At 36.4% G+C, this 70,683-nt stretch overlaps 3 protein-coding genes across 3 annotated transcripts in view; 2 read left to right on the forward strand and 1 right to left on the reverse strand.

Moving 5' to 3' along the window:
• Positions 1-4,067: 4,067 nt before the first annotated feature.
• FRA10AC1 (fragile site, folic acid type, rare, fra(10)(q23.3) or fra(10)(q24.2) candidate 1) lies at positions 4,068-25,005 on the forward strand (the record flags this gene model as incomplete). The annotated part of the gene is made up of 13 exons (XM_010285285.1): positions 4,068-4,144; positions 6,148-6,240; positions 6,324-6,369; positions 8,067-8,143; positions 8,816-8,899; positions 9,389-9,473; positions 15,256-15,301; positions 19,689-19,802; positions 20,819-20,861; positions 22,350-22,474; positions 23,095-23,133; positions 24,434-24,518; positions 24,963-25,005. Coding segments are annotated over 13 exons (957 nt in total), but the record flags the coding sequence as incomplete, so codon positions are not given.
• A 1,538-nt stretch (positions 25,006-26,543) lies between these two features.
• Positions 26,544-57,910, reverse strand: PDE6C (phosphodiesterase 6C, cGMP-specific, cone, alpha prime). The gene is made up of 22 exons (XM_010285283.1): positions 57,240-57,910; positions 46,304-46,456; positions 46,100-46,189; positions 45,729-45,869; positions 45,079-45,153; positions 44,929-44,993; positions 44,751-44,817; positions 43,959-44,006; positions 43,608-43,757; positions 42,769-42,912; positions 42,617-42,685; positions 39,856-40,002; positions 39,364-39,471; positions 39,147-39,256; positions 36,972-37,059; positions 35,197-35,297; positions 33,958-34,065; positions 33,607-33,670; positions 32,535-32,609; positions 32,308-32,391; positions 31,011-31,164; positions 26,544-28,167 (listed from the first exon to the last, which is right to left on the reverse strand). Exons 1-22 carry the CDS (start codon positions 57,717-57,719, stop codon positions 28,103-28,105), a joined length of 2,586 nt encoding a protein of 861 aa, XP_010283585.1. The 5' UTR covers positions 57,720-57,910; the 3' UTR covers positions 26,544-28,102.
• A 10,662-nt stretch (positions 57,911-68,572) lies between these two features.
• RBP4 (retinol binding protein 4, plasma) overlaps positions 68,573-70,683 on the forward strand; it is a 7,513-nt gene continuing 5,402 nt past the window's right edge. The window contains exons 1-4 of the mRNA XM_010285284.1: positions 68,573-68,613; positions 68,787-68,922; positions 69,566-69,702; positions 69,862-69,968. Of these exons, the coding sequence (XP_010283586.1) occupies positions 68,794-68,922; positions 69,566-69,702; positions 69,862-69,968 (373 nt within the window). The 5' untranslated portion in view covers positions 68,573-68,613; positions 68,787-68,793. The remainder of the gene's footprint in view (positions 68,614-68,786; positions 68,923-69,565; positions 69,703-69,861; positions 69,969-70,683) is intronic.

Genomic DNA, 70,683 nt, shown 5'->3' on the forward strand with positions numbered 1-70,683 from the left:
CTTCGGGAATCGTGTCGGACCCACACGGGCCGTTTTTCCGTGGAGCCCCACAAAGCTCTAATCCGCACTGTCGTGGTCTGTTGTTACTCGTGCTTCTCCTTTCATAGTTTTAGAGCTTTAATAAAGGGGCAGTACCTTGTGGCTGTCTTTTCTCTTTGTTAGGGCTGTTCACTGTATGGTATATGCAAATACTTTTTGTAGTTGATTTTACCAGCAAGCTAATTGTACTTACTCTCAGTTTTTTTCGGGGGTTTAGACAACTTCAAGGTGGGAAGAGCATTTTGCAGTGAAGTATGCTGACCCTCCCCATGGCACCCTTTTTCCAGCCAGGATGGCTCCTCAAGCCCCGTTCTAGATCCCATGCTCCCTTCAGACCCTCCCACAGTAGTTTGTACCAAAATGAGTACTCGGGTTTGTTTTGGGCTACATCCAGGCTGTGAGCAGATATGAGCAGAGACCTGTGTGCTGGGCAGATAAAGGGAGGGATGGGAATGACGCTTAGCGAGGGGAGTAACAAGGTTAGGGCTGAGGTGAGGAGCCACAAATTGGGATTTTGTGTGTAGGATTGTTTTGCCTTTTTTTTTTTAAACTGTATTTTTCTGTTCAGTTGCATGTCAGGAGTCAAAACGAACTATGATGTGTCCATTTCAATAGTGTGCGTTTACCCTAGTGGAGAGTGTTAAAGGAGGTTCCTTTTCTGGGTGCAAATACCTCCTGTAAATGCAGTGCTGAGGCGTCCGCTGTGTCCGGTATTGACATCAACAGTTGGCAGCTCTGTCTGCCATCAGTTGCATCCAGTGTTTGTATGCTTACTGTGTTTGGGTTGCTGGTTTTTAGGAGGCCTAAGTTAGTGGGCTTGGTTCTGTCTCCAATTGCTTTGCTATTATTTCATCCAAGATGTTGGGATTACTTAAATGCCAGTAATTTAAGCGTATCCCAAAGCATATCGGTACTTGTTTTAGTTTTGTGGTTTCAGGGTTTTTTTGTTGTTTGGGGAAAAAAGTTCAAAGCTGGTGCAACAAACAAAACACACTGTAACGTTTAAGTTATGTAGCTTTCAGGTTCATGTTTTGATAAAATGTTTGGTATTTACCTTGCTAACTTACTGAAAGCATTCTGAGTTTATGTCAAATTCGGTCAAAGCAAAGATTACATTAAAGGCTTTATCAAATAGTGAAAGTAGTTATTTTAAGTTTTCTTGACAATTTTGCATGTCCGTGTCTACCTATGCCTCTTAAAATCTACTAGCTTCAGCATAAAGCTTTGCTATCTGCCCCTTTTTTTACTACAGTTAAATATTAAATATATTTTCTTTGTCTGGGATTGTTGTTTGGCATCTTCTGTGCAGAAGGGGAGAAATCAGCCTTGAGGTTTCGCAACATTAAGCAGATGTCTGTTTACACGGTCCTTCCAAAGCAGAAAGACTTACTTATGGATGAGATTCTTTGATGGAGTTAATTTTTATGTTTTACCTAAAAGTCAGGTTATCTTGGTATCATCCTAAGGCATCAGTAGTCAGTAATTGTTCAGTGCTGGACCCCAAGATTGCCATCCAGCACTGCTGGAGCTGCTGATGTCAAACCCAACTTTGATACAGTACCTGTTCATCCTGCTGTTGCCTTCCAAGAAGGAGTGACGGAGAAGTATCAGGACATCAGTCGTGAGTTGTTTTCTTTTTCACCCTGAATTTATTTTTGAGCAGCTGTAGTGATTCAGAGCAATGGTTGAAGCTGTGAAGAGTTCTCCTGTTGGAAGAGCGCCCTCTCAGAACTCAGTCCTTAGCCATGCCTTATATTCACAGTCACAGCTTTCCAAAAGGTAGTTGTCAACATCTGAGAGACCTACAGTATGACTCTGTTGGAGCAACTTTTCTTGCAATTTTTTTTTTATTATTTGATTGATTCCTGGAATCAGTTGGGAGCTGATTCCCAAGTATGTCTACTTCTTTCCTGGGACCCATCATTAAAGGGAAACCACTTTGGGAAAATCTCCTTTTATTTGAACTTTTCTCTTCTTGCAACGTGAGACAACATCTGTGTCATGTTGACTTTCATGCACATTGTGTTGGCTTGGACTTTCTCCCCTTTCGAGTGTGAAGGAAATCCTCAGTGTTCATCTGAGAAGCGTTACTTTTGCTTTTTAAAACATTCCTGGATTACCATGATATTTTTAAAATTTAGAGGCCAAGTATGAATATATGTGCTGCACACTGATAATGTATTCAGCCTTTTTTAGAGACAACGTAAGCTTCAATAAAAGTAGTGACAGGCTTGCTGTTAGAACCACCTTAGCTAGGAGACCTGCATCTGAACTGTGGATTGTCGTGGGACTGTGCTTTGAGGGCTTCGCGCCATCGCTGCTCTTTTGCCAGTGCATGAGGCCCACTTACACCAGACACTGCAGACAACTGCTGCACGTTTTTTTGGTAACTGATCATTTTTGTGAATTTATTGGGAAATAGAAAACATAAAGGCAAATTAGAAAGTTCTGATTTGCTTTTGTTCAAATATATATGTATATGAGAGAACTATGCCTTCTTCAGAGGGGTTCAAGAATGGAAGGAACATTAAACTATGAAAGGAAGGAAAAAAGATACGGTTTGTTGTTATTATTAATAAAAATATTTTTCTAAAAATCTTAAAAATCAGTCTTTGACCATCAGTGTGAAGAGACAGTGTCTTACATACTCTGCATGATGCAGAGTTGTTGATGTCAGTGGAGGGTATGATTGACTCTCCAGCATGGCATTTCTGGGAGACATTTGCATCCAGAGAAGGCACGTCATCAAAATCATCCTGAAGAGATTTTGCTTTTTTTCATATTTGTTTTTCTCAGGTTTTCGTTTGAGGAGGAATATGATTGTAGGTAGTGTAGGATTCAGCAACGCTGAATCAAATGCACTGGTTTTTTTCAGTTTCTTTTCTCATCCACAGTCTGAAATACCAAGATACTTAGGAAGTATGTGTCAATCCTTTCCCCAGACAGATGTGTAATAAGCATCCCTCTTGTTTTTTGCTCAGTCATGTAAATGTTGCAGTTGTGTAAATGCTTTTTTGGTGTCAGTGCCCATTTACGCAGTTCCCAGCTCTGACTGTTCTCTTCCTGTGCTACCCCTCCAGCTGGCTGGTGTAGCTAGTTGGGGGGCTCTGGATGAACTCTTAGGAAACTTATCTGGGTTAAAATAATCTCTTTTGGATAGGATCATTTGTAACTCGGGTGAGTTGTTTGATCTGGTTCATGTGTAGTTTCACAACAGTAACTAAGCAACTCTAAGGAAGGTACTGGAGTAGCAGCGAGGGAAAGGAGATGGGCTCTACTTAAGCCATTACTTCTGCTGAAAGAATTGGAAATGTAACTGTGCCTTGAAAAATGGAGGTAATATATCTGGGCATCAGTCAATGCTTGATCATTTGATAGCATTAACATATGGGATATTTTGGTTTTCTTAGTCCCAAAGTGTATGGAAAAAAAGATTTCATTTCATAGTAGGAATGTTTTGCTGATTAGATGGTACATTTTTGCAGGTGTATTGTTATTTTGTATTTTAGTTATCATTTCAATCAGCTTTTCAGCTACCAGTGTAGGATCTAATGATCTAAAACGCTGTACCACAGCCCAAGAAACTCCTGTTCTTATCTTTGTTTGTAATGTGGGCACATCAGTTGCTGTCTTCCGGCCCTCTGAAAGAGTAGCTCCTGGGGAAAATACTAATTGTTTTCTTATGTAAGGGAGACTGTTTGAAAGTAAAGACTAAAGATGTTTATCATCCTTTTGGTTATCTTTATCTATGTGAAGATTAAATATGGGGAACTCTGCATACAGATTATTTCTAAAGTGATCTTTTGACAGACTGGCGATGTCTTTCTTTGCCCTGTGTTATTTGGAATATACTCTGCATTGTCTGTTGAATTTGGTTGGGTTTAGACATATGTGAGAATTTGCACTTGCTCACTTGCTCTCTGTCTTTCTCCATTTTATTTATGCATGATGGACAGTACTGGTTTCTAGTTATACCATGTCCATATTACATTAGCAGGTATATTCACTGTGTTGTGTATTATTTTCAGGCACGTGGCCATGGAGGCTATGATTCTGATTTTAGTGATGAGGAGAATGGAGAGAAGTCTGTGCAAAAGACTAAAAGGTAATGTAATACAGAATTAACGCTTTGTATTATGTATTTTGTGCAAATGGCCTGTTACTGTGTGTAGAAAATTATGCCGTGGTATATAAAGTCTGGCATTGAAATGGTTTTTGAAAAATCAATCTCTCTGATTCCTGCATCTCCTCATGTCAAGCTTGCCAATGCATGTTGTCTCATGGGGCAGCTGATGAAGATCCATTCTGCCATGTCCATCTGGTGTCTATATGCCCCTCAGATCTCGGAGCAGAGTGTTTCATTTTTCCAAGCATTAGTATCAACTGTTGGGGTTTGGCTGCGCTCTTCATTTGACTGTGATCCATCAGGACACGTGGAACTGCTAAGAGAGCAAGGCAAAAAAGCCAAGTGGCAGCAGGCTTTGTAGATATAAAACACCTGCTTGGAGGAAGTGAAGAACTGATGCTGCTTGTTTATTATTTAATTTGTGAAGAGACCTGGGAATTGGTGAATTGTGTTGTACTCAGTCCTTGAAATGTAACTACGCATCTCTTATTTGAGATCACCTTTGCCAGTTCTTTCAGTGGTTCGCACAATTAGTGACCTTGAATTTTGTAGTCTGATCTCACTATATTATTAAGATTTTCATTTATTCTTGTATTTAATTTGCTTTGGCACCATAGTCCTTCAATGCTTTCTGCACCATACTGAACATTTTGCCTAGGTTGTACATATTTTTTTTTACATTTTCCTGTCTCTTTCTTGCTCTGTTATTGGACTTCATTTAAGAAGGCTTTCTGGAAACTTTCCTAGGACTCGTCCATATTTTCCTTGGTAGTAAAATTGAAGGAATGGGATTTGTAGTGTCTGACTGCATTCTGGGAAAAAAAATCGTGTTTTAATCATTGGAATAATAGCAGGCATTGTGCTGTTCCATTTATTTTATAAATATAGCTGTTCTTCATTAAAACAGTGACTGGTTTTGTTTAGTTTTTGTTTTCTTTTAAAGACCATTACACATTATGCCGTTCCCCTTCCTAGGTGGAATATTAGCTAACCGTCAGGAGCCTTTTAAAAATACCATCATTACTCTTGTTCTGGCACACTACTGCTGATTCCCAGTGAGGCTCTAATGTGGGTTCACTGTATGTGTATATATCCTTTTCTTGCTCTATGATGATATTTATTCACTTTAAGGAAAATAGTAGTCTTAATTTTTTTCCATATTGCTGTTTTATGGAGTTTTCTTATGGGAATTTTGTGCCTACAGATCCTTTTGAGCAAACAATGTGCTTAGTTTCTGGAGTCTTACATTCCATAGCTTGAAATATAAATTCCCTGGCTTGCCTTTTACAGGTTTCTGACTTCTATTCTTTTTGCCAGCTGGTAATTATGGAAAAATCTTTTCCTCCCCTCTATTGAGGAATGAAACTACCTTTTGCTAGCTAAAGTGCGTCAGTTTATATTTGACTTTCTATTACTTTGTTGAATTCTGAAAGTATTTTTAGCTGCCCACTGACAAGTATGGTTCACAACACAGTACTTAAGTTTTAAATTAGTGATTCTTGTGATTACATGAAAAGAGGCAGAACTGTTTAATGGGGTATTGAGACATTAGCATGAAAGGATGAGATAGGGTTACTAGCAGTCACTCTCATTCAGCGAACATACTGTCCTTCCTGTTCCTACTTGGCTGTGTAGCTGATATTTATAGAGGACTTTAAATGTAGAGTGAAACTGAGGAATCTTCAGGGTTTTTCCATTGTGATTCTGTAGTGATAGTATTGATAAAAATAAATATTACAAATTGCTGTATTAAGCAATTTTCTTTAAATGCTAACTGTAAGTGAATGCCTTTCTGAATTTGTTCTGCAAATGAAGTAAAGTCTAAGCTAACATTGGTTCTGAAGTTTGGTTTTACTCATGTAGAAACTAGCAATGTAACAGTTTTTGTTATTCAAGTTAGTGCAAAGTTTAGCATATGGAAATTCTATTGCTTATGAAAAGTTCTCGACTAACTTTTCTTCCTTTTTCCCCCCTACCTTTAGTACAAAGGAAGATGGCCTTCTGATAAAGCCATTCCAAAAACCAAAACAAAGCAGTGTGGCTCACAGACGATTTGCAGCTGAAGAATGGGATAGGTATCTTTTATCTATTGCTTTTGTGAGGCATTTTTCCCTTAATATAAAGATAGCTTTCACTAAAAAGTATTTGTTATTAACAGGGAAGAAGCAAAAAAAAGAAGATTTCACTTGATGGCGATGGATGCCGTATCCTTCCATTTAATTTTTCTTCAGGTTTGAAGATGGGGTGCAGGTTATCCATTATGGTGAAAGATTGGGGTTTCTCAGTTATCACAGCAGTTGACAGTGCAGCACCGGATACTGAGTCATTCTTCAAATTAGCTTCTTTTTGTTGCTGAAATGTCTCTGAGAGTGCCTCTACTTGTATTCTTCCTATATGCTCATTTGTCCTGATTGGGACTAAATTATTATACATTGAATTTTATTTCGACTGGCAGGAAGACACTCTAATCTTTCAGCTGAGTTATATAGAACTTAATTCTATATAAGGTTGCTATTATCTGCGGACACATACATTTCTACTGGAAATTTTAAGAATGCATTAGTTAATTCAAAAGTCTATTCAAAACAGCCTTATCTCCCGTAATATCTTCTACAGACACTCTAATATTCTGTTTAATATAATGTGTAGTTTTATTTTATTTTTAATCTCTTAATCATATTTCATGTGTAATTTGTAATTATTTTTATAACTACTACTTTATTTATATTACTATCTTCCTCTTTTTATTTAGTTTTAACCTGGGGCAGTCATCACATGCTTTGAGTGAGTGTATCTGAAATACCATCAGTTTCTTGTTTGTTTAAATAGCTGTTCTTCAGCAGTAACAGTTAATAAATAGGAAAGTAAAGACTAATTAAATATTGAAAGACGTACTTAAATCTGGAAACTCAAGTAAACAGAAAGTAACTTCTTCTAACCTGCTCAGAATTTGACCAGGCACTACATAAACTGTCTTAAGCATGTAAAGGGGACATGTCTTATACAGTCCCACTGACATTGTAGACTGTCATTAGCCACAGAAAAGCCAATCTGTTCTGGAATGACTACAAAATGCATTGTGTAGAGACTTCTACGAGTTTCTGCTAATGTTTTTGAGTAACCTTTACTGTTACACAATTTTAACTCTTAGTAACTCAAATGGCAGCACAAAATAGTATATTGAGTTAAATGTGTTTAATTATGCCAGTTAAGTAATTACATATTTTTGCTGAAATTATCGGAGAATCACAGAATCGTTAAGGATGGAAAAGACCTTTAAGATCATCAAGTCCAACCATCAACCCAACACCACCATGCCCGCTAAACCATGCTCTGGTACAAAATGTGCTTCAAATTGTCTCAGAGGCCAAAGTGTTCTAAAAAAAGCATTACATAATTTCCCATGATTTTCATCTCCAAACTAAAGCAGATAACTTTCATTTGTATGTTGATGCTAAAATGTAATAAATTGTTCTATTTTAGTAGCCAGGCTACTTTTATAATGCAAAAATACAAACCTGTTTTAAACCAAAACTGCAGTACTGGGAAGCTCTCTAAATTATAGCTGAAAAAATGAACCCAGTTTCCATGTATATGCTTAGAGAGCATCTTTGATAAAGGAAGACAATTTTATAAAGGTCTGGCAGCTGGATGAGGTTTTAAAGATGAAATTGCCTTGAATTCCTGTATTTGGAAAGTAGCTTTTATGAGAAGTTATTAAGTAAAAATTGCTAATTAATTCTTTCCTTTCTGGAAATAAATGACCTGGTTTTTGGAAACAAACTTCTTTCTGTTAAGTATATAAAAAGTTTCTTATTTTTCTTTTTTTTTTTTTTTGTTTTAAACTATGGTAAAATAAAAGAAGATTAGTTCTGAAACAATCCTTAATTGCTTTATTCAGTATGAAAGGCATAAGAAGTTTGTGAATGACTACATTTTATATTATGGTGGCAAAATAGAGGATTTCCGACGTTCTGGGTAAGAACCATTAGCAATCTTTCCCCTCACGCCCCAAGGCTCCCCTGTTATGTAAAACTGTTAAATATGTATTATAGGTTGGGAGTGGGGGGGTGGAGGGGGTGGCTAAGTATCAAATTACTAATTCTTTTGGTCATATATAGTAACTACAGTCATTGTAAATATCCAAAACACAGAATTGCTTTGTTTCATTTTGCGCCATTATTTTTATATAAGAACTTTACCATGAGCTGAGTTACTCTTGTTTTGTTATGTAAAAGGAAAGATGACAGGTGAGCATTGAGGGTACATTGAAAAATATCCAGCAGTACATTCAAAATATCAGTCTGAAATACTTCTGAAATGTGCAGAATTGCTAGCCATTGTCCAGAATAATGATAACTTTTAGAGCTATCTCTAACTGCTTTCTAACATTACTGTCTTCAATAAAAAGTATTTTCAGACAGGATCAACTCATCCACAGTTTCAGTGGCCATTTTCCACTGAGGATTTTTCATTTGGGAAAAGGTATGCCAGGGAATACATTTTTTGATAGTCTTATTCCATAGCAATATATTCCTTTATGCTATGAGGTGGAGATCACAACTGTGAAATACTGTTGTTTACCAAATTATTATTTGACTGACTTTTCATTTCAATGTTACATTGTACTAAAAAAATGTCTTTTTATAGAGCAAATGACAAGACGGATCTTGATGTTATTAGAGAAAACCATAGATTCCTGTGGAACGAAGACGATGAAGTAGACATGAATTGGTACCTGGAACTATTATAGAACATGTTATTTTTAGATCACTTGTACTAATTTGTGCTGTCCCCGCTAATTAAGAATTACTGTGCATACATAGTGATCATTCTTGGATCTTCAATGCATTTAAAAATGAAAGGCCTTTAAGGAGGTCTTTCATATTGTAATATTGCTTGATGGCAAAATGAACTGATGACAGAAAGAACTAAGAAATATTTGTGCATTCTCTGAGATCGAAATGACTGTTCTGAAAACTCTGAAGAAAGCATGGTTTGAAAAAAATACAGTTTAAATTTTGCCGCAGATATATTTTAGATGTATTTTTTCAGTTTTATGGAAATTACCCCTTAGCTCAATGAGTGTATTTCTGTTGTGTTTCTAGCTCTGCAACTTGTGTTCTTCAGATGAAACATGTCTTTGTCTTCCTAATGTCATTACAATTTAAAATGAATTGTATCTTGTTCTATATTTAATAAAAAATAATGCCTTTTTTATAGGGAGAAGAGACTTGCAAAGAAGTATTATGATAAATTGTTCAAAGAATACTGTATAGCAGATCTCAGCAGATACAAAGAGAATAAGGTAGATTTCATTACTGTAAATCATCTTGGTCTTAAAGTATGTCCTTTTTTAAAAATTGCATTATGATTGTGGATATGTTGTGAAACCAGAATGTTAGTACCACTTTCTAGTACTACTAGAAAGAGAGTTGTGAGAACTTGTCAAGTTATTTAATAAGCAGCAGCAGTTTGAATCCAAGCATTGTCACTGCCCCAAAAATGTGCTTCTGTGGGAACAGGAGCATGTCTGTCAGATGGTGTTTTATGAAGAGGTACATTGTGTGTAAGAAAGGCAGAAAATGCAAAGAGCTTAAGTAGAGAAGGCTAGAGAGGTTTGCCTGAAGAGAAGCACTAGATGAAGCCTAAAAAAGCCCTGGAATGTTACTGTTAAAAAAAAAAAAAGTCTAAAAAGAGAGTTTTGTGCTTGAATGCTGGCAGGAACAATTTTGGAATGTATGTTCTAAAGCAGCGTCTTTTGCTGGTTGTTCTTTTCTGTTTATGGAAACAGGATTTGTACATTTGTTGTAAATAAGTAGAATTTGTTAAGAGAAACAGCCAAATTCCAGCACCAGTTTTTCTTTTAACCAGAACAGCCTTTTTTGCTTTGAAGTTTTTGACTGACTAACCTCTTAGTCAAAAAGAATACGTGAGTTTTCTATTGTGAATTTGCAAACAGTGTTGCTGAACTCAGATGTGTCTTAGTGTTGTTAGCACATAGTAACAACCCAGCCCTCCAAACAGTGTCTATATAATGTTGAGACACTTTATAGTTTGAGACTATTTACAGTATTGAAAATTACATTCGCTGGTAGATATTTTCAAGGGCCGGGCTTAAACTGTAATATGAGGCAGAAAAGATGACTGTGTTCTAAAGAAAATTGAACAGAAAAATGCAAAAATTAGATGAAAATTAACAAAAAGTAAAATGCTGATGATGTCTTACTTCCCTTTTTGAGTATATCTGATTTTATTTTCCTATAGCTGTTTCATATCCCCCAACCTCTGCCCGCCCCCCCAACTGATTTTCCCTTGAGCATGCTTACAGAATTTGTTTCTTTTGCTACTGTGCCAAGTTTCCATATGTTTGCTATCTTTTGTGGGAAACTATTCTGCCCCAGCTTCCTTTTTTTTTTTCTTTTGTGTGTGTTGTGTGAACAGTGTTTCCCTGTTTCATATGTGGCTGTCCTAACTTTGAGGTCACTCTGAATTCCTATTTATGCTCCTAAGTCATTACCTATATTTTTGGAATTGCCATGTCAGCATCACTCTGCTGTATCATGTAATTTGTTCTCTTAGGTTATGCTTTCTGTTCTCAAATATGTTCTGACCATGTGAGAGTCCTTTCTTATAAATTCTTAGAAAAATAGGAAAAACAAGATTTTTCTCAATTATTGATTTATCCTTGCCCATGTTTGGTACAGAAGGATGTCAAAGCAGGTTTTTTTTTCTTGAAAGTCAGAAATAGGCTGCTGATCAGTTCCCATTCACACCAATGGAATGCAGTCTGTGCTTTCAGATTTTTCCTGCCTTGATAGAAAGATATTTTTTACAGTGAGAACACTTACTTGCTGCAACAACCTCCCAGTGACATGGTAGAGTTCCCATCACTGCAGGTTTTCAGGATGCGCTTGCATAAAGCACTAGCTAATGTCATCCAGGCTCCCTTTCCCAGGAAACGTTGGACTCAAGGATCTTTTGAGGTCCCTTCCAACCTGGGCTGTTCTGTGATCCTATGATTCTGTATCCTGCTAGGTGGTGTCAGAATAAAGTTGGAGGTCAGTTTTTTGTGATTTTTTTAATATGTGTGTATATCTATATATATATCTATAAAATTATATAAAAAATAGATTGAGAGTTGCACATACATATTCATCTGTCTTTTCACAACTGTAATTATTTTGCTACTAGCCAAAATCTTCTAGCCAGCTGATTCTTCTGAAGACCTCTGCATAAAGATTGTAGCTCAGATCTCCTTTAGAACTTTTCTTCTGAGAAAAAACACTGTTTTCTTAAGTACTGGGTAGTGATAGGGACCAGTGTCATGGGAGGGGCTCTCTTGAGGTCTGAAAAATAAGCAGAGCACCTTGTCAAAGACTGAAGCTCAAAAGAAAACAGTAAGAAGCCCCAAGACATATGAAACCCCAAAACCACAGCTGCAATCCAGTTGCTGGTTCAGACTGTTCAGTCACATACGCGCATGCATACACACGTACACACACACAGATGGGGACTCTCCTGGTCCCATAGCAGACCCCTCTGTGCTCTCATCCTTAGAGATACACATGTGCTTTCACACCCAACTGGCCAGTGGAGACCCACTCACTCTCCTTGCTCTCAGGCCACTTCACGTAGCTGATGGCTAGTCTGTCTTGATCTTCACTGGTGCTCACGCACTCACTTGCACACCTGCACTCATCTCGGTTGCTGGCACTACACACATGGGACCCTGTGACACATAGTCCCACTTCTCTAGAATAGTTAGGACATACAATCTTTTCTTTCTCTTTTAATGAGAAATGACAAGGTGACTTTCTAGTGTGAGGCTACTTAGAGACACTGGAAGAGTGTGGTCTGACAGCTCTTGCTTGTGGTGTGTCTGTTACTCCTTACATTTTCCCTAGATCATAATTTTTTAGGTCAAGGTTGTCTTTGAACCTCAGTGCATCTTGTCTGCAAGCTCTGAGGCTGATAAATGACTGTCTGTATTGTCAGATAGTTTAGTTCCATTGTCAGTTTTGCAATGCAGTAAGGGAGAGTGCTCTGCATGTAAGTTTTACTTTGATATGCATTGGACTAGAAATGTTCTCTTCTCTTTGTTGTCTTATTTTCCTAGGAAGTTTCTTATTTGCTGTCTCTCTGCTTCATTTTGTAGCTTAACAGACTGGAAATGTCTCTTGTTTGCTAAGAAATGAAATCTGTCTGACACCTGGTCATTAAACATTTTATTCGTTTGGTTTTGTTTTCAGCTAATTTTCAGATTTCTAGGCCAACTTGTCTTCCACTTGGTAATGTTAATATGTTCGCTTTTGCCATTGTTTTTCAGCATGGAAGGCTTTTCTGTGAAAATAAAAATATTTAAAATATCTATGGTATTTTTCTACAGTGTTGTCTAAATTCATACATTTCTCTTTTTCTGAAAGGTGACTGTGGACATGTTAGTTGTTGATGTAGCCAATCCATATTACACAAGCAGTCCATATTTAATTTGGAAATTTAGTTGTTTATGGCTACTAAACAGTCTTTCACATTTTAAAAACTATGATTTCTTATTAAGTTAGACATTTGATACTCTTGTAAAGCATCTGTTTTGGAGATCACAGAATCATTAAGGTTGGAAAAGACCTTTAAGATCATCAAGTCCAACCACCAACCCAACACCACCATGCCCACTAAACCATATCTGGAGTTGTTCTATTTGGTCTTGGTCTACCTTGTAGAAATAGCTCATTTAGGATCTTGGTGAACTCATTTAACAAAGATGAGGCAGAATAAATGCTGTCTGCTGATGATGCTTTTGCATTCCTTAATATTTCAGGCTGACTATTCAAGAACCTACCCGAATTTTTAATTTTCCTATGTAGTTTAATCTGTTCCTAGTATTTTAGCTTAGTTAGAGGAATTTAATTGTATTTACTTCTTATTTTATTGTTTCTTCTTAACCTTGGTCACTCTGTGCCATCTTCCACTAGTTGGTGGAAGAATGATTGGCAAATATGAATGTGAATGAGGGCAACTTTTGTCCTAGGTATACTACAGGTAGTTCTGGTTCCCTCCTTTCTTTTATTTTGCTTGTTTGTCTTGATATCATTGCAGAAATACTCTGTAAGGATATAATCTCATTTATATCTTACTGAGTCAAGTTTGGACTGTGAGGAAAAATTTGTATAAAAGTCTACTTCAGTAGGAGAAGTGAGCATGGATAGCTCGGTGATTGGTGAAGTAGCGAATGGATTATGAAAAAGCAAACATATAGATAAGGTTGAATTGTTTTTTACTCTTTCTTGCCAGCAGCACACATGCAAAATTGGTACCAAAATGCTGTTGACATTTAATCGTAAACTTGCAGTATTTTTCAATTGTATCACAAGCTTTTCAGAATTAGAATATTCTGTAAAACAGCAAATACCCTTTAAAAGAGCAAAAACAATTACCATCACTCTTTACATCAGCTGGTTTCCATCAGGAATTCTACATTTACAGATGTATTTTACATACTGTTTTCACTGAACTGTTTGGCACAGTTCTCGCTTTTTACAATTGATTAATTTTGTTTGCCTGAAGCATGAGTGGTATAATGGTGCCTGAGACCACACTGCAGATTTGTAGAGTAGGCCAAGCACAACCTGATCCAGCCTTAGATGATTCAAACTGTCATCAGACACAGCAGGATAGAACCTAATCTTCTCCTGTGATTTTTTTACCAGTGAAACCAGTAGGTGTGAAAACATTATTTATGTTGTAATACCAATTTGAAAATTAGTGGACTGATTTGAAGAGGCAAATATTTTACTGTTGTACAAATTTTTAGTTTTCCTGGACATCAGCTATGTAATAAGTGACGACAAAACATTTGGGTACTGATGTGTTTCTGCTCATTTTTTTCAGCTTTGTTATTAAGGTGCAAAGCATTTATATGAGAGTATGGCACATTCTTAAGAGCTAAAACTTTTGTTCCCCTCTTTTTTCTGATGTTCTTTGAACCATATGCCACTTAATGCATGAGAGCTCCATATTGTTGCCCTTCAGGTAAAGAATTATTATGGTTTATTAAAAAAATCAACAACATTAAAGGCCACACACAGCAATAGATCCTGTACTTCGGTACAGTGTTTAAAATTAGATTTAAAAGATTGAAAATCAACCCAGTATATTACAGAATTTATGCCACTGCATCTGCAAAATGCCTGTGTTTGTAGGTTCAGTTTATGAGTGCACCAAGAGAAGATTCATATTCCAAAGGATGCTTGGAACTCAGGTGCCAAGGATGGTTTTTGCAGCCATTTTTGTAACTCTCTGATTTTGTAACCGTTCTTCCCCCTCTTCCCTCCTCATCTGTTAACATCAAGTGCAGAGTCTTCAGTGCTTTGCCTACAGAGCAGCAATTTTATCTTGTTGTCATCCTGTGTTCATGAATTTTAAATGAAAATACAAAATAGCTCTTTTTGGAGAAGCTGTATGCCTCTGAGGTTTATCCCCTCTTTCTACTTGTTAGGGAAAATAAAATTGTTTTTTCCCAGGGTGTTCTCACTCCCTTCCATCTTTGACCTTTTCACTAGACTGCCATTTTGAGAGGACGAAGTGGAGTCTACTGGAAGACAAAAACAGTAGATGTGTTCTCTTCATGTGAAGTTTCTAGGCAATGTAAAAAGAAATAGAATTCAGTTGTTCAGGTTTTTTTGTCTTAGTCTTTAGGATGTGAGAGGTGATCCACTGATGTGTGCTAATGGATTTTTCAGTATTCCAGTGGTCTTCTCAGTTTTTAGTGTGGACAAAATTGCAATGAAGTATCTAGTAAAGTCAGTCTATCCTACTATTCTGTTGTTCTGCCCACGATGAAGCCTTTTAGAAAGTTGCTGTTCAGTCCTGAACAGCATCTACTGGAATCTGAATTGCGTGCATAAATTGGAATACTTCTGACAAGCAGAGGCAGAGAGATACTTTTAATTAACAGAGAAAGAAATTAAATTTACTAACCAGAACGGAACGGCTGAACCACATGCAGGACATCAATCAAGTGAAATTAGTCTTTACATTACTGAAGACATTGACTATTCACAATTTAATTTTGGTTCTTATCTCAACAGTTTGGATTTAGATGGCGACACGAGCAGGAAGTAATTTCAGGAAAAGGTAATGCTGTCCTTCATTTTATATTATGTTTCTCCTTGGTTGATGCTTTTCTTGCTGCTTTTTGACATTGTTTTGTTAGACAGTATTTGACAATACCAGTAACTTTATCAGATAATAATAGACAATAAATTGACCTGACTTCTAACTTTGCTGTTTTATGCCACATAGCTCTAGAGTGCATGCTAATCTGCATAAATTAAAATTAAGAGAACATATGTGTTTTTTTTCTTCAAGGTCAAATTTGTAATGAACACCAACACAATGCATTTGATAAGGTAGAATTTCGTGGATGTTTTTTAGCTGCTTTTCTCCAGTAGTTCTATGTTACCTCATTAGTCGTTAATACATTTAATTGAAGTGTCTCAATACTTTTCCTCAGGAAAACGGTTTCTCCAACACTGTTTTGCAAAATGTTAACTTTTAAGTGAGAAGCTCCATGTGTGTTGTCTGTTTTAGGCTAAACTGGTTTTGAAAACTCCAGTGGGAATCAGTGGGAATGGTTGTCACGTCTCCCACTCCTGTTTCTAAACCAGTAGCTTATTCTAGAGGCTTCTGTATGTGAGGTCTTACCAATGTCTTACTGGGACTTTGCACAGTGGTCCCCATTCCATGGCTTAGGGGCATGGACTTTTTCAAGTAGCTGAACAAGCAAGAAAATGATGTGGAATGTATTGCTGTTCCTGTGGGTAGATCTTCACACGCGTGTATGGTTTTCAGAAGTCATGCATGGACACGCAAGAAAATTGCATGGAATGATACTGTTGATCAGAAAAGTTCTGTAAATGGTCTATTATAATATATTACAAGAAGTTAAAAATACATTTGTTTTTTTAAAAAAATTGTATTTCACAAAGAGGAAGTGTGAACATTAATGGTGGGGTTTTTTAAGCTATAAAGATTACAGCTCCTGAAGGTAGTTGTAGTTATATGTTGCATTCAGCACTACAGATTATATTAGCATATAGTTACCTTTAATATAGTTCTATGCTTTATCGAATGCTTTAAGAAGTTAATTAAAATTAAATGAGAAATGAGTAATTTATGAACAACTATGTTCCGGGGGAAAAAACAATTGAAAGCTGCATTGTACTTTTAATATCTGGTACTCCATATTTAAAAATGTGGGAGAATGCAGAATTACAAGTTTTAAGCCTTTCTATGAAATCCTGATGGAAAGCATACCATTGGAACATAAGCATTGAGAAATAGTATCTTCCACCACTAAGGGGCGCAAGAATTCAACCTTATCTCGTGTATTAGACGCTCTTTTCAAGTGCAGTTTCAAATGATCATTTAAAAAAAAAGTTGACTCTTTAACGCCTTTCTTTTGCTATACATATATCAGCAATATAACTTGCTTTAATTAAATGTAATAAAGCATTAATACCTACCTGTCTGATAATTCACATTAAAAAAGGGAACATAGGAATGCGTTACTTGCATTTGGTTGCTTTCTTTTTGATGTCTGTCTTTATAATGTCATGGAGAGAAGAGGGGTTAGGATGAGTGAAAGGAGAGGTATCACTTATATTACTAATTGTAAATGCCAGATTATTTCTTTTTCTTCTTTTTCTTTCCCACTCCCATCTTTTGCCTTAGGTGTTTTGAAAGGAGGTCATATTGGATATTGCTGTTGTAGCGCTTTAAATTTAAAATGTAACCTTAATGGTGGTTAATGGTGTAATACATCACCAGTTTCAATAAATGGTTCCATAAAATGGCCATTTTCTTAATTAAAATATTAAGTTAAGGTAGAAACTCTACTTTAAATTTTATAAATCAGTGAATAGTAGGCACATGAGTGAGTTTGTCTGAAAATAAATCCTTAAAATGAAAAGCTTTTAAGCTTTTTTAAAATATGTATCTGACATGCCTTCCCAAGTACTTTTTCTCTGCTTTCAAAGCCTGAATAGTAAGATACGGCATAAAATTCTAAAATAAAAGGTATTTTAGGCAAAAGGCGGTAGTGGTACAAGTTTTCTGTAGGAAAATTGGTAACAAGGTCACTGGGTAGAGGTGAAATAGGACTTTTTCAGCAATATGCAGAAAGAGAAAAGTTGAACATGTGGATATATCTGCTGTTTTCTAATTATTTGCAGCTAAGTAGTAAAATACTCAAACCAGATATATCATTTGGCAAAATAGAGTTTCATACCTGCAAATTGATCTAATTCCATTTTTTCACTATTTCATTGAACTAACGTTTAACTTCTAGTGTAGTAGTGCTTTCTTAGCCTATTTCATATATGTATAAATACATATGTAATACGCTTTACCTTATTTAAACAGATACTATTTCAAACCTGTTTCCCTTTATTTTTTTCCCAGTATTCATCCGTGGAAGATAGGCAGGGTATCAATACCTGTATAGTGCACCGTGTATCCATCTCCATCTGGTACATCTGAGTTCTGATCAAAATGCATTAAAATCGGTCTTTTGGCTTTCTAGATTTCCTTAGTATATTTAATTTTTAGTACTTCCTTTAGCTTGTATTTTCCACCTATTCTGCACTTCTGCAACAAGCAAAAGGTGCTAATAGTTTTTGAAAGCACACATTTAACAGCCAGATTATAAGAGTTAGAATTCTGAACATGAAGGCACTAACTTCCCTGCAGCTCATGGCAAGGTGACAAAACTTCAGATGGAAATGGAATTTTGGACATACATTTTTCTTGCTGATAAAATTAGATAACTGTCCACTCAGCACACTGGTTTGTGTGTCTTCCTTTCTTGGATGTCCTAACTGTGGGAAAAGTCATGTTTCAAGTACTGAATAATCTGGTCCATAGTTGCCTTTGATTTGGGTTCTCCATATACACAGTGGGGATTATAATGATCTCTTACTTTGCAAAAATATGGTTTTTTAATGCTTTTATGACATTCAGATATACTAGAGTGATAAATACTGCTGAAGAAGACTTCAGGAAGAGTGGAATATGTGTTGTAGGGATTGCAGTGTGTAAGGAGGGTAAGAGAAGCCTGGCTGTTTATATGTATGACATGGGGCAGAGATCTACTAAAAAAACCCCACCATGATTTCAAATATTTAGATCATCATAAATTGAAGTAAATGTGTCAGGGAACAGAATTATGGTGGTTTACGCAGTCAAGTTCTGGTTTACCTATGAATTCATTGCTTGCCTTAGCAATCTGAAGATATTGTTCTATGTTTTCATGAATGTACCCAGTTTCACGTCCAAAACGTAGAATATCCAAGATGGATTTTACATCCTGTAAAGAGCAGCTAACCATAAATAAAACTGATGTATCTGTCTTTTCTCTCTGCCCATTTCTCTGGGTTTGTTTTGGGATTTTTTTTTTCCAGAAGATGTGAAGTAAACAGGTTAAGTTCCAAAAAGCTTTGCATAGTCTAAATTCTCCTTGTAGATTTTTACTTCTTTATAACTGATACAAATTGTTCCTGATGACACAGGGATAACCATAACTTATGTAGGAATAAACATATTTAAATGTATATCAATTTGAAACTTTTTTTTTAATGTGAGTCCTGGGGGTTTTTTTGGTTCAAGTGTTAGCATTGCAAGTGGTTTTACATTGCAGAACTGAAGTATGTGAGGACACTGCCAATCCATTAGTTAGCAGCTTAAGCAGAATGTTCTGAGGTTAATCATTAACGAACAGTCCTGCTTGTGAGCCTATTAATACACATCCTTACTGCCAGCTCTGCATACAAATCAGTCTTATGCAAAGGGAATATATGTATCTTTATTACTGCAATATTTGGAATGCAGTGGTGTAAACAACATTGATTATATGCAAATTATTTTAGATTAGTGTTTTATTTAACTTAATAAACCCAAGGAAGCTTTTAAAGCTGCCGTATTGTTTCTCTTAGATTTGGATTTCCTTTTCTTAAAAAAAAGGTGAAGTGTTTATGGAACGTCACTAGCATACAAATTGTATGTCCAGTGTATCAGGTAAACTAGTAAGGTTAAAAACATGGGCATCTTAATTTTGTACATACATGGTACTATGAAAAGTTTGCTGTCATTAAAGGTGTATGTCTGACTTCCATCTGCTAAGTAAGTAATCATTTAGGATATGGAATGTATCCTAGTGACGTTAATTTCTTCAGAATTCACTGTTAGGCTTATTATTTCCTAACATGCCTTCATCTATACATTGTGAAATACAGTTCAAGTTATGTTCTTTCTTTGCAAATATGCAATATTAGACAAGTATGATTGCTTTGTCATTAACTGTTAATTGTTTCCTTAATCTAGATGTTACTTTTAGATTTCTGCTTCTTTCTTTGAAAGAAGTGGAGAACAAAAAGCAAAAACTGAGCAAAACTGGACATAATGACACCAAACCTATGTTTGTTAATCATTGAACCATGGTTTGCTGTTTTTGACCTCTTTAAAGGTCAGTTTTCTTGTGGAAATAAGCGCTGTGATGAGGAAGAAGGCCTGAAGAGCTGGGAGGTGAATTTTGGTTACGTTGAACACGGTGAAAAGAGGAATGCACTTGTGAAATTGAGTAAGTCAGCCCTTCAAGGATATGTACACTTAAAAGAAGACAAATATCTTGTGCTTTAAAAGCTATCGAGTGAGACCCAGTGATAATGATACTAGTTCATGCAAAATGGAAAATGCTGAAAACGAGATAATTTTGTTAATTAATTACAGGTAGTATGATGGTCTTGATTTAGAGAAAAGGGCTATTATCGTTATGTATGACAAAGTTGTTACAGGTTGAGAACTTCATGCTGTATAATTGGTGGTGTCATAAAATTAGAATAACTGATAAGAAGCTGTTTTGTATACAAGCACATCTGAGTTTAACAGACAATACTGCATTGCAAAGAGGGTTTAATCATTGTCATTGCTTAATCAATTACATGGCTTAGGCATCCTTAGGGCTTTGGACCAGACAACTTCTTGCACACCTTCAGCTCTACTGATTTTATTGTTAATACATATGTTTTCTTCCAAAAATTCTAACTTTAATTAAACCAATTCCTCTTCCATTCTTGTCTCGAGTGGGATTTTCTTATTCAATATTGTATATGTTTTGATATGTTTGTCAGATAATTAAACTTACCACGGTTTACACAGTTACTTTGTGTAAAACAAGCTAATGGTGTTTTTAATGTTGTACAGAAGACACTTCATGAGGCAGCACTTGGCCTCTTGCAGAGCTTTAAGACATTTACGAGTCTTCAGTATAATTGTAGAAGAATTTGATAAGTCCACAAAGATCTATAAAATGGGATATCTCTATGTGATAAGCACTGATACTTTTTTATGAAGAGTTGCCAGTGCTAAGCCTGTGATTTTTCTCCAGGTTTACTAAAATCTGGGTTTGTTCTGAAGACTTTCATCATGCCATTTTTCTCAGCCCTGGCTGCAATTACATTGTAATATTTGATTTGAAGCAAAAGCTACTGAAATGGGAAGATAGTGTTCTCTCTAGCTTTATATATGTATTAATAAGTTTTGTCAATTATGCTTATCAAATACATGGCTCTAACATTCTCATTCTCTCTTTTTCAGGACTATGTCCAGAATGTTCCTACAAACTAAACTTTCATCACCGGTAATGAAATACTTTGAAAATATGGGGGCTGAATTATTGATAGATTACAGTTACAATGAACAACAAATAAGGGGAAAACTTCAGCTACATGACTAGGAACTTCATTTATGCTGAAATAGATTCTGTTCTGGAGTTCTTGTAATGTCACTGGCTTGACACTGTTGAGAGTTAGATTTGGTTGTGCTAATGAAAGTACAGAACCCCTCAAAATGGGAGAATCCCATCCCCACTCCCACGAAAGTTTCTTTTGCTTAATTTCAGCCCAGTGATTATTTTTCTTTTCTGAAAGCAAAACACTGTCTTTTTTGTTTTCCCTCTTGCTGTGTTTAAAAGCTGGAATGTTTTTCCTTTTCTTAAAAGTAGTGGGTTTATGTGTGAGTCAGGTGACTGTGCTTTGAAATTTTGAATTTGAGTATTTGTTCTTCTTTGAGAATCACTTATTAATAGGAGAGAAAAATAGTGAATTTTGAACCTATAAAATGTGTGCATTAACATTTGATTTGTTTTTTATTGTTATCTATAATCTTACTGAATCGCACAACTGTTAATACTCAGTTTTTATGATTTTCTGCACCTTGATGTGGTATTAACTTAGTTGCACTGCTCAGTAATTAAGCCATACAATTATCTGAAAAGCATATGAAACGGAAAGCATTAAGCTAGGAAACAGTGATTTCTTTTTTAAAGTAACACAAATCAAAGGTGCGTCTAGATAGATATATCCAAGGTAGTTAATTAATCCATTTAAAAAGTTAATTCATATTCAGTTTCATTAAAGCACCGTGTAGGCACATATGAAGAAGGAGAGTTAACTGAGACTAGTTTGATTTGTCGTGCTGCTTTTTGGAGCAAAAATAGTAAAACCACTTGAATTCAGAATAAACATGGTCAAACATTTACTTTTTGTCAACTGCGGAGTAATACTTACTTTGAAATAATTTTACTGACTTCTTTATGCAAAGAAGCAGGAAAAAGTTAGCCTATATTCATGCAATAAGCCCATATAAGTAATGCTGACAATAAAATACACGGGTTGTTGGTCTGCAGCATGTTCTTAGGCTTGAGATTCTTCTACCTCAGGTTTTGTCACTATCAAATATGAAAATATATTTAAAAACCTGTATTAACTGTGTTTTTCTCATTACATATATTCAAAATTGTTTGCTAAAAGAAAAAATAAGATTTTAATATAAATAAGAATTTGGCAGAAAATTATTTTCTGTATTTACTCTTTGCTTGCCCATTCACTGTTTCTGTTGCCTGCATCAGTGTCATTTTAGCAGCTTTTGCACTTCCTGTCCTTTGTCTCCAGCTATAGAGCCCTAATGTTTCTATAGCACTTTTCATTTTAACTAAATTGATTTTTTTAGTTTAACTAGTGATAGGTTTCAGAAAAAATGACAACTGTTTCAGTGAATTAAATACCTAAGATTTACTGTTGCTTGAGGAGTATATATAATAGAGAAGGTATACATTCATTTTTTGAAGGAGGAAAGAAGTCAAAGCACGCAAGAAAAGAAGCACAGCTGTACAAAACTCTAAAGAGCCCAAAATTAAGAAGACAAAATTATCTTGTTCAGCAAAAAACAAGTCCAAAAAGAAGACCCATAAAGGTAAATTTAAATTTTAAACCTTCAGTTTTGAAAATATTCAAATATGCTGGTTGAAAGTTAGTTTTGCTCTAGCTACATATATGTAGATATAGATACATAACTATGTATAAATGTAGATCTGTAACTTTTTTGACTAACACAGATAGTCAAAGAGGTAAATTTCTTAGGTAAAAATTCCTAGGTGCAAAAAAAAGATAAATTTGGAGGAAAAAAAAAATACTAATGTCTTACATTTCACAGAGAGGAAGAGCCTTTTGAAAAATAAGCATTGCAAGGAAAATTTGTCCAAGAATTGGACATTGCATACCAGAAAGATTTGTGAAGTATTTAATTGCTTGAGGCTTTGCGGTTGAAAGCCTTTTGGAAATGTTAGATAACCTTTTTACACCACAGATCTCAGGATAACGTATTTAAGGTCAAACTGGTGATCTTTGAACTCATGCAAAAAAAAAATCTTTTTACTTCAGTGTTTACTTGCATTCTTTGAATGTATGATGTGTGTGTGCCTGTGCACATGTTTATGTGTACTATATTGTGATAGAAATATCCTTGTAAGCCATTTAAGATAACAGATAAAACCAAGATAAGCTTACTATTTTTTAAATGCTTTTTCTTTCCAGATCAGATTTCTTCAGAAGATTCAGATAATTCTGATAAAGGTAAAGTATTTTAATATCTTCTGCATTTTAAGTCTTTGTAATAAGTTGTATTATTTCATACTCATTTGTCATTGGTCTTAGTTTCATTCACTGGCAGTTGTAGTATTTTATAAGATGATTAGAGTGCTGTATGAAAACAAGCAGATATAAGAAATAATATATTTTTAAAATATTTTTTTAAAAAATACATATTTATTTACAAATTCCTGGAAAAAACTCTAAGGAATTTTAAGAAGGAAATCTTTTAAGTTTAAGGAATGAAAATGTAGGCATGTAACATAATGGAAATAATCAGAAAAATGAGATATAAAGTTGTTCCAGAAAAGAGTAGAGGGTGCAAAAAATAGGTACATTGTTAATAATTGCAGGGGTCTGGGTATGCAAATATGCGCTGTGTAATGTGTGCTGTGTAAAGAAAGTACTTTTCTGATAGAAATAACTACTGCAGTTCCTTTCAGGGAATGATACTAGTATGTACTCTACTCAAAAAATGTAATAGTTTTTAAATAAATCCTAGGCTTTAACCAAAGTCTTTTCCAGTTACCACCTGTGGTACCTCAGAGCCCTACTTGCTGTGGGTGGATGCATTCAGAGCCGCAGTGACTCCTTAGGCACTGGTTGTCTCTGTATCCTGGTCATAATACTAATTCTTGCTGTAGACTGGCTAGAAGGGACTGAGTGTTTTTACTGATTGCTCTGCTGTGCTATAGATTTTTAGGAATGTCCTCAGTACCTACATTTTCCCAGCTAGATCCAGGAAGACCTAAAGCAGTTTTCTTATGACTCAGACCTTGCCGAAAGTCTCTGTTTTGTCACAAAGCTCTTTTGGAAGATTGTTGGGGTTTTTTAAGTCAGGGCATATTTCTGATAACAAGACTTTTTTGTTTTTCACTCCTGCTGTATACTTACATGAAACAGTTATGTAGTAACGCTTATTTTCTGACAATTTCACTGATATGTTACAATTGATAAAAAATGTCATAAAGTAGAAGTAAAGTAATTGATTCATTTACTATTATGAGGTGAAACTGCATTGTAATTCAGGGTTTATGATTATAAACCCTTAATTTTAGGAACAAATGTTTGGCAAAAACGTTGGCTAATGATATCTAAGAGTGTTTTTGGTGCTGTATTGAATAACATTGGAAAATGTTTTTATTTTCATTTTATGCAAAGTAAACTGTTCTTTTCATTCTCATGGTTACAATTAAACATTGCTCCTAGCAATAGTCTATCTAAATTTTTAAAATTATAAAATATTTTAAAATCAATTTCATAAGCACTTTAAATTTTTTAACAGATTCAGATGATAACGATGCACAAGATGGTCCTTCAGATGCTGACTTTTGGAAAGGTCCTCTACCAGAAGCAGATGAAAAATCACGGTTAGTTTGACCTAGTGAAGTTGTAGCCAGTAAAACATACAGTCCATTCAGAACTGCAAAGGCAGAGATTTTTCCTGCGTGTTTTAATGACTATTCTGACATTTAAAATTATGTCAAATCTCCATCCATGTAGTGAACCTAAGAATGTAGTTTTAAAGAGATGTACACAACACTGGAGGAGAATCTTTTGTCAAGCCACTACCATACCACTGCTGTCTTACCCTGTACCGTACCGTTAATTATCTTAGAAGTAAATCCTAACTCACTGCTGTTGCACAGATAGGGAGATTTGAAGGGTATTGGAATGTAGTGAATAAGTCAAAATTATCTATACTGGCTACAAATTCTAATCAGAAGTCTGCTAAATCTTTTTCATACAAAGATTATCTCCTAGGTACAGATCCAAAGCAGAACTTTTTACTTTTTTTTTTGTTGTTGTTGCAGGGAGGAGGAGTTTGATGAGTATTTTCAAGACTTGTTTCTCTGAAACTTGAAAGTGATGTAGGCTGATTTTCTTCATGAATTGTCAAGATGGAAGTCTGGAAATCCAGTCATAATTAGGGACCAGAGACCTCTTTCTGCCAGCACACCTTTTCTACAGTCACTCATATGGACCATTTGGGTAGATTCTTTGTAGAAGCTTCAGGTCTAAAAATACTTTTTCTCGTGTTAGGCTGTATACTCATGAAATAAGAGAAACATTTTTTTCAGTTCAGTGCAAAAGATACATGGTACCCAAACTTCAAAGTGGGAAGGATGTAAACAAACAAGAATATTGTTTCTTGACATTACATTATAGAAGTTGGCTGGTTTTTATTTTATCCCAAACTTCAGTTATTGACAGATTTTTGTAAAGGAACATTTTTGGAAGATTCCGTCATTAGTTTAAAGCCATACACTTTAATATATTCATATTTTTAATTTATTAAACAAGAGTTAATAGCCTTAAATTTATTGGCCATGTAGACTTTAATATTCAGGTATTAGTCTCTGTAAGTATTTTTAAATGCTATTGGAGAAGTTCAGTTTTTATCAAATACGTATTTTGCTTAAGTAAACCATATCTGAAATGTCTCCCCTACTCCTTAAAAAGGTTCACTTCATTATGACTTTGTTTTAAATTTTAGTTATAATATGATATGACTGATAATTCCACTTAGAAATTGGTTGTTGACATTTTTGATGTAAAAAATAAAGCGTGTGGCTTTCTGCTGGAGATGTACATGTGACTTTTTTGTTATGTATGGTTTCTGATCTCCTTACCATAGATTGAATGTTAATCCTTCTTTAAAGTGTAATCTTAAATATACAAGTAAAGGGTGTATATGAGAAACTTACTGGATTCATCTTCTTCTTTAAGTTGCAACACAACTTTAAACATTCTTTATTTTATTTTTTGAAAGAAACAGTCTGCACATGCATAGTTACAGTGGGTATTTTTTTGTCAAATGAAAATTACTTTGGATATAAAGGACAAACTTTTTTTGCATTAAATGTTCATGTTAATCTGAGGAAAGTTAATGTTGTATAAAATATATTTTTTATAAGTACTTCTCACTGTAGATCTATTTATAGAAAGTATTTATAAAAAGTATTTCATGTGGAAAATATAACAGCAGAGATGGTTGCAATGTATTTATGAACATTTTACACTCACATGAATAAGCTGAGAACTCTATTTACAAGTATTACTTAACATAATTACATTTTAGACAGTTTATACTTACATAATATTTGACAGTACAAGGACATATTCAGTGTGTCCTTGAGTAAGAAATAAACGTAGCCTTGCATGCAGGCTTCTTTAGGTAAGAAGGTGGATTTAAAGGTTAATTCTCTTCATCTTGCAAGCTTGATTGAGAGTCAAATCCAATCTGCAGCAATCTGCTTATATGTATGCAACTTGCCCAAAGGGGCTTTTGTCAGATGTGTTGCTATATTTGTTGCTTCAAGTATTGTATATTGAGTATGTGTTCTGGATAACTAACTCTTTAAAATACAGTTAGAAAAAGGTACACTATTCATATTAAATACATCATTTAATACAGTTTGAATAAAATTACATGATGAAACAACCTTGAAATAACTTTCTTTAGTATCTGCATTTAATACAGAAAATAATACATGATACCCAGTTTCATGTCACGACTCAGTTTGCATGAAGTATTTGGCCCATTTATAAAGAAGGAGGTAATAAGTGGATTTTTTTTTTTTTGTGGATTCCTTTAATGTTGAATTATAGTTGTACACAGTATCTATGTTCATAGGGCATTCTTAGAAAGGTATATAATATGGCAAATTGTTCAATCATTCTCTCTTGTCTGTGGATGCTGAGGACCTTTCAGGAAAAAAAAGTATGGGTCTGCTCTCTTTAAGGGGGGAAAAAAAGTGGCAGGATTGAGTCTGCATGTCAAACTTGTTTGTTCCAGGAATTGCATTTGACATCCATCTCCTCTTAGATTTGGAACTGGTTCCAGTGAATACTCAGATCCGTGCATAATAAACTAGCCATTTTCCTTCCTTCATCTGCAGGGAGGAGCTGGCTTCGTGAGACCTGAGTAGAAGGTATGGCGTGGAGTCTGTCATTCTTCAAGAACAGAAGGTTTTGGTAGGGCAAAACTTGTTTATGGAGAGCTAATTTGTGTGCATTCTGTTGTCTTGGTTGTAGAAAGGGAGGTTAATGTGAATTCTGATGTAGACTTCTGCTGTCCTCTCCCTCCCAGGTTTAAATTGGTGCCAGTTCATTGGTTTTCAAATAGTTACATTTACTGCATTTTTAAAAGGTGCACTGAGGGTACAGGAGCCTTCTAAAATGCCTTTGAATGTAGATCTTGCTGTAGATACACTGGTATAGGTACCTTAGTAAACTTGCATGCAAAGGATGCCTTTTTAGATTTTTACAGTAAAAGTGGTCAGTTTAGGAACTGTGGGCAGAGCCATTTGCACATGGGCAAAGGAGTGGTTTCTCTGAGCTATGGCTAAAATTTACAGATTTATCCTTGGTAGATTTGAAAAAATACTGTCTACCATGGACCTGCTTTTAATAGATATGAGCCAGGGAATTGTGTTGAGCATTCCTAAAGTGATAGAGATGTTTGCTGTAGAACTTTATATAGTATTGACAATGAAAGAAAAGGACACAATTCCAGATTAAGGAAATACACATAATATAAAAATCTAAATATACAAGTTATGAAAATTGCAATTTTTTGTTTGAATTGTACATGCTAGATTTCATTCAGTAATTTCATGTAAGATCTGTCCAAATTACTTATATTTTTTCTGGACAGTGTGCAGAAGTTACATGTTTTAATAAAAATAATGTTTATAAATTGAGTACATGAAAAAAATATCTAGAGGGCACATCTAACTCATTTTGCACTGTTATATTTTCTTACAATTCTCCAGTTTTTAATTGTAACTGTTTACTCCATTAAAATTATTTCCAACAAATGGCAAACATTCAAGAGGACTGTTAAGAGATCGATCTATACTACTCTATGCGAAGCAGAAATCCACTGGGGCTCATTGAAGTTCTTTCTAGGTATCTTTTCTGCAGCAGAAACAATGTCTGAGACAAAGAATTACAAAATTATACATGTTTTGGATTTTCCATCCTCTCCACTTCCACCACCAGCTGCATTTTCAGCTAAAAAACAGAGAAGGAAAGCAAAGTGAGTATTTTCTGTTAATTTTAAGCGCTGTAATTCCTTGTTAAAAAGGTGTTGCTTTTGTGATATGCATATTATGTGTGTTTGACCCTCTGAAAATTGAACGTGCTTTTGCCACTTGTCTGGGAAAATGGAATATGAAACAATAACACATGCTATATATACATATGTGTATATAGTGTAGCCATTGATACCAACATTTCTCAAAGGACCAAACACACACTGAACCACTCTTACTGGAAAGTTTCAGTAGTTAAATATATTTAACTCTGTCCCACACATACAAAACTGCATGCAAGCCATGCAAAAGAAACAAACTCTTGGATCAATATAATCTGTGAATCTGTTTTTGAAGCAGATGATACAAAACCTTTAATTTGACCTAATTGTATAAACCTTTATCCAACCCTGCATGAAATCTTTGTTACCAATTAAGAGAGAGACTTTTTATGTTTGTTATCTATAGTTACTGATTCTGTTACCGTCTCTCAAATGATTCCACAGATGTTCATTGGTCATAGTTAAGATTCTTTCAATGTAGTAAAGTGCGTTTCCATGTTCATTTAAGGTAAGATACCAATATTAGAATTAAAACTTACATGTGAAAGCTGTGGATCACCATGTTACTAGGTCATTTTCGACCCTTTCCACCTGCATTGAAACATGTCACATGATCAGTGTCCTACCCTCTGTAATTTGTGGATATAATCAACAATATGTTACTATGTATTTTATTTTCTTAGTTTAATACTTTTAGTTTCTGTTCTGAACTTTCCGCTGTAGTGGTTCAGCAAATATGTTTATTTTGTTTGCTGTTACTGAATGGCTAAGAATAGCCAGGTCAGTGTGATCTGGAGAAACCACCGTGGTTCAGCATGTATCAAATTACTGTTTGTATGAACTGGCTTAACAAACCCATATATTTATATGGCCTTGATTTGACAGTGTCAGATCTGTTCTTTACAAATGTGCATGGCCTCATGCCAGTGCATGTGTAAAAAGATGCAAAATAATTCACTTACATTTTGTGATACCAATTACAATATGCAGAGGTCAGATCCTTAGCTCCTGCAAATCAGTCCATGCTTGCCTGTGTAAGTTTCCTTGTGGGAAAATACTTCTTTCCTTAAGCCAGTGACTAAGTGATTCCAAAATACCAATGATGTAAGATGGTCCTAACTTCAAGTGGGAGTAGCAATACCTGACTCTTCCTAAATTTAGAATTTAATTTTTATTTAAGAACCTTATGCTTAAGGGCATAGGGTCAGACTTTAGTAACTATACTCTTTGCCAAGAAAGCAAATGTAAGAGGAAGTTTGTGTATAGGTCCTGGGTTGTTCTGTGTTTGTTTTGCTGGTATTTCTGTAAAGTTCAGCTGCTTACATTCCAGTGTAAGTAAAGAGTATTTTGTTCATACTCGCAATCAGCTAGTCCTCACCAATAAATTAATCTTATTTATTTAAGATTACATGATTAATTGCAAAAAATTGTCTTTAAAAATAAATTTGGAAGATAATAAGGTGGGCATAATTTCTGTGAAAGTGTGTGTAAGTGGTATCACTGTGTGAGCAGGCCAAAATATTTCTTGTAATTTTACTACAATAGTAATACTTAATTCATTTTATTAGAGTTCACATTCAAAAATCTTCTTTGATTAAATCATGTAACTTACAGTACTTTTTAACCACTTTGCAACAACATTTTTTTTTTAATTTTAGCCTAGTATCACTTATTTTAGGAGCCAGTGACTCTCTAGTTCCACTTCACACTCTGACAGTTACTTGATGGATGGCCTTGACTAACCCCTCCTTTGTGTGAAATGTCAAGAATACTCACCTATTTCCCACAGACACTGATTAACAAATAAATTATTCAGTATTGTTTTATGTTTTAAAGATGTGAAACACACTTAGAATAAACTAACTTTTCTTCTTCATACTATCTGACAATAAATCATTTTTATTGTGACATGACAATAATGACAATAAATCATTCTGTAGTAATTGCACATATTTTTGTTTTACTCTCTGAACCTTTTCGGTCATCTCAGCTGGTTGGCAGAGCTGTTGGCCTGCTGTTCCACATACAATAAAGAATAAAAATAACTGACTCATTTTACTCTTACACTTGAGTGATAGGTTCTCAGTTTCTATAAAATCTGATTATCTTCTAGGTTATCATACGCACAACCATACTTTCAGTTTTAGGACTTGGGCCGTCTTTGGAAGATCAGTGTTAAATTTGTAATATGAGAGAGTGTATATCAGCCAAGAAACTGATGGTAAGGAACTAGAGCCAAAAGCTTTATCTTAAACTTGGAAGAGAAGCGGGGGTTTGTACTGCTTTTTTATGTTCCAAATGCACACTATCCATTCCCATCTCTTTTCCTTAGGCTTTTGATTTTCAACTTAAAGAAAGCACCTGAATACATTTGGGGCTGATGCCATACAGAATTTTGATACATCTCTGGTAACTATTCAGGTGATTGCAGCATACACAAATAAGTAAGTGCTTAATTACATTCAGTTTTAAGTCCTAAGACTAAAGAAATTTTACATTCCCTTCACTTTTGTGATCGGTCATATTTTCTGTAATTCTGCAGTTTAGAAAATTAGGTCAGTGTACCAGATTTGTGTAGTCTTTAAAGGCTACTCCTCTTCCAAGATGAAGCTAGTTTAGCTAATTCAGAACTCACGTACCATTAGTAAAAAGTTTTAATAGAATATTGCACACGTGCACTGCATGTGTGAATTTGAGAGTGAGAGAATATGTTGACTGCCTTACAAATATATATAAATGAAAACCTTAGAAGTTACTTCACCTTTTTTGGCAGCTGCTTCTTCCTCCTTTTTCTTTTGTTCCTCAATAACTTTCATCTTCTCTTCATATTCATCAGCTCGTGTTTTCCATTCAACCCTGTTGTTTTGAAGACCATCAAACATAGGTGTAATTTCCTTGTGAAACCTCGAGAACTCCTATACAAACAATTTAAATTAGTATATTAGAAATTTGTAAATGCTAATGATTTGTAAAGTCTGAATTTGTGGAAATGCTGCTGCTTTGCAGAGAAAACATTAGCTTTCATTTTTCTATTAAATCTAATTCAGTGTGTATGCTAGATTAATTAATTTTATTTGATTTTACTTTTTTTTTTCAGGCACTTGTTCCATCTCTGGTAGTGAGTTTTCTGTAGAAGAGAAAAAATTTTAAAAGAAATAGTGTAAGTACATGTTCTTGGCCGCACAGTGGTGGCATATTATTGGAAATACCGTGTTGGGATAATAATGCCCTATTGTGCACATAGTCAGTTAGAAAAGAATCTGAATTATATACTGCACATTTTAGTGTCTTCCCTAGTCCCACATTTGATAGTCTGATTCATGCAATAGTATTATAACTATGATATTTTATCATAGTTTTACTTATTATAGTCATATATGATTATTATCATATCACTATACAATCATAGTTACATCACTATACTATCATAGTTATTCTTTATCATAGAATTATAATATGATATTTCATCATATGATTATCAGTATCAGGATATAATAAAAAAGTCTAGTATCCTATAGTATATTCCAAGCAGATGAGGATGTATCTGAAGTTAAAATATTATATGTCATTTTTCTGTATGACGTTTTGGGATGATATTAAAAGCTAGTCTGGTTAATAATGTTGGCATTTCAATCCCTTACAGAAGATACAGAATATCTATGTTTCCAGAATATTGCAAGTTTCCTATTCCCTTCGCTGTGCCATTAACTGCTTTCTGTAAACCATCCACATGTTTCATACTTGTATTAAGTGGACTGTGAAGAATCAGACTGGGCTTTCTAACTCAGTCTTTCAAGGTAGTAAAAAAACCTCAGCACCCTCAAGTTTCACTGTGATCTTCACTTTTTGTGAATTTGGCTCACAACTCTTGAATTTGCTTTGTAGGAGCAATTCTTCTATGTAACAAAAGATTGAAAAATTGTGGCAGTTGTGATAGTTGTTTACCCTATGACGAAGAGTCCTGCTGCTGTCTAGAATTTTTTAACTGCAACAGTTTGCCACTAATTGTGCCACCAGAACTGCTGCAGCAGAAAAAACCAAAAAAAACCTATTCTTACCTTGTACACAAATGTACACACAAAATCTATGAAACCAACTTGGAGCTTAGGTAGTTCATCTCCTTTGTTTCTGTCCATCATAGGCTAGAACAGAATAGCAGTAATTTAGATTATGTAGATATCATGCTTTTTGGTATAATAATCTAGTAGCATCATGGATCATTATCTATTCAATGTTTTAATAACAGTTAATACTGCTTAACACAGTTAAATTATTTAGTACTTACAATTGGTTGTTGCTGTAGCACAGTTCGTTCCAGGTCACCTTGCTCCCAGAATTCATTTGCAACCATGAGGGCAACCTGAATAATCACAATTCAGTGGAAGTGTTAGCAGGAAGCAGTAAATTTAAATAAATGAGTAAATAAACCAAGGCTTTCCAGAAAACGTGAAAATGTTGATTAACCAAGAAATGGCATACTACTGTTTAAATCAATATATTCTCAATTTACTACTTAACTATTATTAACTTCCCTTCCACAGAGCGAGGACTTCTTGCTCACTGTGTTATCTCCAAGTAGTTTAAAAAGTTCTCCAGAAATAGGGAGTTTTGGTCAAACAATAGAATTCTACTCTTTAATCCCTGTAGAGATAATCAAGCGCTTCTTTCAAAAATTACAGACACTCTCTGGGGTACGTAAGGAGTTTTCCAGCAAATTATCCCTACCAATATTCTGGTGCATGCTGAGTAAATTACAGATTATTGTCTACAGGAACAAGACAATACTAGCAACATAAGAGAATCTCCTAGTACCTGTAATGTGTATTACTTAGAAGGCTCCACAAGCATCTTGCAGTTGTATTTTGATTATGCATTGTTAAAACCTATTCCTGTAAGGCTAAGTGATGAGCTTCAGTGTGATGGTCACTAAGTACTTACATACAAAGCAGTGTCACACTGTATTACAGAATTTACTTTAGCATGTTTAAGATACTTTGAAATGGCACCACTATCCACAGAATAGACATAATTAATTCAAATCATAGTGGCATTAAATCTGTACCTTAACAATACCTGAAAAATAGCAAAAGTTGTATAGCACAAAAATAACTGATATTTAAGGGTAGAGAGTACAGCTGACAAAATCAGGGATGCCAATTTTATCTGAAGGACAAGTAGAGATGGTGGAACAACTGTAGAGTAGTTGGGGAGAGGCATCATGGAACCCTTACACTCACAGTTGAGTGCAGATGCTTCAATATCTATCAAATGATAGAAATTTTTTTTAAACGATCGTGCACCAAATAAGATAGTAAAAAAGATAGCAATGCAGTATTGTCTGTTTGAAAAGTACCTACCTTACTTTGCACTTCCCAAGGCTTGGTGATAGCAGACAGGTCACATCCAGTCATCATCATAGCCCTTTAAAAACACAAAACAAAACAGGAGTGTAGTTAGGATGATGGATGATGACAGAAAAAAAAAAAGGCTAGAATTTGAAAAGTATTTAGATACTGAAGATGCAGATGGATGCACATCTTGCACATTTTGAGAAGATTGAAGACATCTGTTTCTAATTTAAAATCACAATTGTGCTTGACATTGGACAATAATACGAAGTCTTAAATATGTAGATTAAGTCCCCAAATTCTTTCAAGATCTCGTCCTAGATAACTGATTGAATAAAGAGTAAAATATTAACAACCTACATGATGACTTCTTTTTTGGTGGGGTCAATAGATATATATTTAATTGCCTCCTCTTCTGTTTCCATTTTTTCAATTGCATCCACAATCTTTTGAAACATAGATCTTTTCCTGTTAGAACATACCAATAAACCATATATTAGTGAACAAAAGTTCCTGCATTAACAATGAAAGAGAAAAACATATTTCTGATATTTATGCTTTTTCAAAGTAATATCCTAGTCATAGTAGTATCAGTGATACCTTCTTCCCGCTGAACTCAGACTTTTCCAGTAACCTAGCACATTTAGATTTTGCTGTATACCACTGTCATGTAAAGTATTATGTCAGAATTCCTGACAAAGAAACAAATAACCTATTTCCTAACTCTTCATATTAAACTGTTTGGGATGACATTCTTATTTATTTAGTATTACACGTTTGTTACTTCCTGTAACACAATAAATTGGGAAAAGTGAAGCAAATAGTAATAAATGTTCTTCCACTCCCTCCCCTCAAAAATCAAAAGCAGTGCTAAGATCTGACTGAGAATAACTTTGAAAAAACATAAATGTGTCTTGGTGTTGCTTAATAAATCTTTTAATTTGCATTTAGAATGAATGAAATGATGGAATTACTGTTCACTGAAATTTAGTAACTGCTGTTGAACAACTTACTGCTTTTTTTCCTGTCTCCTGGCTTTAAATTGTCCCAGTCATAACACATGTGGACTGAAACAAAAGGCTCCATATATCTTTAAGGAAAATACCCATTATAAAAGCACATTAAGTCAGGAATTCAGGAACAGGACGGGTGATTTTATATTTGGAGTCTTTGGCATATTTAGCACTGGGATCAGTTGATGTCTGCAGTTTTGTTTTTAAACCAGCATCTTAATTTTCATGTCATAAGCATAATCTTGTTTAGTATGAGTAATTGTAGTGTGGTATACTGAATACCACACATGCACACAACCTTACGATTAGGCTACAGAATCCTCACCTCTGAAATACAGTGTTTGCTGTAATTAAAAGCATATTTGAATCACCTACTAAATATAAACTTATATACATTTGTGTGTTCTGTAATTCAAAAGCTTATAATGAATGTAAGAATGTCTCTCTTTTTTTACAAGAATGAGATTTAATAACAATTTTAAATATAGCTCTGTACTCCACATATAAACAACTAAAAACTACAGTTACAAATCACATAGGATTGACATTTTTTTTGGTAGGAAGTTATACAGAATTCAGTACTTACTTGAAATACAAAGCCAAGTCAGTTGCTATTATTGCAACTTCAAATAAGTGTAGAACAGTTTCAAACTGGCGCTTATTTAGGTTCTGAAAGATGTTTAAACTCTGCAAGATGGAAAGTTTACAAATTCAATTCTTTTTATAGCACTGTCTTTGGTTTTACCGTACAGGTCGTCTCAGAATATTATAACGATATTGCCAACTACAGTCCCTAAACTAAAATAACTGCAAAACTATTCGATTGGCAAAGATGGCCCTGATTCATGGCTAATAAATGGCTAAATAACTGTGTGAATAGTAGGTAAATCTAAGATGCTGCCCCCATAGGCAAATAACTAAATCCACAGTGACTTAAAGAGTTCCAAGTCCTGCTATTGCCATATATAAATTAAAACCAAAGTAAACCACCTGTATTCCACATAATTAGTAAAGAAATGGCAGTTCTTCAAATTTCTTTACAGTTCACATTCCATAAACCTAATTTTCCTTGACTTTTTAAATCTTCACAGTAGACGCCTTTTCCTCCTGTTAACATGGGTCAGCACAATAGCCTGTAGTGCTGTTAGGGACCTACTATAGTAAGTGCAATGTCCTTTTCCTCGGGCAAAGGGAACGACAGCATCACACTTGGCATTTTACTAAGTGTCCTGGTGTTCCTTCCCTCTAACTGAGGGGACAACACCTGTGAGAGCACAGGGTGCCATGATGCTGCTGGTGAGAGCCCCCAGAGGTCCTGACAACTCCTCCTGCAAAGAGCAAGGGTTAGTCCCACGCATCTCACATTTGAAAAAGTACGTCGCCATCAATAAAGGTAAAGGTGGGGGTTTTTTTAATCATAATTTTTTTTTTATGATAGTTGTGCTACTGGTTAGTGTAAGGATTTATTCCGTGGCCTCATAAGGTCAGGAAATAACATCACCACAGGGATTAGAAAATGAAAAATGAAGGTGGAAGCAGGTGCCTGCCACGCTGCTGCGAACAAGTGGGACAGAAGAGGTGCATGTGTTCAGGCCTTGCCTGTTAAATTTTTTATTTCCCTGCAAAATACATAGTAAAGAGTTGTAAATAGTCTCTTGCCTCATAGCCAGGACAGAGCCAAGTGCTGCTGAGGGAAGGATGGACGATCTCTGCTAGAGGAGCAGGGCTCCATGGGGTGGAGGGCCCTTGTGGGCTGCACTGCCGCCATTTTGTGGAGCCTGAGGAGACTGCAGTGGAGAGCATCACCTCCACGGCTGCTGGGGAAGGGCAGCTGAGGGTGGCTGCCTAATTCAGGGAACATCAGTAATGGGACCTGCAGCAGAGCCTCGTGTAACCACCTTCTCTGTTTTATCAAGGTAAGGTGTGTGTCGGGTCTGGCCTGGGGTTGACGGGGCCCTCCATAAATAGCCCCACCCTTTGCTCCTCAGCTGCCAGAGCCAGCAGCTGAACTCAGACCTCCTGAACCAGGGGCAGCAGTTTAATTACAACATTTTGTATGTATGTATTGTGTTTTCTGCTTTGGTTTCAACATGAGCTGTTTTGTGAAAGCAGGAAAAAAGGGAGTGCGAGTGAGGCCCAGAGGAAAAGCTTTTCTATCCTGAGTCTATTTCTGGCAGAATTACTGGTGTTTCTCAAAAAGTGGACAATGCATAAGAATTTGGTTTAAACTTTCAAATTTTAACATAATTTCTTTAATCTGGAACTAGGGGAATGAATGAGACATGGTGAAATTTGGCACATCATAACTTAATTGGACTTCTTGTGTTGATCAGTGTGAGCAGAAGGTTCATGCAGACGTACCTCATCTTGAAGTAGGGTTTTACTGTACTCTAGGTGATGCCTTTCTAAAATGGAAGAGCCATGAAGTTTTGCCAGTGGAGCAGCTGACCTGTTGAAAGAGGAGCAATTCTTTATAATATTTTGGAGGCAATATTTTTCTCAAGATTCACATTTTTAGAATTAAAATGCTTCTGATCTCTATGTTCAATAGTTTAATCTATATATCATAACCATTGGTATGGTGCAGAGCAAAAATAGTACTTGCTTGCCTTCACTATCATGACTGAGTAATGATGGAAATTGGAGAGCACTGGGTATCCAGTGCCCACTAAAGTCAAAGTCATGGTTAGATGCTTTTAAACTCCAAAACTGTGTTTTTTAAAACTTGCCTCTCTTTTGTCTTGCACATTCGGTTTTGCTGTTTGTTTAATCTACACGCCTTCTGTGTACCTTAAAAATAGCCTTTATGCATCTTTTAGTATTTATTGTGTGGCACGGCTTTTGAACACTTGTGTATAATGTCTGTGGTCCATGTTCCCTGTGATTCTAACTTACTGTAAGTAAGCTAAATCTAAAGTAACGGTATAATGGAGTTTAACTCCTCTAATGCCCTTGGGCTCCTCACCTCCCCAAAATCACTGTTTTTATGGACTATGCAAGTCCTGGCAGCTCAGTCCTGTGTTCAGTCTCATCATAGAGCTCAAAGCATTCCTCTGATATTGGGCTAAGCTTCAAGCAGAGGAAATTCTGCATCAGACTATGGTAGTGTGAGAAGGGAGAAATGTCCTATCCATGTAGGCATGTTTGGAAGTTTATTTTCCTCCTTTCTTTCCTTGCCTAATAACTCCGTTCCTCAGATAACCCAAGGCAGATTGCTACCTGCTACCTGTATTTTGTGACTTGTGATTACGACTGTTGTGGTAAAGCCTGGTAACTTTTTATAAATAGCTTTACTGCGTATGACCTCATCTAGAGGGCTTTCAGCTAGGGAAGACTACAGTAGGAAGATTTAAAACCTTGTTTAAACTTATTTGGATGAGAGGCAGTACGCTGAACAATAATCAGCATCCGTCATTCTCTCTCTCCTACGTCACCTAGAGAATCCCTGAGAATAATCAGAAAATCCTCTCATGTCACTGCTCCAGCATGCAGGCTGAAATGCCTCTCCTGGGAGGAGTGTATCCAGGGTCAGAGGAGGAGGATGAATCATTCTGGAGATACAGTTAGTGGGAAACAGTACTCAGAAAATTATGGTTATAATCTTTGGGTACACGTGACATTGTGAGAAACCTGTGTTCTCTGGTTAGAACATAGAAACAAGTCCTAACAGATCACATAAAAGACTAAATGGTGGATTGTTCTTTCTTCAGGAGAAGAGCAGGCCTCACCATAATATGTAATACTGTAATAAAAAAGTAAGTTTAAAACAAAACGAACTAATACTGTTTTATAATAAGCATCTACTAATTAATACTGTTTCATGACAAACATGGGAAAAATCATGAAGAAATCCTTTAGCGTATTTTCTCAGAACAAAAAGGAGCATGAATTGCAAAGCTTAACCTCATGACATGTTACTGGCACGTGGACCCAGTGCCAGAACACAAGCTCTTTAGTTCAGAATCCTGTATAACACGTGGAGATTACACCTCAAGAAAGGAACTACATTAGTGAGTAAACTTAGTGGGGGGGAAAAGAACTGAGCTAGTCAAATTGGACAGTAAAAAACAGAGAAAAAGAAAGCATCTTAAATCCCGTCTCCCTCTAAACTGGCCCGTGTCTATGCCACATCCTGAATCCCTCTCTAGAAAAGTGCTTATGCCCTGTCTTGGGAAAAATTAATCCAGTTAGGGATTTCAATTTACTTTTCTGATTTCTTTGTGGCCTCATGTACATGAGGCTTTGCTACAATCCAAGCATTGCAAGAGCTTAGTCTTTCTCAAAAATGAATTGCAGCTCCAGGAGATACTTCTAAGATTCTGCTTTTGCATTTTGCCTTTGTGTTTCAGCTGTCATGACAAATGCTCTAAGACAGAAATCTTCTGTAGGATAAATGTTCATTTACGCCAGATGAATATGGAATATATACCTTATATTTTTGCAAGTTTTGACTTTTTTTTTCATTTGCTAAAAATTTTTCATTCACTAAAAATACTACAAAAATACTACTAAAAATATTTGACCATTTGTACTTACTTCATCTGATACAAGTTATTGGTCCCTCTGTGATCAATGTCATGGCAGAAAGCGGCAGCAACCATGGCAAAGGCTTCTAGATCAGTATAGTATTTCTTTATTTTGCCTGTCTGTAAAAGAAAGCCGATGATTCTGAGTGTGTACCTTCCTGAATTTCCCAGTTGGGATTAGTTGGAAAATTAAATAATGAATGTAAGGTTAATATTAGCAACATTACCATCAGCAAAGTAAACATTGTTTGTCCCACATTGAATCCATGTCTCCAGTTATGGTAAGTGATATCTCGATAACCCTTCCTGACTGTGTACATCCATCTTGTAAGGACCTATTATGAACAAAAGTGATTAAGACTGTGCTGTTAATTGAAACAAAATCATGGAATTCCTATAAAATTACAGGCATATACTATGAAATTACTGTAATAATGTGCAAGTTCTATGAAAATAGTTGCTTTTCATTGAATTAGACATGGAAACAGCAAATTGTTCTTATGTAAATGCATGTTGATTTAATTCCTTCCATAGCTCACACAATTTCAGGATTAGTTTTAGGTCTTTATGACAAATATGCAAATGTTTAATTAAGAATGGAAGATTGATATCCATACCACTAATATTTTAGTATTGCCTACTTCTCTATGAAAGTAACTACAGTCAGCTATTTTTCTTCTGTCTTAAAATAAATATAAAGAAGACAAAATAAATCAGACCTCAGCTGGGACTTTGAACTTTTCAACAACATTTATCTCAAAGAACAGTCGTATTCCACAAGTTATCAGGCCATGCTCTGTAACGGGAAAGTCACTGAAGCGGAATTCATACAGTTCCAAATCTTTTGGATCAGGTAATTCTTCTTTCTGTTAGGAAAAGTGGAAAACACAAGGTTTTTTCTGGCAAGAATAAAGTTGGAAAAACTTTTTTATTTTCTTTTCTGACTTCAGTAGAAACATGGCCTAAGGTCAGTATGCTTACTATATCTTCAAAGCCCTCAGATTTCAGTACAAACTAATGTGTATTGATATGAAACGCAATTCTCAAAATTAGTCTTACCTTGTCTCCTCTGACAGTCTCTCTTTGTCTGTGATAGCCTATATATGCTTAATAGACAAACCTGTAAGGTTGATTTGGCACATAGAAAGTGGATTGGAAAATCCTACAAGATCAGATGTCAAAATTCACAAATCTTATTTGTGTTCTCATTTGTCTGCTTGCAGTAGATTCTTGACTACTTGGCTATTGAATGATCTCGGTATATGCATAAAGTAAAAATTGTTGCAATGCTTAAATGTACAAAGCATATAGTATTCATGGTTATTATGGCTTACTTCAAATCCCTTAGAGTCATTTACTTCCTAGTGCTGTAGTTGGTGGTGATCTGTCCTAGTCATTGCCTTTCTGTAGTTTATAACAGTCTATTCTGAACAATCCTGACCACTGACGAAAATGAGGGATCATTCCAGAAGCAGTGGACAGTATAAGTTCATAATCTTTTCCCCATGTGCTAAACTTCATTAGAAGCTGTCTGGATGCCATTCAGGGCTTTTCCTCTCTCTGGAAGGCAGATACAGAGCTTAGGCCAGCTATGTATCTGTACAAGAACCTCCATAAAACATATACTAAATTCTAAAATGCAGAGGATACAAAAGTTAAGAAGCCTCTCTTAAATTTAAATTGCCTATTTTGTATACATTATATAGATTCACATTGAATAGCCTAACTGGTAATAGAGATATTAGTGAACTGTTCTGTAATGCTTTTCATCTGTATATCCCAAAGACTAGGGAGAAGGGTATTATATTTTAAAGGATGCCCCCTAATCCAAACAGGATTTAATTCATGAAAGTCTGATGCAACACAGAAAATAGATTATATCATCGCAGTTACTCCCTTCCTCCATTGTAGTCTATAAATCATCTCTATTTTATAAATAAGGAAAAAAGGTGACTGAATGTATGTATATATTTCAACAAATAAGGCTGAACATCCATGCAAATGTATTTCCTTCTCTCTGGGATTTTCCTTTGTATCTACTCTGATCTGAGGTCAAGGACAAGGAAACCTGGGGCAGTGATGTTTTAAGACCCATTACTTTGTGAATCATCAGATCTAGAAACACCTGCTTTATCCCATTAGCTATCTGGGATTCCAGGTCTTATAATAGGATAAAGCATTTGCATGTAGCCTTGGCAGTGCAGAAGATATTAGAGCTTTGAATTTGTGACTCCACAATGTTGAGAGAACTCATTTTAATTGCTTTTTGGAGATTTAGAAATTCATACTAGCATTATGTTTTTACATTTGGAGTCTGTACCATAGTAATGACTTGTTGTGCTACCAGTAGAGAAATTTTATAATGTTTATCTATTAAACTTTGCAATTCTCATGCAGCTAAATTGAATTTACTTTAAAAGGTATGTGAGGCTATACCTGGTCTGTTGATGTTTTTTGGTTTCACCACTTATAAGCTGTGTAAGCACCTGTTTTGTAGGAGCCAGTAAAACATTAACACCATTGCATTCTGGCATGAACATGCACGTAACTAAAAATAGTTTAATGAGATCTTTTCCCTATGGCTATGTCTACATTGATTCTATGATTAGCAAATGTGGTGTAATAGGAGGAAATGTGTGAAGTGGTTGGTACTGGTAGTCAACAGATTTGTGTATTTGACCTTTTTTCTTCAGCCTCACTCTGTTTTGATCCACTAACAGTGGGAGTTCATTCAGTGTTTTCCTAAAGCACATCTTTGAGTTTTGTTTTGGATAAAGTAAGCCAGTGTACGTGCTTCAGGACTGCTCCACAAGAAAAAACGAAGTGCATTGAGCAGGCACAAACAGGAGTTTTCCTCCAAAAGACCACTCTCTTTCTAGATTGAAATACTAAGGCAGCCAGAGGACTGCACAGTCTGGAAAGTGAATAAATTTTTTTTAGTAGTAGCAGAGTTTTAATTGACTAGGTCAAATCTGTTTCATCACTGTGAAGTCACTGATTACTGTCTGGACTTCCCTGCCTAAGGAAATGCAGGATAATTAACCTGAAAGCAGGTACTGGACACTCCTACATGTGTTCTCTTACTCAGAATGAAAGTGACCTTACATCAATATTCCTTCTTTTATTTTCAAAATTAAATAAATTCAGTTATAGGTATAGCACTGTTCTCATGGGTATTTAAAGAAGTTAAACACTTTAAATGTTAATTCATATAAACATTTCTGTATAACTCTGACTATCCAAGTCTGTTGACACATATTTGGGACAGAATGTTTCCCTGTAGGTAACAGTGGGGTCTGCACATAGAAGAACCAAAGAGATTGAAGATGTGTTATTAAATCAACTCCATCTAGCTTGTGGAACTGATAACTAAATCAATTGTATTAATCAGGATTTGGCTATACAAAACTTCTTCTATAATGAGGACACATTACTATCTGATATAAATACACCAGCAAAATTTTCAATTTAATGACTTACCAAAATCCTGATAAGATCCTTTTGATCACATTCTTCTATACTATTTACATTTAATTTCTCCTTGTATTTCTAAAAATGAAAATGAGTAAGAAATTCAGTTTTTGTGTAGCAATTTTCCTACCTGAATTTTTTGACTGTGCACAGAAACTTACCAGTATAGATTCAACTTCAGAAGGGGTGGCCTTTGTCTGGTACATAAGCATTTCCTGAGCAATGTCTTTCCTGTTTTCAAGCTTGTTCATTTTGTCATAAGTGTCAGTATTTAAAACAGACCACCCCAGGAACTGTGTGAGAGTCTGTAACAAAGCCAAGCAAAATGGAGATGACAGCATGACAATAAAATTAAACTGACAATTTGAACTTACTTTTCTTAAACTACGATTTCTGGTAGTGCCCTTTGAAAAGCAATGTGTAACTCTACTTGTTAGAGGCCTTTACATTCCATCAATAGGTTCTGTTAGCTCTTCACAGCTTTTAATGATGTTTGTCTCAACCTAGTAATTAAGGGCCCGTCTTCCCATTTTATATACAGAACTTAGAGGCTTATGAAGCTTGAGTTAGCTGAGTGGAGTTGGATACACAAGTTAAATGTAGTATCTTATCTTGCCTAAGTGCATGTGATCATGAACGCTCTGGGAACTCCCATGATCACAGGCATGATATCCATCGGCAAGCAGCATGCCATACCTGCTTACCCACTGCTAATTAGGAGATGCTGACCATCACTAAAAAGTCAAATGATTAAAAATAAAATTACATCTGACTCCTGTTCATTATTGGAATGTAAATGATCCCTCGTAACTTTTCAGGTTTATAAAGAGAAATAAAATTTCTGATTCTTACGAAACTGTATAGTGAAGAAGATGAACATTTGGTTAGATGTTAGTATAGCCTATCTGAAAATTTGTAGACATTTTAAAATTACTTTTTACAATATTATTTTTATTAACATCATATGGCTCCTTAAAGTCTCTAATCCTATTAAGCTTACTTCAATGATCTGTTCATCATACTCATCAAAAGGTTTTCCATCTTTCCTATTGTAAAATGTTGCAACTCCCACAATTTCTTCTTTTTTGTTGACAATAGGCAATGACAGGACATTTTTGATTACCCATCCAGTCTCATCCACTGGTCCTTTCTGTAGGAAAGACAAAGAACAGGAAATGTTGTATATTTCTTTGAAAGTAGTAATACAGCTATTGATATAGGCAATGTAATACTAAGACCTGTGCGTCACAAACTAAGGAGAAATTTATGTCCTCAACTGTATAACTAATTGATGGAAAGCATTAGCATATTTTTCTACAATATCTATCATTATTAACATTACTGGAATTACCTGAAATGTGAAATATTCATCTGTTGGTGCATTCATCATGTTACAAATCTGCAGCACAAAGAAAAGGAAACATTGTTTAAATGGAATATAATGTGCACCAAGACTTGGCCTGATATTTTAAAAAGGCATATTTATTTTCTAAGCTAACAACAGTGAGCACCCTAGCTAGCTGCAGAAATTAAAATTGTTCCTATTAAATTAGATGTAGTTATTCTAACAGACGCCATTCTGGAGTGCTTGTAGTAGAATCCCTCATGTATGATCTCTCACAGTGCATATGCATAACAGTTAAGAGATTCACTCCCAGTTTAAAATGGCATGGGGGTTTATAGAAAGAAATAACTGAGTACTAAGGTCTCTGTCCTTACTGCTATGAAAAATGCCATCAGATTACTAATAACTGTCATACCTCACAACTTGGAAGTACGTATATTATCTACACAAGAGAAGAAAAAAAGAAAATTTTAAAACTGTGTATATGATTATTTTCTTTGACATTTTGTTGTGAGGCTTAGTTAGCACACCTGGAAAGTGACATCAGACACACACATTATTCATCCAATGTCACCACAATCAGAGGGAAATTTTCCTGATGTTTTGGCTGTTTGTGCTGAGGGCTTGTCTCCATACAGACTACTGATTCATGTGATTTCACTGGGAACAACGACACTGTAAGCAGCACGATATTTTTTCAGAGGTTTTTGGTCATGGGGAGGTTTGGGCGGGGTTTCGTTCAATCAGAACAACTGCATGCACTAAAACCTTTAGTTTTTACTTTTGCTATGAACTTACAAATCCATTTTCAGCAACATATGTTGGCAATCCACTGACAAGACACCAGTGATCTGCTGGAGGTGACCTTTAGAAAGAGAATGAAATTAAATTATTTCTACAATACAGACATGTTATTATTCTATCCCAACAATGTATCTAATTACTTCACATTCGCAGGCTGCCAATGAATACTCACGGAATTACTTTGATTTCTTCTTTTCCATGTAAAATATAGTCAATAATCTTATAAAAGTTGACTTCCTAAATAAAAAGAGAACATTCAGATGACCTTTACAACCTCAATGTCAAAATTAAGATTCATAAAAAGAAAAATTAATATCCTCACTCGTCCATCAGGTGTCTTGGGGCCTTTGTAAGGCTCTGCCTCCCCCAGCTGGATTGGCCACACATCATAGAACTCCTGAGAAAAAAATACACAGGGTTTAGCAAAAAGAAACAAAAAACCAGTTCTGTGTTCATAGATAACATGACATCTGTGGGTAGCAATTTTATTTTTTCCTTCTCCATAGCTGTACTATCGTCACATTTCAGACAATATTAAGAAAACATTGTTAAGTATATTCCAGGCAAGAAATGTTTGCCAGTAAATTGCAGACTAATCTGAAGTTTATCTCTGGATGGTTGTACAGCTTAATTGTTGTTTTAGAAGACAGGTATTTATAAAGTAATAATCATACCTGCACTTCTGTCTTCTATACTTTCTCACATGGAATTATTAACATGAAAAATTATTTCAGAATTAACCTTTATGTTTATCATGGTTGTATCCTTTGCCATGCTTGTATTTTGCATGTAATGTTTGTAACATGGTTGTATTTTATATACATTATTCCAAAGGGTTAGAAAGCATGGTAACTTTGTGTCTTGGAGAGACATGTACTAGAAATATGCAGAACAAATGAATTAGAAGGATGGATTTTATAACTTAAAGTTAGGAGTAGCACATTTCTAGCAAGTAGGCAAAATGATTGTTACCTTCTCCTTAGTCATGTCCAGCAGACCAACAGAGTATCTTTCACAATTCAAATACATTCGAATAGTATAGAGTGCTTTGTGAAACTGCCGTTCTATATCTGTTAGCTCTTCAAACACTTTGTTAGCAGACCACAAAAGCATCTATTTACAACAAAAGAGAAAGAGGGCAAATGTTCACAACAGTAAGAAAACATAAACGTATGAATCATAAGCATTCCAGTATAAAATTATAAGGTGCTTTACTGTTATCAAATAAAAAGATTAAATAGATGCTATCCTCAATTCATTAAGCTTGCAATAATATAAAATAGTGGGAATAATAATGGTTTCACACAAAACCAAAGTATTATCATTAACAAATTCTTCTATACCTGACTTCTTCGGGATTCAATATTGTAGAGATATGTGATATGATGATTTCTTATGACCAAAGATATAAAATTGAGGTATTTTTTAAAGACCTAAAAATGACAAAGAGCAAAAATAAGACAAAAGTGTCAAATCAAGAGGTAGATTAACTCAAACTACTTGTTGAACTAAAAACTGTATTGTTGTGTGACATTTGAGGTTATTACCTCTTCATCCTCTTTTGAGAACTCAGTGGCATTTAATTTGTTGAGGGCCATCACAACAGCAAGCACCTCTTTACCCTGCATAATTGGGTTTGCCAACATATTGATTGTTGTGTAACCAGTTTGTTTGTCCAGAAAGTCAGAAAAATGGTTGTTCTGAAAGAAAAAAAAAAAAAACCACAAATGAAATGCATTACAATTGGTTACTATGCCAAGAGCAAATGATCACTTCATTTGATTATTTTTGCAATGCTATGAGCACAGTTTCACAGTACAGTAGGTTTATACTCACAAAAACCCATTATCATTATTTAATCCAATCTTCCAGACTTATATATACAAGCTTAACTTAGGCATTGGTTATGAATAAAGCTTCTGAAACCAAGTTCTGTGCAGGTTTTTATTAGAATGAACAGGAATTAAAAAAATGGGAAAATCTAGAATAAAGGAGAGAAAATATTACTTTGTGGCTACCTGAGTCTAATACATGTGGTTTGCATGTAGGAGAATTACTTCATAGCTATGTTAATATTTATTACTATTTATTTATTTCTGTAGATAAAATTAATGATACTGTCCTATTATACAATGCTTAAACTACCATCTGTCCTGAATTTATATGGCTAAAAATGCTCCTGGCAAAGAGGCATCCCCTGCAGATATGCATGTGGCCGAGCCGTTTCTTACTCCCTCCTGTTTCACAGACTTCTTTTCCTGCTGCTCCCAGTCCAACATGCTTTTCTGGTAAATAGTAGGGTGTAGGACCAGGGGGATTGGGACACAGAGCTGCTTTTGTTGGGTGTGTTTTCCTGTGGGAATGAGACCATGTGACTAATGAATGAGCCACAACTAACTACCCCACTAATTTCATCCTTGAAACTGGGTGCTGAGGAGGGTTTAGTAAAAGCTATTATTTTATGTAAAACATACTGGGAAGCTAATTCATGTTTCCTGGAAAACTATTTCATTTCCTCATATCAAAGAGATTCTTGGTGCTTTCTCTGAAATGCTTTAGTGTTCTCTTTAATTAAAAAAAGGGATTTAAAATTTGTCAGAGAAATCTGTTTGTCAAGGGTTGTTGTGTTTTGTGATGTTCTTATGATAATACATTCAAATGAGCTGAGTTATGACTTGGGGGATTCGAATCTGCCAGTATGTGCATACTGAGAAGTGACATGGTTCTACTAAGCAGCTAAGATAGCCAGACTCTGTCTTCACTGAGCTTTTTCCATCCCCTTGCATCTGCCTCTTCTAACAAGTCAGTGCTCAGACTTCTTCTTCGGGGAGATGACCAAGTCCTGGTCTACAGTCAGTGGCAGTTTCTCCCTGAATTTCCTTTAAAAGGTCTACATCTGATTTCTCAAGGTGATGAGTGGCCGGTGCTAAATGAGAATGTCAAGAGGTGGCAAGCTGCCTGGTAAGGGAAAGTCAGACTACATTATAGCACCATGGATAGAAATGGCAGCCAGACAGAGGGAGGTCAATGGAGTCCTGTTTTTAGGACATCCACCTGGAACCAAGATTCCCAAACCTTCTCCTACTGTTAGCAAATATTTGTGAAGCCACCTATAAAGTGACTGACTTGTTAATGCACATCTACCCACAGAGCTGAAACATATTACTACTATTAATTACTGCATTATCTTGGGCAGCCAAGATCTGCATGGTGGATTTCAAGGTCTCTTCCTTGCTGATGGGCTGGAGAATATTGCAGGATGCCACATAGTGGAATTTCTGCTTTCATAAATCATACACAAAGCTACTTAAACAAGAAAACAAACAAACAATTTCTAGGTTGTAAAATCAAGCATGAAAAGATTAGGACATGCCAGAACTAAAATTGTTTGTGTGCTATTTGGATCTTTCCTCTTAATGTCTTTTTTCCTCTCTTCCTCTCCTAGCAATTGTTTCTGGTATATGTTGAACTTACAGCATATACAACCCTGATAAAGTAGGTTGGATTTTATTACATGTTCAAAATGTTAGGGGTTTTTTTCCTTCTGTTCTTCATAGTCATTTGACAGCCCATCTCTTCCATTTACACTTTAGATTTCCCTCTAGGACTGCATTTCTATAAAAGGAATTAAGTGTGTGGAACTAACTCTGAAATGTCTTTTTTATATTTACTGATTGAGCTCACTTACAGAGATCCCCACAAACCCCACTGAGAAGAATCAAAGTAACCAATGTGTTTTCTCTGTAGTTCAATGTATCAGGCTGTATTTGGGTCCCTGGAAAGTGTAGCCAGTTCCAAATACATCGTCCAGGTGAAGAGCGGATGTTTTCTCTATTTCTGTCGAACTTTCCCTGAGTTGTTGTTTTCTCTTTTTCTCAGAGAAAGGTATAGGGCTATCTCACTTAACAGACATCCAGGGGAAATGCCAGTCAATCTGTCTCTTCTATGCAAGAATCAAGTACTGTCCTGCAGTCTGCTAAACAAGTACGCTATTATATGGAATATTTTATTTTCTCTGATATAAATTACCTACTGACACAACCATTCTGTTTTTTGGGTGTGGTTTTGGGCTTCAGTTGCAATTTCTGAATCTGACTGCTTTAGCCATTCAAAATAAAGTAAATCAGACAGAAAATTTGACCCTATTTTGTAGTTCCCTCGACTTCACTAAGAGCATCTAGCATAATGGTGAGGCCCAGGTTCCTGGTTTTAGAGTGCTGTGAGCTGCTGTGAGGGAATAAACAAAAATCTCAGACACCTCTGGATTTCTGAATACTTAAAAGGGTATACACCAAGTAAGCTGAATCAGCAGGACACAGTTGCTGAGAATTTGTTTAATAACTCCATACTGAAGGTACAAGCAGTGGTGTTCAGAAGCAGCAGGTTTTTTCCTATCCTTTTGCAGAGGATAGGAAAATTTTAAAGAATGCAAGTCTGTGTTAATAAACAAAAAGTTCAGTAACCATAAACCATCCTGAGTTGTGCCTAGATAATGCAATGCAGAAAGATAGAAATAACCTTGTAACAGGTTGGCAGCATTCCCACAGCATATACAAAGACTCCCATCGCACCTGTTTTGCATATACAAGCAAAAGTTTGTGCTTAGATTTAGGCTTTTCATTATTCAATATTTTGCACATAATTGATAAGAGTTTTGAAGCCTTTATTTCCAATCAAGTTTTAAATATATTTTCTTTTGTGAACATAAGCTCCTTTTCACAATGTCTGGAAAACCATGTTCATAGACAAATAAGCCAGGAATCTGCTCTGCAGTACTAGAGCCAGAAGAGCATCTTTGTGCTCCCATGAATATATGAATGTAGTCTGTTTGAGCCTGATCTTTTGAATCCAACCATCTTTCATAGCAAGATTTGAACTTCCAGCTCTCAGTTAAATCATAAAATAGGCTTTTAAAAAAATGAGGGAAAGGTGATCTTTTGGTAACTCCCTAACTGTAGTACATTTGCAAGCATTTTCTACTAGCTGCATTTAAAGCTATGATACCTAGCCATTTACTGTACAGTAATGATCAGTAATTGATCATTACAATCATTACAATACAAACTAATCAATGATCAGTTCCGTAGATATAGCCTAAGATGTGCAGCATGCACTAAGCTAGCACCAGCATACAGCAGTGGAAAATCAGGATGCCTCTTTGGGTTCATCCTTCTGTTATAGGTTATAGAAGGTAACTGGAGAGGGGTTTGGAAGGCTACTATGGATCTAGCCTATACACTTGAAATTAGTAGCTAATTCATGTTTCTTGATTTTCTAAACCATGACACCGGTTTTATCTCACTGTAACTTAACAACACTACCACACATTATTATAAACCTCTTACTGATGAAATATCAATATAATGTTCTATGTTTAGATCATTTGGCCTCAACTTTCAATTCCTTTAAATTTTATAAGCCTAATTTCCATTTCATAACACAAAATCAGAAATCACTGTTGTGAAAAGTGTGATTACATGTCTGTGAAAGTGAAAAATAAGGCCATTCCTTCTAAAAATAATTTTTATTTTCCTCGTATGGCAGTTACAGATAAACTTGCTTACTGAGACTATACCGCATCTGATTCTGAATTGTAGATGCACAACTGTAAGTTCATGTCTGTAATAAGGTAAAATAAATATAAATGAGAAAAACTCACTCCCCTGGAAACCACAGGCATTTCAAGAAGAAAGTTAATTTTAAAAGACTACATGAGCAGATAATACTTTACATTTACTTTGTTTTTTAAAAAAAATCAGTGTTACTTCATTGTTTCTGAAAAATTCTTATTGATGGACTGCCCAGAAGAAGTAACCGTCTTGTGTCTCTCTTATTTCATGGCTCTCCCTGCAGATCTCAGTTCCTTTCTCAGGAGTGATATGTTCTTCTATGTTTCCTTTTACCAGTTTTTAAAGACCTTATTTCTTTCATGAATGATGAATTCTCCTTCATTGTCTGGTTTTAGATATCCCATAATTTTTTAAGCGAACTATGAAAAAGAGCTCTGCAAAAGTTTCTAACCTTTCACAGGCTGTATTCTATGCCGAGCTTAAAAAACGGTGAAGAACATCATTCTAATGTTCATTGACCTGTCCTACAGTATTTAATAAAGGAAGTACATCTCCCGGTTCATAATGTTATCTTAGGATTTGCTACACCGTGCTCCAGAACACTGAGCTAAGCCTTGAGCATTTCTGATTGGATTAACAACAAAATGCAGCATGAGGCAAGTGAGTTTGACACTGTTGGAAACTTCAGGTCAAAGTCTGCAGTATCCGCATTATTTGTTGAGTACAAATTTGATCAGAAAATACAAAAACTATTATACGTAATGAGATAGTGTAACCCTTGTTAATTTGGTTTCCATTGCACATGCAAAAGTATGTAATTTATACAAATGCAGGAAAGACAGAGAAATGAAAGTATGAAAAGCAACTCAAAACAAAAGTATAAGGGAACAAGGATCCCTCTTCCCTGTTCAGCTTGTCAGGGTGAAGGTTCACTGTTCTGGTTCATTTGGGGTAAGAGGAACAGCAGCTCAAATTGTTCAGTACTGAGGATTCTCACATCTCCAGTATACTTGCTTATTCCCAATTGATTTTTAATTTGGCACACCATCAGCATCTTCATTACACATGTGGTTTGAAATGTTAGAAAATTAGACTTTCCCATAAACCTTTGCTTCCTTGACTGGGGACCTTACTAGGAAGCAGCATGATGTCATTTTGTTCATGTCCCACAAATGACATTTACACCTTGGTTTTCATATCACCATCACCATTATTCCCATACAAAAAACCCTTCCTTCTTGTGTCAGCTCCAAGTGACATGTCAGTATCTGTTTTTGCAGCCTACCTCTCCGTTTTGAGTTTGGCGAAGTACATCAAATATCACAGTTAAGGAGAAGTGTTCCTATTTTCCTTCACCTCTTTCCTCTTACAAAGCATAGAGGAAGAATGGCGCTCTCGAACCCCTTGCAGTTATGACTGCTTTCCCATGCTGGGCTGGAGGTTCTGCATTGGATAGATGAACCCAGACTGGTCAAAATACATCATCCTTTGGATGTGTGATGACCAGGAGTAGGTGTGGAGCACTACTGGAACAGAAACCCCATGAACCTTTGACATCAGGAGCTCTTGTTGCACTCCCATCATTATCACATATTTCTTTGCTCCATCTTTACATTTTTCTGTTTCTCTTTCTGGTAGTCCTGCACTATTTTCTCCTCTTCCTGATATTTTGTTCTCCCACTGATTGTCTTGCATTGGCTCAGATTTCTCAAACAGATTTTTTACCGCTGAGTAGGTGGTATTGGTGTGTTATATTGCTTCATGTCTTATTTCTGCTTGTCCTAATTTCAACTCAAATGCTTTTGTTTCTTAATGCTATAATTGAGTATGAATGGAAAATAAAAAGCACCTACCATCAGCTATAAAATGTCAACAGTCTGATTTAAAAACAAAACCAATTAGCTAAATGAGTTGGCCATTCATTAGGCTACACTTAAAAAATCATCTATTGTCAGGGATGTAAAACAACTACATTTTGACATGTAACTTACTAGCATGACAGAACAAATTGACTTTGCATCTTCAAGATCACTAGAGTTTTGAAAATGAATCAAGTAGAAATTAATATATATTTAACAGCATTTGGAGGTTGAACTTTTCAGTCCTGTCACTGAAATGTCTGCTTGTTATTTGCCATATGTGGTGACTATTTTACAACTTTTTGAAACTGAATCTGTATTATATTGCTTTAAGTATTTTCTTTTTTACATAAAACAAGAAAATTAGGCTAAAAGGGAGCTTTCCATTTTGATTTTTAATGTTCATTTTTTCTTCAATTTTGGGAGCTTTCCTCTTTTAACACAAGTTAATTCAAGGAAAGAATTAAAGGTTTGGGTGTTTCTTCTGGAGGGCACAATTAATAGAAATTTGTTCCTGTGTTAAAATGTTTTCTTGTAAGTTGACTGAATCTTTGTCTTTATAACAGATTGGAACACATTTCCATTTTTCCAGTTAATATTTACTATACTGCGTGTGAGTTTATGACAATCTCTTTTTTATTATCAAGATGATAAGATAAAACGGAGGAGCAGACATTAACATTTATAATGCACGTTCTTCCCAGGTAAAAGGCTACCTCTTCATTTCCCCCCCATTTTTAGTTTAATTTAGGATTGTTTCTTTCAATTCTCATTACTTTCCAGACATTCAGGAAGGTAGTACTTCTGTAGTGTTGTGTGTCTGCTCTCATTTCTTGTCATATTAACAACTCAAGAGTTTGTTTTTCAAGAACTTCCCTCTAAAATTCCTTTAACAATCTTCCTTTGGCCTTTGAAGCTTTTTTTAACATACTCTGCCTTGGCAATATGGTGGATATTCAGGTTTCTTCTCCAAGATGATATTGTTTGGGGACTGGTAGAACATGAGGTAAGAACTAAGACACCTTATTAGCAAGTGACTGCCCTGCTTCCAGCTCCACCGCAAAGTGACTCCATTCTTTCCATTTTCTGGGCAACTAGTTGTGTCATTGACCATCTTGCTCTCTCATGTGCTTTCCCACTGCCTCATATTTTTGACGTGGATGCACCTGATTCCAGCAATGTCTTCTTGCCCTAGGAGGTAGTCTAAGACTACTGCGTGGTCCCAGGACCACTGCTGTGTGTTACCAGAGCAACAGTTTACACACAGCAGCTGGACAACAGTTTGGTGTCCAGGTCCTCTCACTGCCACATAGGAGTTTGAACCACTGAGCTGCAAAACCATGCTTCCCTTCGCTTTTTTTTTCTCCCCTTTTTCATTAATTTTTAATTTATTTTACAATTTGGTGTAGATTGAAGAAAAGAGATGGAGTGTCTCTTCTTCCTCATTCCAGGCTTAGACAGCCTGGAGTCTGGGGACCAGCATGTTCTCATGAATCTGAAACTCCTGTCACTTCAGACAGGCCTGGAATTAAAATCTCTCCCATCCTTGCATTAAGGAGACGTAGAGCTCTCACAAAAGAAAGACTCATGCAAACTGAAGCTGAATCAGTTTACAAAGGGATGATACAAGTGCTTGCAACTTGAAGATGTATTTAAATTGTTTTCTATCACAGGCTTCCAGTAGTTAAATTAGGTGCCACAATGATCACTGCTTTGGCTGTTTAATCTGAGTTGAAAGTATGAGAACCTCTCCATACTCTGTTGTTTCTTCACTTCACTGGGGTTGTGGATTCTAGTGCAGGATCTTTAAAAATGGGGATTTGTTATTTCAGCATCAGAACATTTTGAGTTCCTTTATGGATCTAATCCCAAAGCTTTCACTTCTTTTGAAGCATTTTTTCACCCTTTATGTAATTTTATACTCTACTATAACCAGAAATATTATTTCTTGAGTTTCCAATCCTCAGTTAAATCTTTGTCTTCAAATATCTCTGAATTAAAAGGAATAATGCAATAATTTAAATACATGATGGATTAAAGCAAATATATATAGTCTTTTTTATTGGTCTTTACAGGCTGAGAATTTGAGATTTTGATTCCCCAGAAGACATGCCCCTTGTTCAACTATTTCTTAGTTTGTAGTTTTATTTGGAAATAATGCCTTAGCAAAAGATGTAAGGTAATTGTACTCTTCTTTATCGTGTTGTCCATGTTATCAGTTAATATTTAAAGAACATTAATATAATATTAATCAAATATTATGCAGTCTATTATTTTGCATTGGAATACTTGAGTCTGTACTCATACTCTGCCAGACCCTGGGAATAATGTGACACAAATTATTAGGGTAGTGGTCCTGCCTGACCTCCTATTTCTCACTACTATTAAATCCTGGATTAAATGCTATTAGCTCTCACAGTCAACAGGTCCATAATCTTGTAGGCAGGAGACTGTTCTGGCTATTAAGTTAATTACAGAAGATCTGTATCTTTCCCTCTGCTTTTCTTTTCTGAAGCATTAGTCAGGATGAGGAGCTTCCTCATACGTTTATTGGTAACTTTCCAGGTTGAAGAAGGAGATAATCCCTAAAGAACTGGCTACCAGGCACTAGAAATGGAGTCTTATGTTTTTTAATGATTTTTTGCTGTTGTGATCTTTCATTACATTCACTCTTGTTGTAAAGGGGTGGTGATTGAAGCATGAAAATATCTCAATGTGTGTTTGTCAATGTTGTCATGTACTTAAGACTTAAAAAACAATATGCTATTTGGATATGGGTTGTGTCAACAATAGAAAGTGGTTAGACGTGATATCTTTAAAGTTCTCTAGCCATCTAGAATTATTCATTGTGCATTTTGTATTGTGACAAGGCAGTAGGGGTAAAATTCCCCTCTGGCTTTACTCTGCTTGTCATTTTTTGCTCAGGATTTGGGTAACAGACAATCGAGTTTGAAGTGCATACAAACTGATCAGAAAAATAAATATCCTTTCAAAAACATGGTAAAGGCTTCAGTGGCTGCCTATTTCTGTTGCCATGGACTAATTATGTTCCTTAAATGTTACTGACTAAAGCTGCAGTTCTGGGTTCCTTACAGAGATAAATATTCTGGTGACATTAGTGGGAGCTTTGCCTGTGTGAGGACTGTGGATCTGGACACCTGACTTTTTTTACAAATAGAATGGAAATCATGACAATTTTGAGACCTTCAGGTTTGTTTTTAAATAACAAATCTTGATCCCAGAGAAGTCTCTGGGAGTTTTGCAATTAACTTAGAAAATGCCAGTGTTTTGATTACATTTAGTTACCGAATGTGGATTAATGGCAACATGGTTTAACTGCATTTTTAAGTGTGGGCCTAATGGCATAGACCTAGGTAATCCTAAGAGAGGAAATGGATGTCTGAGTAAAGATTACCTTAGAATGACTGAATAATGGTTGGACAGATATTCAGCTGACATATGAGTGCAAAATGTATACCTAGCAGGATTAGGTGGACAGAAAAGTTCTCTTATTTAAGCATATTCAAATTACATTTGTCACAAAATTTTGAACAAATCCTAATGCAAATGCAGCAATATTTGGGCAGCCCTGCTCTGGGAACCTCTCACATAATGATATTAAGAAGCAGTGCAGTGTCTGATAGAAGGCACACCTTTCTTGATCCTCCTGATCTTTTCTCATGTAATCAGCCTTATGAGTTTAGAAGGATAATCCTCCAATCTCCCCATGTGGTGGTAAGAGGCAGTAAATCAGGTGCTTCTTGTCAGAACAGCAGCCATTGAAGAAAGCATCTTAGTGGTCAGTTAAAAAGCAACTGATTTGTTTTCACATATCAGTCATTCTTCTGTCTGCTCCCATGATTCCTGCTTACATTTGAGGTAGTTTACTATATACTGGAATGTTCTTTTCACATATATATACACATGCATTTTCATTTGTTTCTGGGCTTTAAATGTAGTCCTTTATTTCTTTATGCCTGCCAACTTTTAATATGATAAAATACATTACTTTCCGTTTACCTCCTGGAAAACATAGATAATTGCAGTGTATAAACATTTTTATGATTTACATTGAGGTGAAGACACTGAGGTGGTTCCCATCTCTAAAATTTTAAATTGACTGTATAGGAAATACTGAGAAGCCAGACTGTCACCTTGTATAATTATCTTAGCATCATTTGATTATGCTCAGCTTTTCCACATTAAGACTAAAAAGAGATGAAGATGTCACCATTTGATAATATAAGGTTAGCTATTTTTAAAGAAATCTACAAAAATCAAAGCACATTTATGTTTCCCCATGTATTTCAGAGCAGCTTCTAAAGCAGTTCTTATTCATGCATGTTTAATTTCTGTTAGGTCACTCACCATTTTAATTAACATTTGTAAAAACCCTTATCATCATCATAACTAAAGAAGGTGATTCTGTGCAAGTTCAACAGGAACTTTGAAAATGTCAGACCAGCTCCGACTCATTAATCTTCTTCTATAGATGGTTCTGAACAAAAGCCCTGAATGTGGACATACTCAAAATTTGGAGCCATTTTAAATTCAAAGACAAGACAGACTTGAAGCTGAACATGTGTTGACATCATCTTCATCTGGCTTCATTCATTTACTTATATGGAAGCATCCTCATTACAAAAGCTGCAAATTAATTATATTCAGAGGTGCATGTATGACAGCATGGAATGATAAGGGAGAACACCTGCAAGCCCATACTGGAAAAACCGAATAGGATCCTGCCTTGTTGGACAGAAACATAAGTACTTACTCGTCTCTACTAATCTAATATTCTCCTCTCTTATTATAGCAAATTACATTACAACTATTGTGCAACGATACTGGAAATACCTCACTAGGCTACATGATGTCTTTCTACTGGATTTTAAGCATACTCTGCTGCTGCTTTTCTCATGTTTTTGGTTTGTATCCATCTGGGGTTTTTTCTGTATCTGGGATGTTTTTGAAGAATGACTCTGTACCACAAGCCCTGTGCAGGAAGCTGAGTAAGCAAATGCACAGAAACCCATTCCCCAAGAGAAGTCACTTACCTTTTTCACATCAGGTATATTAAAAAACTTCTTGGTATGAGCAACCCATCCCGCTATCCCGATGTCCAGAGGAAAAACAGCCTCATTGTCTGGATTCACCAAATTCTCCTCAAAGCTGGAAGTTGGAGTGACATTGAGAAGCCTGGTAGCTACCTCTGGAGTACCATTTCGGGAACGACAAATAAACATGCTACACCGGTCAGCTGCCAGCAGCTGTGCCAGCCTTTGCAGGGCCTTGTGCACTATCTTTTCCATAGTGCCTCCTTCATCCTGGATTTCTGTTAGCAGCTCAAAAAGTATGTTACACTCCTCCAGACGGGACATGTCTTTGAAGCTGACTCCTTCCTTCACGTCTCCAGGGCTCACTTTAAATATATTTCCCAGCACTTCTGCCCTCATTTTTCGGTCGAAATACTCCTTGGCAAACTGGGGGTTGTTCTCCAAGTATTTTTCAACGGCATCTTTATTTACCTCACCCATTTTTGTTGGATTGTTCTTAGGATTTCTTTTAGAACTGCATCACCATCAAAGCAGGAGTGGTAGCAAGAAGTCCTAACTTGATACTAGTAAAAAAAGGATCCTTTGTACATACTGTATAGCTCACAGGCATGGTACATTCACCTTCCTCTGTGGCTTCCAAGCCTTCTGAAACTCTTGAGGTATGACAGAAGGCACTGGCTTAGCATCTTCTTAATGTGAGATCTTGGAGACTGCTAATTAAAGAGATGTCAGGACACTAAACCCCTGAGCATTCTTAGCTCATAAATCCTAAGGGAATGTTATCTTCTTCATTCACAGTATGTATTTTGTACTATACACACAAAAATTTCCATTGAAACTTAATATGAGGATTTCCACTTAGATACTTAGCCCACTTATACATGTGCATAGATGTACACACATGTATTTGTGAGAGGTACTTAAGGGGAGAAAAACAGAATGTTACAGAGAAATTTTTAAAGGCAAAGAGGGAATCTTGAGTCTGGTTGTAGTTTCATAATATGTTTGAAGTTCCGTACCATCAGAAATTCAGCATTATTCACATGAATGGAAAAGGAATTATGAAAGCTGTGTTGAATTTTAGGAGCAAACACCCCAGGGCTACGTGAGTGAGAAGGCTGAGTTTAAGATGAGTGCCAACTATGACAGCAAATTATCTGTGTTCATTAAAACAGATCTGAATTTCAGCAAGTAGGAAGGCAATTTATCTTATTTCTATTTGTGGCATCCACATTGATCAGAGAACAGAAAGAGATTCTTGGTGTAAGGAAAATAGACCATATGCCCTTTGGAAATTCTTAATTTGAAAAGAGTAATTGTCAAAGTACAACTTTATCTGATTGCTGGAGGCCACAGTGTGTCAACATGCATTTTTATCAACTGATCTAAAAGAATCAACATGGGCAACTGACACTGGACCTCTTGTGCACAAAGAACAGGTCGGCAATTGGTCTGTAATGGCAGCTAACTCAGTACATTAGTTTTCCCTCTGACTATGATATGAAACACTCTGTAAGACACTAATTTTTGCCAGACTGCAGTTGCCATAAAGATTTAAACACACATATGAAAATCACCACAGTATGGACACATTCTGGCCTGGTTCCTTCTCTCCCTCTGGCTTACTTACCCCTAGTAGCCTAAAGGCAGCATAAGACCCTCACTGGTGGGTGTATGATGTGGCAGGATCTTCTTTATAGGTGTGAACTGGTGATAGTAGGTGGCAACTGGTGATAGATTGTAACCTGAACTGCAGGAATGTGCAACCGCAGCACAGCAAGATGTTCTCACCATTGTTCACATGTACATTTCACAAGAAAACAGCAGAAGAAATCATAGAATCATAGAATAGTCTGGGTTGGAAGGGACCTTTAAAGATCATCTAGTTCAAGCCGCCTGCAATGAGCAGGGATGTCTTCAAATAGATCAGGTTGCTCAGAGCCCCGTCCAACCTGACCTGGGATGTTTTCAGGAATGGGGCATCTACCACCTCTCTGGGTAACCTGTGCCAGTGTTTCACCACCCGCATTGTGAAAAATTTCTTCCTTATATCTAGTCAAAATCTACCCTCTCTTAGTTGAAAACTGTTACCCCTTGTCCTATCACAACAGGCCCTGCTAAAATGCACATATATCTTAGTCTTTGAATAGTTTTTTTCATAATTTGTTCAATACGCAATGGAGACTTGAAAATAATTTTATATGTATTTACACATAGAGTTAAATTATTTCTCTTCATCTGTCATCTTCCTAATTTGTAGCTCAATACTTTCCATGCTGCTCTTTAAAAAAGAGGATGTTGAAGAGCTCAAATAAAATTGTGTGAAGGAATAGTAACATTTTTTTTGCGTTACTTGTTTAGTCATATTTTCTTCCTGACTTTGGAACATTCTACACAGTAATTTCTTTGAAGGAGAAAGGTTCTATACAGGATCTGTCTCATGCCCAGCTAAAACATTCTAGAAAATTACCTTCTGTATAAGATTTACACATTCATCTTTATCACATGTGAGAAACCAACTTTACAATCATTAGTTGTTCTTTATATTGTGATTACATTAATTCTATGGAATAGAGCAGCCTGTCACACTCCGGAGGGAGAGGAAGTGAAGAGAGGACACCTGACAGTTACACTTTTCTTTGCGGGTGGGGGCCTGGTGGGTTAACATTTTTGTAAGCTAACAATTTTATTATCACGTGTGCCCATTTTTTTCAATATGTAAGACCACCTAAAATGCTTATCATGGTTCCACCAAATCTTCCTCATGCCCAGCTGTTTTTCCAAATGATAAATTACACTATTTGTATTTTGAGATAACAAAGAAAGATCATATTTTAATTAGGCACTACTGTAAAGTGATAAATCTTTCTTTGTAACAAAATATTTCAGATGTAGCTGAGTTGTCCTATAATAATTCTTAAATCATCAAACAATTTTTTTTTTCTTAATTTAGATTCACTCTTACAATTGCACTCTTGCTCTGTAAAGTGTTTATGAAATGACATGGAAAGAAGTATCAGAAATCAACAGAAGTTCTTTGTGAAGGTTATGTTTGGAAGTCAGTTAAGTTGGCTTTTTTCCAACAATTGTTAGATTATTCATATTATGTTTCATTGTGAGCTCTATGCACATCTTGATTAACCATGAATAATTAAGGCAAACCAAGAAGTTGAAGTGATTTGATAGAAATTAAAATGTGGTTTGGTACATAAATGTACCTTACATTTATGGAACTCCTCATTTTAGAGTTAGGAAAATACAGCATATTTATATTGATGCTTTTTTGTTTTTCTCATATTAGTATTTTAATGAATATTGTAAATTAGACCATTTAGACATTTTGGAGCACTAGCATTGTAATTAATTTTAAAGTGTCTGTGCTGGAATAAGACATTCATTTTCTGTTCTATCTCCTTTACTCTCATTTTCCACACTATTGAACATTTTATCTTTAGTAATGCTAATTCCCATTTGTATTGGGTTTATTATAAGAACTATAACGAAAATTTTTTTCATGTTTCTAGCACTTTTAAATGTGATTTTGCTATCATCTTTCCTAACAATTTTTTAATAAGATCATCTATTAAGAAAATACATTTTAATGTAAGATCCATTATATGCATGAAGGTTTAATGCTGGAGACTAACCTCGTACAGTCATTTTCACTGCACTTTTAAAGGCAAAAGCAATACGCTTTTGGCTTTGATTCTTTTCCATGCTGAGGTGATTTCATCAAAAAACATGATGAGCTGGGTGCTGTATTTTTCAAATTGTTTTAGTTTCAAAGAATACCAGAAATATGTATGCTTTGTGATTTTAATACATATGATTTCATTTGCCTTTGAGTTTCATAGTTACTACAAAAATCGAACTATTTATGGAGTACTTCTTAGTAGTAGACCATTCCTGAGCCGTTGTGATACACGTAAACTCCTAAGAAGGATAACTGACATACGTGGTTATTTAAATAGATTCAAGCAGCACGTAAATGTCAAAGGTATTTATAAGGTATTCCAGTTCAGCTCAGTGTTTGTATCTGAGCATCTCTGTCCATCTTGATAGCAGTTAATGGGGTTCATTCAGTTAAGATTTTCTGAAGCAACACAGATCAAATGTGTTTATTTCAATTGCATGGTTTTTGATGTGGATAATTTTGTGGCCTCTGTCTGGACATTGGAGATTCATTTGTATAATCCAAGAAATCAATATTCAGAAATATTATTCATTTTTTCTAAATTATTACATTGTGAGAATGGATTCTGCAGGTATTTACAACAGGTACTGTGTGTCCCCAACACAGCCAGTTTTTGACACTGAGATGTTTTGGTGGCACTTATCTGGTATGTTTTGGGGACCTTCATAAACAACCTCAACTTTTTTTTTAAATAATTTTCTGTCCCTTTTCTAACAAACATAATCTTAAAAATGTAAACACTGAAGATAGTAAGTTAGTTGCTTTTTCCATACAGCTGCAAATTTTCACGGTCCCTTGAAACTACCAATGATTATCTCTGGGGGTTTACGAAATAAGAGGTCAACTGAGATTTTAGCTTCTAGGGGAGTTCCTAAAGTAAATGGCCAGTCTCGCATGAAGGGCTTAACATGCATTGCCAGATGCACTGTAGCTTTCACCATGAGCATGGGTTACTTGGTAGCTTGGCGTGAATTTTAGTATATGGACTGAGCAAAGGTCAGTAGCCTTTTAATCTCATCCACTCTCACATTTACTCCTCAGTGATCCTAGGTTACCTGACCATTTTTTATTACTGAGAATATTACTAAGCACCACTGAGAAGGATCTGACTCTGTCTTCTTCATACCCTCCTGATAGATATTTATACACTTGATAAGATCCCCCCAAGCCCTTTTCAGGCTGAACAGTCCCAGTTCTCTCAGTCCCTCTCCTTTTGTCAGATTCTCTTATTGCTCAGTGATCTTCGTGGCTCTTTGCTGGATTCGCTCCAGTATTTCCCTGTCTTTCCTCATTCATAGTTTAAAGCTCTCCTCACTAGGCTGGCCAATCTGTTGACAAACTTTACATCTTTGTTTCAGGTTGTTGGCATTTTAGTAATACATCTAGAAAAATATTTCAATTCAGAATCACAGTCCTCACAAACATTTGCTAAAGAGAATAAAAGTGCCACTTTAAACTAGGTTTGTTTAAATACTGTTTATAAAGAGTTCAATGTAAATTTACTCCTTAAGCAGAATGTCATGTCAGTAAATTACAAAAACAGGTAGCACACAGGCTGGCATGGTGCAAAGGCCAATTTTTTCAATTCCATTCTGTCCTTGACCTCTGTTCTCAGAGTGCCACCAAGGGGAACAGTTGTGATGGTGACAGTGTACATAGTTGTCCCTTACAAAGTACACGGAGCTCCTTGGCTCAGCTCATGCCATTTGTTGTCGCTTGTTAATGTGAGTCTGGTTCCACAGGGCAGTAGCTACACTTGGATCCACTGCTCTGTGCACACAGCAGTCATTCATTCCCCTGCAAAATCTGCTTCTAAGAGTTTAATGGATACCCATGTTTGTGAATGGCACTCTATAAATAAATAACCACAAGGAGACAGCAAACAGTCTTTCAATCTATATGCAGTCTGGCTGGAAGTGGATGCTCCATTTCCTATTACCAGTTCTTTGAGACAACTTTCTCCTAAGAGCTAGACTTATTCTCGTGACCACAAATAAAATTCTAGTTCTTTTAATACTTAAAGCTTCAATGTTGTAGTGTTAAAAATGTTTTAAATAGTAATTTGACTCTCATTTCTTCCTCTTAATTATAAAGTCATAAATGAAACTAAAATAACTCCTACAATGAAAGCTTTTTTCTGCCATTTCCTTTGCAAATCTGACCTTTTCTGTGTATTTTCTGTTGCTGTTCCTAATGTAATATATTGCAGAATTTTACAGGCCATTAATGTAAAAAAATATTTCAATCACAGAATCACGGCCTGAAGTTAGCCCCTTTTTTGGCCTCTTGGCAAAATTCAAACATAGAAGACTTTTTTCCCCTTCAATTAAATACGGTTCAAAAAAATACACACTGACTTTTTAAAAACTTTCTATAATATTCAAAATACACTGCCAGCTTCAAACACTGGAATGGGAAGTCATATATGAAATTTATCAAGCTTGGTGTTGAACTCAGCAGAAGGCTTCTAAGTGTATGCTTTACATCAGAGGTTATTCGCATGTTTATGTTATCAATATTTTAATAATTATTTTAAATTTAATTGTCTGAGGTTTCCCAGAACCCAGCAATCATTTGATGCCATTGGCTTGTTCTACACACATTGCTCTCAGAATCAATTGAAATCATGGCCCACATTCTGTTCCTTTCTCTTTGCATGAGAAGTACAAATCTGCAAGGGGTATATCCAGGTTCCAAAGACCTGGATGAGGATCACTTGCTGACATAATTTCTCAACCGAACCCATAGCCCAAGTCAATCTAAATGATGATTAACTGAAGTAAAGTTTACACTGTTTATGAGTTTACATAGTTGTGCTGGCATAGCTACATCTGTTAGGACTGAGAAAAAATTCACCCTTGAATTGCCGTAACAATGCTAATCTGACAGCAATCTTCTGCCCCTCCTCCAATACACTCCCGACCTAGACATAACTGACAACAGAGGAGGCTTTTTGCCTAAAAAGCTTGTCTCATTGAACCAAAGAAGTGCTTTAGCTGTATTTGTGAAAGTACTTTACTAACATAAATTGTGTCTCAGGTAGGCAGAGCTGGAAGTATAGCTAAACCGGAAGAGGCATAGAGCCAAACTTCTACTATGTAACCTTCCAGTTGTACTGACTTGCCTGGGTCCTCTTCTGCAATCTGCCTGGGAAATACTGGTATGACTTCACTGTAGCTGCAGTCCCACAAATCCGCAATGATAACAGTTCAAAAGAAGAGCGTTCTCAGGAATTGCCTACAGTTTGTAGAGATCCCAGACTTGAGGAGCTGAATGAATTAGAAGTTGTAATAACTAAGTGTCTGCCAGGCATCTCCACCAGATACAAGTTGACAAACATTGCATAGATCAGTGGAGGCATGGAGTTAGAGAAATGCTGTGCTAATACAAAACTACATTTTCCTGATTTATTTTTTGTTGATGACCTCAGATTAATTTAAGAGACTGTAATGGCTCTTGCACGTATTTCTTCTGCAGAGGGAAAATTAGAAAGGCAAAAGCCCAGCTAGAACTCAATCTGACCACGGTCATAAGGGATAACAAAAAATATTTTTACAAATATACTAACAACAAAAAGAGAGCCAAGGAGAATCTCCATCCCTTATTGGCTGTGGGGGGCAACATTGTCACCAAAGATGAGGAAAAGGCTGAGGTATATAATGCCTTCTTTGCCTCAGTCTTTAATAGCCAGACCAGGTATCTGCAGGGTATTCAGCTCCCTGAGCTGGAAGACAGGGATGGAGAGCAGAATAAACTCCCCATAATCCAGGAGGAAGCAGTTAACAACCTGCTACACCACCTGGACACCCACAGGTCTATGGGGCCTGATGGAATCCACCCAAGAGTCGAAGAAGGGGTGAGGAGGGAAAGAAAAAAAAAAAAAAAAAAGCCACTCTCCATCATTTATCAGCAGTCCTGGTTAACAGGGGAGGTTCCAGACAACTGGAGGCTTGCCAATGTGACGCCCATCTACAAGAAGGGCTGGAAGGAGGATCTGGGGAATTACAGGCCTGTCAGCCTGACTTCAGTACGAGGGAAGACTATGGAAAGGTTCATCTTGAGGGCGCTCACAGGGCATGTGCAGGATAACCAAGGGATCAGGCCCAGCCAGCACAGGTTCATGAAAGGCAGGTCCTGCTTGACCAACCTGATCTCCTTCTATGACCACGTTACTTGCCTGGTGGATGAGGGAAAGGCTGTGGATGTTGTCTACCTGGACTTTAGTAATGATTTTGACACCATCTCCCATATCATTCTCCTTGAGAAACTGGCGGTTCGTGGCTTAGACAGGTGTACTCTTCGCTGGGTAAAGAATTGGCTGGACAGCAGAGCCCAGAGAGTTGTGGTGAATGGCGTTAAATCCAGTTGGTGGCTGGTCACAAGCGGTGTTCCCCAGGGCTCAATTTTGGGGCTGGTCTTGTTCAATATCTTTATCGATGACCTGGATGAGGGGATCGAGTGCTCCCTCAGTAAGTTTGCAGACAACACCAAGAGTGTTGATTTGCTGGAGGGTAGGAGGGCTCTGCAGAGGGATCTGGACAGGCTGGATCGATGGGCTGAGATCAACTGTATGAGGTTCAACAAGGCCAAGTGCAGGGTCCTGCACTTGGGTCACAACAACGCCATGCAATGCTACAGGCTTGGGGAAGAGTGGCTGGAGAGCTGCATGGTGGGAAAGGACCTGGGAGTGCTGGTTGACAGCTGGCTGTATATAAGCTGGCAGTGTGCTCAGGTGGCCAAGAAGCTCAACAGCATCCTGGCCTGTATCAGAAATAGTGTGGCCAGCAGGAGTAGGGAAGTGATCGTGCCCCTGTACTCAGCACTGGTGAGGCCGCAGCTTGAATCCTGTGTTCAGTTTTGGGCCCCTCACTACAAGAAGGATGCTGAGGTGCTGGAGCATGTCCAAAGAAGGGCAACGAAGCTGATGAGGGGGCTGGAGCACAAATTTTATGAGTAGCAGCTGAGGGAACTGGGGTTGTTCAGTCTGGAGAAGAGGAGGCTGAGGGGAGACCTTATCACTCTCTACAACTACCTGAAAGGGGGTTGTGGCGACGAGGGTGTTGGTCTCTTCTCCCAAGTAACTAGCGATAGGATGAGAGGAAATGGCCTCAAGTTGCACCAGGGGAGGTTTAGACTCGATATCAGGAAAAATTTCTTTACAGACAGAGTGGTTAAACATTGGAACAGGCTGCCCAAGGAAGTGGTAGAGTCACCATCACTGTAAGTATTCAAAAAACATGTAGACACAGCACTTCAGGACATGGTTTAGTGGGCATGGTGGTGTTGGGTTGATGGTTAGACTTGATGATCTTGAAGGTCTTTTCCAACCTTAACAATTCTGTGATTCTGTGATTCTGTGTTTAGAACTGATCTTATTAAAAATTATTAACAGAAGTAAATTTTTGTTTCAGTGAAACGTGGATTGGTGTCCTGTCTGTAAAACTGCTGAGGACAACATGGAGTAAGTATAATGGGACTACTGACCTAGATTTTCGGACGTGGACAAATCTCATCAGGTTTTGATTCATTTGGATGACTGACTGTAGACTCCTTTGAAAAACTCTGCCATAGAATTTTCATGGATAATTATGTTATTGACAAAATGGTATAGGAATATATTTGATCTTGAAAGAACCTCTCTGGAAATATAAAGCAGTATACAGATTTTTGCAGGGGACAAACTTAGGAGAAATAGTATTTCACAAATTGGCAGAGAATAAAGATATAATTGCTTTCTTTGGTATTAAAGTAATAGATTTAAAGGCTATAAATTAAGCTATAATCCCTCTTCTTACTATCAGTCATGTGAGACACTGGACAAAGAAAATACATGTTGATTTTGATCTTCTAAGTATGATGAATTCATATATTAAGACAAGTGACTGTTCTGTAAAAGTATTTTTATTCTGTAAAAGAATAAAAGCAATATATTGTAAAAATGCATATATATAACTGGCATCACCATTACCAGGGGCTGAAGCAACGTTCTAAAAGCCACCAGAGGGATATATTGCTGTTTCTCTTCAGTCTCCATGGGAATTAGCAAGCTTGAAAATCTCAGTTTAAAAATTGGAATGTTGGCTTATTGAAAGACTATTGTTGAAGGTTTCAGGACAATTAATATACATCAACCTTTCTGGTTACCTGTGTTACATATGTTCTTTACTCCAAACAGAAGCTTAAGATTAAACATAATGGAATTTTTAGTGTCTGATATTATCCAGGGAATCAAAAGCTTCAGAGCAGACTTGGAACAGACCTGAGCATCTGATGTTTGAGAAAGTGAACAAAAACATACTCTCTATGCAAAAAAGCTCCAACACAAAGCAGAAAAGAAAGAATGACAAATAAAATAAACAGACTGTGCCACTGTTTGCATTACATACGAAAAAGATTGTAAAGCGCAGTAACAGTAAAAAGTTTGAAATTTTGATGAATATATGAAATGAATAGAAGGCTGAATTAAATTTCTGTGAAACGCTGAATAAATTGTTTTAATTCTGTACATCAGCTACTACTGAAGTATTTTTTATACTACATTAGTATCTCCATAATTAAATTATATTTTTGCTTAAAATAATGAAGACAGACCTTTCAACTAACAGGCTTCTGTCTTTATTCTTTCAAAAGTAGGAGGTAAAAAAAATAGGTGAATTAGTTCTCTTAGTAACAATCATTCCTATCCTGCTCTGGTTACATGTCTAGAAAATAATTAACAGGTTTTCTCTAATGCTTCCTAAAGATGTTGAAACTATAGAACAAATATTGACTGGGAGGTAGCAAAACTTGCCTGGACAGGACAAAACAATAATGGTTTATATAACTGAAAGCAGTTTGCCAAAAACAGAATAGAAATTCTGGAAGCTCTGATTTAAAATTTATGTCAAAAGGGCCATATGTGTTGCATGCATGCACTGGGGTATTTGCAGGCCACATGTATGTCCTTGCCACCTTTGCAGTACCACACAAAAGTGCTCTTTTGCCTTCCTGAAGATTTTCAGGGCCCCAGTTTCTGTTCCTGGGAGCTGATTATGAGATGGTTAGCACTGGAGTCAGCCTTTGGGAAGCAAAATGGAACCAGTCATGAGGACCTGAAGAGATTCTGGCATGACCAAGCTTTCAGAAACTTTAGCAGAAACTTGCAAGTATGCTGTTTGCCACTGTTTATCAGGGGAATAGAGGAAAGGAATCTGGGGAGGAGGTGGAGGAAACAAGTCTGCACCTTGTGACTGGGTTGAGCACATTGAGTAAGAAGGACTTTGGACTGCAGTGTGTAAAATCACAGAGGAGGTGGAAGCAGCTTACTCTCCCCCGTGCAAAGATGGGGTGCCTCTCTTTTCCTTTGTTCTCCCCATACATGTGCACACCCCTTCCCCCAGATGTGAGCTCTGCCTATGGGTTAGGAAAACCAGAGAGAGGCATTTGCTTCTAGCGCCTGCTTAGGTACGGGTCAGGGTCAAAGACCACCTGAGCCCATGGGTGTTACGCAAGAGGTTGTTGTGAAGGGGCTCCAGCCTGCAGCATGCATCAACCCGCCTCCCTACTCCCCCTCCAATGCTGGCTTTGTACCTCAGGTGGTTGCGAAAGCCCCAGGACTACATAAAACATTCCCTGCCTAGGTGCACCGCCACTGCCATCAACATTTGGGCTCTCAAGAGGCTACAGGGACTGGCACTGTTTGTAAGAGACCCTGCTGTGGTGAGCTGGGGACAACCGGGTTCCTTGCCTGCGCATGCATCAGGGAAAGCTGCACGATGCCCTGGGGACCTGTTAGGGCAGCCTTCCTCCCTATCCTGCTTGTGTGACAGAGCCTGTTTCTGATGATATTCTCTGTGTATTTGCTGTTGCTGCAGGGACAGGATGGCCCACATGGAGAGAGCTCTACCCTGGCTGCTCCTGCTGGCACTTGCCTTGCTGGGCAGCAGCACGGCGGAGCGGGACTGCCGAGTAAGCAGCTTCAAAGTCAAGGAGAACTTCGACAAGACCAGGGTAAATCTTCTTTCTCTCCTGGATCTGTGATGTCTTGCCTAACTCCTCTTCCCAGGCTACAAAATCTGGCATTCAGTAGCACCACTGTGTTCATATTTTCACTCAAAGTCATAGACTGCAATACTGAGAAACAGCAGAAGTGTGTGATGTTGCCCACACCTCCATGGATGCTGGATCCTGATGCATCTGATAAAGCAATACTGCGGAAACTGAGGTTTAGCAGACTGGTCTCAAACTGTATGGTCTAAACAGAAAAGGAGTGTAATGACTTGGTTGTTTCTATGAATAATTAAAACTGGAGAGTTTTCAGACATCACTGCAAGGAAAAATCTTTTATACATAGATCTGTCAAGATCTGCCAGTTGTTATCCTCTTCCACCAAATTTTGTATCCTAAATACTGGAGAACTGCAGATACAAATAAAATGCCAGAAGATGCCAGTTCTGTCACAAACCCTGGCTGCACTAGGACATATTGGTGGGTTTATGCTGTTGGAACAGCTGGATTTGTTCTTAGGTACAACTTTGAGGCATGGTGTCAAAGGCTTGTCCTCCCCTCTGTTGCCTCCCCTAGTTTCTAATGTCTGTTTGTAATGTTTTCCATACTTCTAGGTCTAACTGCAGCCTTTCTTATTTCTTTGCAGTACAGTGGCACCTGGTATGCCATGGCAAAAAAAGACCCTGAGGGGCTATTTCTGCAGGACAACGTGGTAACCCAGTTCAACGTAGATGAGAATGGACATATGAGTGCCACTGCAAAAGGCAGAGTCAGACTCTTCAAGTAAGTTGTTTGCAGTCTTCCTCTTGTTCCATTTCACTGAGCTTCTCCTTCGCTTACAGGTGCTCTAATCCTACCTGCTGGCCCTCTGCTAGTCACACATTCACACTGAATCTGTGCTATTAGGTTTGAATGTGACATTTTCTTTCTCTCTGGCTACAGTAATTGGGATGTCTGTGCTGACATGATTGGCTCTTTCACTGACACAGAGGATCCTGCCAAGTTCAAGATGAAGTACTGGGGTGTTGCCTCTTTTCTCCAGAAAGGAAGTGAGTACTAAGCTATAGAAGATACAGAACTACTTGGGAGTCTAGTTATGTTGTATGTCCATGCTGGGGAAGGGAAAAGTAGTGCTGGATTTCTTAAACACAATTAAAACATGGAATAACTATCATCCAGGAAAGCCTTAATGTGAACAAGGTAATCACTATTTTTTATATGGAACAGCTGGTTGGCTTTCTTTAAACACGTGAAAACCAGTCCTTTGTATATCTTTGTATTTCTCTTGTTTGTTACCCAACAATATAATCAAACGTCACTGTTTGGAAAGAAATGAAAGGCAGATAAAGTATTTTAAGTCTTGTTTTAGTTCAGAACTCAGTTACCAGCTGCTTCTGTTCTCCCCAAAAAGCCTAATGTCAGACTTGGTCGAACAGGGAAGAGGATTTTGCAATTGTTATTTTGCTTGGTCTTGTGTCTGCAAGTGTAGAGATTTATCTGTTTTAAGAAACAAATATGATCCAGTATATACAGATATTTATATTTTCCTGTCATCTGTCACAGCCTATGCAAAATTAGTTTATTGAGCCAAGTAGAGATTCAGACACTTGTAGCTCAAGATATTTCCATGGATTGTTTCCAAGAGAAGTAGGTGGAATTTGGAAGTGATTTGAGCTCCATTCTCTCCAGAAACAGTTCCAAAGAATCCTTTGGATGCCAACTGGTCTTGAATTGTTGCCAGATCTCCTCACAGCATGCTGCTGA

Source organism: Phaethon lepturus, unplaced genomic scaffold (genome assembly GCF_000687285.1).
Source record: "Phaethon lepturus isolate BGI_N335 unplaced genomic scaffold, ASM68728v1 scaffold54414, whole genome shotgun sequence".
NCBI classification, from domain to species: Eukaryota; Metazoa; Chordata; class Aves; order Phaethontiformes; family Phaethontidae; genus Phaethon; species Phaethon lepturus.

Excerpts from the sequence above, each read along its gene's own strand:
- PDE6C (XM_010285283.1), bottom strand. The coding sequence starts at position 57,719 with ATGGGTGAGGTAAATAAAGATGCCGTTGAAAAATACTTGGAGAACAAC. Across the intron at positions 45,154-45,728 it reads TGGACATGACTAAGGAGAAG|GAGTTCTATGATGTGTGGCC; the intron begins GTAACAATCATT and ends TTTTTTTCTCAG. Across the intron at positions 39,472-39,855 it reads AGTTCAAAGTCCCAGCTGAG|GTCCTTACAAGATGGATGTA; the intron begins GTCTGATTTATT and ends TGTTCATAATAG.